Raw genomic sequence first — 72,089 nt, 5'->3', positions numbered from 1 at the left:
CACCGTGGATCCGGGGTTTTCCTCATAGTCTGGTACAAACACACCACAAGGGTACACCGCCAATGGAAGTCCCATAACTATCCAATGAGGCAACAACGACAAACAACAACTGGCTCATCGCCATCACAAACAAGTATGCAGATTCGTACACCATTACGAGGAATCTAGAAGTAGTATCCGCTTGTCTACCTAGGCTGCACAAACCACACCCTCGGTGAGTTACCCCTATACATCGCGTCAAGATACTCGCATAAGCCCACCGCACAATGAGTCAGATGAATCCCTTGTGATTTAGGCCTACTTGGCTACACAATCTCATCTGTGACGAGTTACCGTAGTGACTTCCTAAGTGGCGTCACTACCCCATCAATCATGTATGTATGTAAGTGGTTATACATATGCGAAAACTCCTACGAGACAGTACAAGCCCACCGGGCGAAAGTCTAATGGTATTGCCTACGTGGAACCACTAGAGGTGAGTCCGAAGTGATGTACCCTACATGGCATCAGGACCCCACCCTACCAATCACGCCGATATGTTACCCCAAGTGGGAAACGCCTTTTAAAGACCCTCACCAGCATATCGCAATGGTAGCTCAGGTGCACAATACATACTGAGCATGCCGATGTGTTAACCCCTAGTGGGATACGCCATTCAAGACCCTCACTAGCACATCGCAACGGTAATCCTTGGAACCATGTCCATAATAACAGTGCATTACCACCTAGTAGCTTAAGCCTACCCCGGTTCAAGCATACATAACAACCATGCTCATAGAGCCATACAATCAAACAACTCCGAATGTTCAACCGGAACATACGGGAACACTGCATAATTATACATAACATTACATGTGATTCATAACTCATCAAACATGCATACCAATGTCATAACCATAGTGTAATCATGCATTTAATCATCATAGAACATTTATTTAAACAAACAATTCCATGATATTTCTCATCTCAAAACAAGAGGCTTTCGATTCCCGTTTTGGAACGAAACTGCACTTAGTGGGGAAAAATACCAATTCTGCATCAGGCCAGTTCGCTACGTGAATTGCCAACAAAGCCCCGATTCGTTACAGCGAGAGGTAGTGAGCTCCAGCGAGTAAATCAACTCAACTCCCAGACTTATTCGCTATCAGTTCGCTACAACGAGCCAAAGTTCGCTACAACGAAGTTCTCAACTCAAGGAAAAGCCAGAATCTCTATTGTTCGTCTAAACTCCTAAAATACGACCAATGGTTCAATACTCAGTTTAGGATAATATTATACAGCCTAACAGTTAAGGTAACATCCTGGTCTAAGTTCAACACAAGAATTACATCTTATTGACATAAACTCAAGGCTAATTGTGCTTATTCTAATACCAAGCAACACCTAATCATGTGTCATAATTTATACCTACATCAAAATTATGGTATCTAAGCACTAACACGAAGAGAACTGAAAGACCTTTCCAACGCTTCTGACGGCGCTCCGTTCCGAGTTGTAGAACTCAAGTTATGGTCATTTTAGTGAAAAACACAATTGTGCAGTCTGCAGGCATTCGCTGCAGCAAACACAGAGTTCGCTGTAGCGAACCTGACAGTGCAGAACACGGATTTTAGGTTCTAACAGCCACTCTTTGCATCCCAATCCATCCCAAATCAAACCCTAACATGTATCAAAATACCAGGACATGCAAGGACATCTAAAGAACACATTTTGTACTAATTGATCAAGCATGCAACGATAAGCATTCAAACACTGACACATTCAGTCATAGTCTCACTAACCCATTCAACATATAATTAATCCTAATTCCTACCCAAGTTCTATCTACTAGAACTCACCTGACTTAAATAGAGATTAGAAGGCAAGCTTGCTGCATTAGAACTCCCATCATGGCCATAGCTCCTCTTCCATCATCACCAAATCCGTAGCACACCCTTATCCACTTCCAGCAATAATGCTCCATGTTCAAACATGTTTTTCTCCATGATAAAGAACATGCAAGAGGCGATCCATATATGCAAATCGTAGAGAAATTCGTAAGCTTTCCAACAAGACCAGAATCAGCTCAATCGGAGTTACGAGTGAAGAGTTATTACCTGATTAGTGAGGGCTGTATCATAGTTGCGAAAATGGAGGATAAAGATGATGAACACGAGTCTTCCTCTTCTCTCCCATGCTTCCAAGCTCTCTCCTCTTCTTTCCAATTCTGATCCTTTAAGCCAAACAAACCCTTTTAATGATATACTTTTTCTTTGGACCAATTTGCCCTCCAACTAAATGGTATTTACCAAGATGCCATTTGGTTCAATTCCAACCAAATCCTTAATATCATTACTAATTCTTTCTTTAATCCTTCTTAGTATATAAATATACATGCTTAGGAAATATGGGATATTACAATCCATGATATAATTTATCTAGATCTCTTTATTTCATATTTCAAATACTTGATTTGTTCTTCTGGAACTGAAAATTAAATTAAGTCAAAGTGCTCTTAGCATTTTCATATCCTCACTTGATTCATCTTTAGTTTCTTCTCTTAGTAGATGACTTTTAACATTGGAACCGACTTTCATACCACTCTTCAGGCGCAGCAACAACTCATTTGCAATGTTATATTATCCAATAGAAGAATCCACTATGAGTGGAGTATTATCAGTAGATAATTTATTTCATAAACTTTGCAAATGAATAATATTTTGAACTTTTGGTTCATATTGATTTGTACGAGGATCAAGACAATAATTTATTTTAAATTGTTCATTTGAACTTCTTGTTCATGATTTCAGCTGCTTATACCCTCCTCCTAATATTGGGAAAATTAATTTATCAAGTGATAATCAGCCTACTGGGCTGCAATCAAGTTTTTGATTATTTTCTCAAATTATATCCTCAAAATTGAGATTCATATTAATTATATTTTTCCAATATTCTTTCATGACTCATCTTAATGTATTATATTGGAGCAATTGGAATATACACAACACATCCAAATGTTCACTTAGATGAGAAGTATTAGAATAAATTAGGGAGAACTAAGATATAGTATCTTGTTGGCTTAATGCAAATAAATATCTTAATATCCTACTTTAAGTGTTTCAAATATATAATTTAGAATTGATGATCTCATATGTATCAACCATATAATTAACTTTAGACATCTAAAGAGTGGATCTTCGGGTCCATTTTCTTTTTATGAACAATATATTATATGATATTCAATATCAATTTTAATGATATATGTGATACTTATACAGAAATTTCTAAAAAATCCAGAAAACAAGATCTTAGTCTAATTAGTTGAGAAAATAATTTCACAAACTTCTGGTTGTGAGTAGAGACATATGCATGATATTTTAGTCTATGCAACAATTAATGTCATAAAAACGCAATTTCTCAAATTTTTATTTTCCTTTAGAAACACACAAAAATTGGCTGGATTGAAGAAACTTTTGGTTCTTCAATACAAATTATTCACATCATATTATATCCGAGATGACCCAAGCGGTTTTACCAACAACACATTTAAGTGTAATTTGTAAACTACTGTTTTACAATGACATGTCCTTAAATTGTACTAATATAAGTGTAGTAAAAACCTGAGGGAAAAGAAGGTAGCTTTTCTATTACACATTTTCTGTCCAAATTGTGTTGTGTAATACAAAGATATTCAATACCTCCAATATAATTCATGTGAATTATCTATAATGAAAATATTTAGCAAGACATAAAGAGAACACAAAAAAAGAAAATATAAAGAATTAAAGTCCATTCGAATCTCGACTCTATCAAAATATGAGCTTACTTTTGTGTGCCTCTAAGACGGGCTAACAAATGTCATCCATACACTATACTTGTAAAAAGAAAAGAATAGTATAGTTAAAATTTATATGAGAAATCTAAGCACTATTATAACAATTTTAAAATATGTAGCAACTTTAGACTATTGATATATTCTTTAATAGATTGCAATGTTTTAATTCCCTTGTTAAAATATCAATATTTAGAAATAATGTGAATAAAGAAATTGTATCCACAAATATTGATCATCCTAATACTATCTCATGATTTAACACTTTAATCATACACATGCATATGAACATATTATCATATAATTATCAAAATCATACAAAATCATATCACTAAAATTATATAATCATATATATATATATATATATATATATATATATATATGAAATATATAGATTTATAATTCTAATTATGAAATAATTTATACCCTAATAAATTTAATAAGTTTTTAACGTAGTCAAATACTACAAAATTACAATAATTCAAAAATATAGTTACCCTTCTGGGATGTGTTGGAGTCACTCATGTCATTCTTCTGGAATGACAAATATTTTATGAGTATATTACAATTTTTTTACATCGAAACACACAAATTTCTTTTTGAAATCCTTCTGTAATTCTTCACTATTATTGATTCAATCCATCTAGAATTCCATAATATAGGTGATGCAATAATTTTTCAAATTTTTAACATAACAGATGCAATCCTTCTGGGATATGTTATTAGTATAGATGCAATCCTTCTGGGATTCATTAATATCATGATGAAATTCTTCTAATATTATAGATACAACATTTTAAGGTGTGAGAAATCCTTATTTAAAAACTTTAACTCTTCGGGAATTATATATCATAAATGATCTTCGTAGTGATAAAAAGAAAGAATTATTTGCATAATCCTTCTAGGACGCTAAAAAAAACCTTCAAAGTCATGTCACAAATATTCACATCGATTAAGAAAAATAATTCTTTAAGCAATCCTCCTGAGATATCTTAACATTAGTTTAAGAGAGGTTTTTTTTTTTGTGTGTGTAGTTCTTCAGGAACTCAATCACAAATTTTTTTTATTGTTCTTCAGGAACTCAATCACATTTTGTAGTTCTTCAAGAACTCAATCACAAATCTTTTACTAATAAAAATAATAATTTTTATAATCCTTCAGGGATGCTTGATAAATTCTTCAGGAATTATATATCAAACTCAATAATATCCTTCTAGGATATTTGATAAGTTCTTCAAGAACTATATAACAAACTTAATACTATCTTTAATGGATATTTGTTAAGTTCTTCAGGAACTATATAACAAACACGTCGTTTTGTAATCCTTTAGATATTATTGATAATTTAATAAAATATAATATTAAAATTCAACACGGGTAATGAGAAAGTAAAATAATAAAATAATTAACTAATATTACCTCTAACAGTTCGGGCTTCAATTTTTTTTCAAGTTTGGTAGAGCTTCGTGCTGATAACGTGTTATGAAATTCACCAAATCAATATAGAGATGAATGATACATGAAGGAGAGAAAGAGAAGAGAGAAAGCAATATTAAATTATCTTCTCCCAAAAGTATCATTTACATCACAATGTGGGTCTTATTTATAGGATCCACGTGAAATGGAAAGTCATATATATTAATGGGGAATAGGAAGATGAAAAAAAAGAATAAGGATGGACATCAAAGTTTATCGGAGCCTGGTTTCGATCTAAGGACCTGTGGGTTATGGGCCCACCACGCTTCCGCTGCGCCACTCTAATTCATATTAAATTTATGATTTTCATTAAATTAATAGATTGAGCATTGGTAACATGAAAAAAAATCATTCCATAAAGAGTTTTCATTCGTATAACAATGAGTAAGGAACCTTTTAATTTATATGAACCTTTATGGTTATCAATAATCATGCAATTTCTAGAATAACTAACAACCAACATACAAAATGCACTTCACTTAAACACTTAACAATAATAAAGGGTGAGCAGTCAAATGTGAATAAAGATGAAATATTTTATATCAGAAGACCGTCAATAGTTAGAATTCTCGTAACATTTTAAAGAGACATAGATAGACATTTATCATGTATCAACATATACAACAATTTGTGCATTGAATTCATCAACACACATTGGAACTTAAACTCATATCCTTAATTAAAAGTGCGATAACAGTTAGGGGCATATTACTACACATAACTAATTATTGCACCTTGAGACATAAAGTATCGTTCAATTTATTGAACATGGCATCATAACTTACACAAATAATTTTATTTATGTGTTCATATATGACACACATATATGAATATGCAACCTTTTGATTAAAAGCACTTGGGTTTCATTCCATATCCGTAGACCTATATCATTCATTCGCTTGTTAAGTTTCCAAGTAATCTTTGTATTTTATGTAGTCCCTTAGAATTTCATGTTATCTTGGTGTAATGCTTTTGCCGACATCTATTGTGAGTACACGATTGAGTTCAACACAAATCATCTGGTATCCACGATATTTTTTTCTTTCATCACAGAAACTAAATCGTAAGAAACAACTATCATATAAATATCTTGAACACAATATTTTTTGTTATAGACTGGTCCAATGGCTGAGCATGGCCCAATCTATGGGACAAAGGAAAAGCGTTTTCCTCTTTCTGCTCCTCGGATGGTCACGAGTGGTCAGTTGGTCCCAAGGCTATCTAAATCACTAATGCCCTTACCTACATCTCTGCACGCACAAATTTCTGTTTTCACTGTGTCAGGAAAGCCTTCAAGGATGACGAGCACGAGCTTCTCGTCCCTGCTTTTCTGCAGAATTCCTCGAAGTCACCTATTTTGGGCCTAGATCCTGTATGGTTCATAGCCATGTGCTGGGGGCACTAATAATACCCTATCTCTTGAGAGGGTCAGGTAATCAACATCTTATCCCTAAAAACACTCTCCCGTATCTCTTCACTCTCACTGACTTTAGCATCAGAGTGCCTTGAAGGTACACCCCCTCCTCCTTGATTCCACCATTGTAGACGAAGTCTCTGGCCCACTTCAGGTTCTGATAAACCGGTAAGATCATTTTTGTTAGGTAATATATGTTTTAAAAAAATAAAATAAATAATCTTTTTCATCAAACCTATTTTGTATCCTTAAACTTGTTGGTATGGGCCACATGCCCTCACCAACACCACTTAAATTTAGATTAGACTTTAAATTTAAATATATTTAATATTTTGTAGACGATAACATGAAGTTAATGATTAATAATTGACTTAACTTGGTTATTTTACCTTGCAAATACGAAACTATTTGGTTTAAGTCCATGTATATTTAATTGTTTGGTTTTGTTCCTTACATATTTTTTTATCCATTGTATTTTGTATTAATTTATGTAATATATAGAGTATTTGATTTTTGTCTTTATGTCATTAAAATTGAAAAATCTAAAATCTAATGTTTTTAAAAATACCGTGATCAACTACAATAAAAATTATCTAAATAGGGATTAATACTAACGAACTAAAAGCAGAAGCAAAACAAAGAATATTTTGAAGAGTGTTAAGCCAAACAAATTTTTTTCAGGGATTAAAACAAAAAAGGAAAATATTTGCAAGGTTAAGTACATATTTAAACTTTAGTTTTTATTTAATAAATAGTTTCCTAGTATGATATTGAAGATACATGGGTTTAATGAGTTTTGAATATTATGTTATAGCCTAAATTTAATTTTGTGTCTGAATCATTAACTATTATCCTTAAATACACATTTCATAAATGTGTAAAGTAAAACTTTAGAGGGTGAGTGATAAAATTTATGAAAGATAAATTATACGTATACATATAATCACAAAGTATTCTAATTATTTTACTTAATGATATTGTAAAATTTTATGTGTATCAACTTTTACAACAAATGCTACATTAAATATTTAAGAAACATTGAACGGTAAAGACACCTAGAAAAATAATCATGAGATATTACTTAGAGAAATATTGATACATATACAAAATTTAAAGTAGTTTGACACCTAGAGGCTTTTCAACTTTCTAAAAGCCATAAAACAATTTCAACAAATAAATAACATATCACAAGTATTCTAATATGGTACTTAAGGTTATCATGATGGAAGGAAACACATGTCACACATGTAATAGTGACACTCACATACATTTTTTATTCGTTGTCTCCAAACACACCAAGAATGAAGGGACGAGTAATAAATAAATAAATATCCTTTTCACAGTCTTTTATTTTAAATGTATATTACCTTTATGTCACTCTCTAGTCTACAATACTAATAACTTGTTTTAATATATTTAAGTCGCATTAAAATTTAAGTTGGCACTTATGTTTTTTTTCTTAGCTTGGATTTCTAAACTTTGAAAGATAAATTTTTAGATGGGAATTTGAAGAATAAATTTAACCATAGACCTCTTGAATTGTAGGAAATATTTTTATTTGTAGAATTTTGGTTGAAGAAAAACAAAAATACATGTCAAAAGTTTATCAGAGCCTGGTTCCGATCCAGGGACCTGTGGGTTATGGGCCCACCACGCTTCCGCTGCGCACTCTGATTCACATTGAATTTGTGATTTTCATTAAATTAATAGATTGAGCATTGGTAACATGAACAAAAAAATTATTCAGTAAAGAGTTTTCATTCGTATAACAATGAGTAAGGAACCTTTTGATTTATATGCACCTTTATGGTTATCAATAATCATGCAATTTTTAGAATAACTAACAACCAACATACAAAATGCACTTCACTTAAACACTTAACAATAATAAAGGGTGAACAATCAAATGTGAATAAAGATGAAATATTTTATATCAGAAGACCGTCAGTAGTTAGAATTCTCGTAACATTTTAAAGAGACATAGATAGACATTTCTGGTGTATCAACATATACAATAATTTGCGCATTGAATTCATCAACACACATTGGAACTTAAACTCATATCCTTAATTAAAAGTGCGGTAATAGTTAGGGGCATATTACTACACATAACTAATTATTGCACCTTGAGACATAAAGTATCGTTCAATTTATTGAACATGGCATCATAACTTACACAAATAATTTTATTTATGTGTTCATATATGACACTTATGTTCATTATAATGAACGGAACTACAACTCACGCATAGATATATAACTCCGAGACATTTTAGTGAAAAAGTGAAATCAGACAAACAAAAGGGAAATGGCATAAGTTAATATTAATATTATAGTCTAGAGTATGAATATGTAACCTTTTGATTAAAAGCATTTGGGTTTCATTCCATATCCGTAGACCTATATCATTCATTCGCTTGTTAACTTTCCATGTAATCTTTGTATTTTAAGTAGTCCCTTAGAATTTCATGTTATCTTGGTGTAATGCTTTTGCCCACATCTATTGTGAGTACATTATTGAGTGCAACACTAATCATCTGGTATCCACGATATTTTTTTTCTTTCATCATAGAAATTGAATCGTAAGAAACAACTTTCATATAAACGTCTTGAACACAATATTTTTTGTTCTAGACTGGTCCAATGGCTGAGCATGGCCCAATTTGTGGGACAAAGGAAAAGCGTTTTCCTCTTTCTGCTCCTCGGCTGGCCACGAGTGGTGTAACACCCTAATTCTACCCAAGCTGTTAGGTACAAATATCAGAGTATAAAAATTAAATTCATATAAACAATTAGGGTATTACACTTAAGAAACCACATCACCAAAAATAACATTCTCGCAAAAGATGCGTAACACAAATAACCAAAGAGGAAAGATTCTATTAAACACTTGACAGTATTCATATATATATATATATATATATATATATATATATATATATCGGTAAACAGAATATCCACAGTATTCCTCCAAAATACAATGTATGATAAGGTATCTAAAATACATAATATGAGTCCATCCAAAAGATCAAATATACATCAAAAGGATCCTATAAGCATCATCTACAAAATAAGTGTTCAATCCCCACTAGGTGTTACGTATCACGAGCGAGCGACACCAAAACAGACAACTACTAAAATAGTACCTACACTTGCGGATCACCTGCACATTACCCACGAGTAGGTAACATTAAAGCAGAAGGGTGAGAATATAATTTATAATGAAAAAGCATGATAAATATAGTAATGCCAACAAGTATCATCAAGAATCATACAACAAGGTAATCCACTAAGTCAACCACAATGAATGTATGAACAATGCGATAAATGAGTGAGAACATAATGGTAAAGACAGATAGTGATGAATGAGACTCGACTATGCATATGCATGTGGTACCCAAATCGGGAGTAAACTCCTCCTTGTCATTATGACAAATACACCTTGTCGAGCATTATGCTGGGACTTCTTTCCACTAAGGAAAATACACCGTTGTCGAGCAGTAAGCTACGAAAAAACGTCATCGAGCATTTAGCCCCCACTGATGACCTCTTGCCACTCAGGCAAATACACCTTTACCGAGCATTAAGCTCCTACTGGTAAAAATTGCCAATTCAGGCCACCTGTTAATAGCATTCTGCCATTAACGTATTGAAATGTTATGCTGTGCTCACAAACGACTCGATTACATAACGACAACAACAATAATATAACTCGGTCCCATATCCACATCACACCGGTTATATTAATCCACACGGATACATCATAAATACCACTCAGGCTTTCAAAATCACACAGCACACATTTACCGTCAAAACACACCTGATTAGTAAATATTATTTCACAAAAATATATTTATGAAAACTCATACAACCACCAACACACTCTTCATTATCATAAAACATACTCAATAATTTCCATAACACTTCAAACGGCGCGTAGAAACGGTCTACGGTTCAAAAGATACAACAAAACGAAGTTTGGAAAAACTATATTTTACACTGTGCGCTTGAGCTCCGCTTAGCGGACCCAGACAGAAAATTAATAGTCCAAAATGCAGAAGCTCTGCTTAGCGGACCCTCACAGAGATTTTTCTACAAAAGAACCTCCGCTTAGCGGACCCAGGGCCGCTTAGCGGACCTGCGCAAACCTAGAAAAACCAGTTCTGCAACAGTCCGTCTCAGCTCCCTCTAAACCATTCAAAACCCATTTAAACCTTCATCCCAACACCAATACAACACAAACATGCTATATATACACCTAATCCATGATTAACACATGGTTGGATCATCACATAACACCTTTGACCTATATTTCTTTATAAGTAAGAAAACATGGAGAAATGAAAAACAAACATGATCAATGAAGATATCTATCATCATACTACACATACACACCACAAAATCATGTTTATAACTTCAAAAATCACAAAACTCACAATCCACCATTGTTGGTCAAGCATAGAAAATGAACAAGAACAAGAACAAAAACAAAACTATAAGAATCATACATCCAAGATAAATTAGATTCACCCCCTTACCTTGGTTAGATTCTAGCTTGGTTTGATCTTCTCACAAAATCTCTTCTTCTCTTTCTCTTTGTTTTTCTCCTCTTTCTCTTCTCACTTTTCTCTCTATTTCTTTCTTTTCTTCCTTTTACTGGTTTTCTCTCTTTTCTTCCTATTTCTACCTCACTTCTATCTCCCCTACTTCCTATTCACTCAAAAATATCTAACTAAAATATCTACTTTACGGTCTAAACTTAATTGCTCCGAAAAACCCCAGAACGCAAAGTAACACGTCATATATATATATATATATATATATATATATATCTACTACCGAAAACGTAAAAATCATTGATTAAATAATAATCTACTATACCGAACTATTACCGACTGACACGACTCAAAAACGGTAAAATTTAGGAAAATACATCAAACATCACAATTAAAAAAAAACACATTTACGGGCGTTACAAGTGGTCAGTTGGTCCCAAGGCTATCTAAATCACTAATGCCCTTACCTACATCTCTGCATGCACCAATTGCTGAACAACCTCCTGTTATCTTGTCTGATAGAGTTTCTGTTGAACTCTACACTCAAGCCAAGGCGGACAACATCAAACTTCAAGCGAAGGATAGAGAGGTTGACTTGGAGATTTATTTTTGAGATCAAGAAAAGGCAGATTTGGCTCGTAATCTCAAGCAAGCGCAAGGTGAAGGTTCAAGCATGACATGTGCCCAAAGATGTTCTTGTGATCTAATGGAGGGAAAGTTGTACCAAAAGCAACAAGAATGTTTGAAGTTGCAAAAGTCTGAAAGCAATGGCAAAAGAAAGATGCAAGACTTGGAAAAGCAGTTAGTGGAAGAAAAGTCTAAGTCTGCTCGACTGAAGGGAGAACTTACAAGACTCCGAGCCCAATAGAGATGACTATGCTGTTACCAGTTTGCCTTGATCCGATTGAGTATTTCTGAGTTGTTTTTGTTTTGATTCACCGACCACCTCCAGGATTGTTGGAAGGGGTTGTATTTTGCCATATTGAACCTCATGTGTATGCTTGTGAAGCATTTGTTTTGTTGCTAGGCTACGCGTCGTTTATTTGTATGAACTCATTGGTTGCTTATGTTGAATGAAATACAATACGGGGTTTCTCCGGATATCTTGTCGCATTATTCTTATTATCTGATGGTATTCTATGTCTTGATGGTGTGTCCTATCTGAAAATGGGATGAAATCTTGGATACCTGAAAGCTGACACACATTTCATGCATATCATAACATATATCATACATTTTCATACATTTGCAGGTTTGCAGACCATCTCTCTTACATCTTGCTGTTTTATTATCAGAAGGTTTTCGACGAAGGCAATTCATTCATATCCGACTCGAAGTAACCAACGAAGACAGATGGAGAAGATACAAGAGCAGATGGATGAGATGCGAGCTCAGTTGACAGAACAGATAAATGCACAGATGAAGCAGGTTATGGAGGCGTTGGCTAACGTCACATGGGATCAGGAAGATTTGCAAGTTCTCGTCGAGAATTCCAGGAGGACTGAAAATGAAGGAGTACAGTACGGTTTATATGATGATGTGTCGGGCCGGATTGACGATCATCATGATGGGAATGAGTGCAGGAGTCCTGTTTATGTGCCTTATAATCCTTTCAATCAGAATCAGGGGTTCCCTCCACCACCTCTGTCTCGTCTTTTGAGAGGAAATCAGAATCATGGTAATCAGGACCTCAAATTTGATAATATGGATCAACTTTCTAGGCATGGTGCGGAGGGTGTGCACGATGAGATTGAGAAGCTTCATATGATTGAGGAGCATCTGAGGGCTGTTGAAGGAAAAGGAGTTATGGGTATGGATATCAATGACTTGGGGTTGATTCCTGGTGTGAGGATTCCGCCGAAATTCAAAGTGCCATCCTTTGACAAGTACAACGGAGCGACTTGCCCTATAACTCATGTTAAGGCGTATTATAGGAAAATGTCAGTGTACTCTAAATATGAGGGCTTTTTAATGCACTTCTTCTAAGACAGTTTGGTTGGAGCTTCTTTGGAGTGGTATGTACAACTCGAGCGCACTCATCCATTCGTGGAGAGCTCTTGTCGAGGCTTTTATTAAGCACTATCAGTACGATGTTGACATGACACCCAATAGGACTCAACTACAGAGTTTGCCTCGGGGTTCCAAAGAATATTTTAAGGAGTATGCTCAAAAATGGCGTGAACTAACTGCGAGAGTTTAGCCACCGATGACAGAGCGTAAGATGATTGACATGTTCACCAGTACTTTGTCTGGACACTACTACTTGGCTTGTAGTGCTTCAGCAAATTTTTTTGAAATGGTGAGATATGGAGAGCGTGTTGAGATAGGTCTAAAGATGGGGAAAATTCAGTTGAGAGCCTCTTCTAACACTTCTAGTGGCAAGAAGCAAGTTGAGGGTTATGCCAGAAGGAAGGAAGGAAATGTGGATGCCATATATGGAAGAAAGGGTCAAGGGAGAAATAATCCACAAGTTAATGTTGTTTTTATTCCTGTGCCGCAACAACAACAACAACATCAGCAGGGACAACGTTCTAACAACAACCGATATCCTCCCAGGACTAGGCCTCACAGAAATTTTGATGTAATTCCTATGACATATTCCCAACTACTGCAACATATGCTCAAGATTGGGAAGATTACTTTGAGGGATGCTCCGAATGCTCCGGATACACAGTCTCCAAACTACAATGCAAATACGCGTTGTGCTTTCCATTCCGGTGTTGCAGGGCACGATACCGAAAGATGCATTGCTTTGAAAACCAAGGTGCAGGACCTATTGGATCAGAATGTGATACAGTTCACACCAACACCGAACAATGTCAACAATACCATGTCTACCCATGGAGGAGGCGCTGGGGTGAACGCTATTGAGGACGAAGGAATAAGTGTTGTATCTGATGTGGGTCGTTTGACTTTTCCTCTTATGTCTGTGAAACAACATCTAGTTAATAGCGGCATTTTCCCCGGCTGTGGTGTTGATTGTAGGAATTGCAAGAATCAACGTGAGGGCTGTACTGATTTGAAGGAGATGGTTCAGAGATTGATAGATGAAGGTCCTCTCCAGTTCTATAGAAAGAGGGGAAAGGAGAGGTTTGCAAATGACGAGGTGGTGGTAATTGACATTCCATATGATCCTGTGGCTCCTATCTGTATTCAGGTGCATGTTCAGATACCTATTATCATTCCCTATGCAGAGCAACCAGCAGCACTGATGATTATTGTTCCTGGGCCGATTCCATACGAGAGTGAGAAGGCCATTCCTTGGCACTATGGTTCAGATATGTATTATTATGGTACGAAGAAAGAGGGGCCATCTAAAGAGAAATTTGTGGAGACTGCAATTGCCAATGCTAATAATGTCACCGGTACTGATAGAATCACTCGCAGTGGTAGAGTGTTTTCTCCTCAATCAGTACAAAACAATGCAGATGCTTTGGCAAAGGCCAGAGACAAACAAGTGGTAACTGATAGTCAGAATTCTCCGATCCAGAATGGGGCAAATAATAATTCCGTGTCTTCTAAGGATGTGGAAGAACTGATAAGAATTATTAGGAGATCAGACTACAAGGTTGTTGAGTAGCTGGGTCAAACCCAGTCAAAGATTTCCATCTTGAAATTGTTGATGTGTTTGGAGGTTCATAGAGACGCTCTCTTGAGAATTCTGAATGGTGCCTACGTACCCCAAGTAATATCTGTGAATCAGTTAGAGGCGGTGGCCAATAATATTTCAGCTGGAAATGGTTTGGGGTTTATTGATCGTGATCTCCCTCCCGAGGGGAGAAACCACAACAAGGCGTTGGATATTTTGATGGAGAGTAAGGGGACGACTTTGTCTCGTGTTTTGGTTGATACAGGTTCTTCCTTGAATGTGCTTCCCAAATTGGCCCTCATGAGAATTGACTATGCTGGTGTTGAGTTGAGGCCCAGTGAGTTGGTTGTACGTGCTTTCGATGGTTCAAGGAGGTTCGTGTTCGGAGAAGTAGATCTTCCAATCCAAGTTGGTCCTCAGATCTTCACCACGACTTTTTATGTGATGGATATTCAACCTGCTTATTGTTGTCTGTTGGGACAAACCTGGATTCATGAAGCTGACGTTGTGACATCCACTCTCCACCAGAAGTTAAAATATCCAGTTGATGGTAAGGTGGTGACAGTTTATGGTGAGGAGGATTACATTGTGAGTCACTTGTCTTCCTTCCGATATGTGGAGATCGAAGGTGAAATACATGAGACGCCATTCCAAGTGTTCGAGGCCGTAAATGCTGTGAGAACTCCTCTTTATGAGACAACGAAACCATAAACGGTTATGTCTTCCTTGAAGGATGCGCATGTCATTGTTGAGACTGGAAAGGTGGAAGGCTGGGGGCAAGTGATTGATGTGTGTCCCAAATTTGACAAGGATGGTCTTGGTTTCAGCTCTAGAAAGCAGAATGCATCACTTAAGCCTGGTATCCTCAGCCCGATCAAGTTTGTGAGTGGTGGGGTGATTCAGAACGGTCAGGTTAATGCCATTGTAAACGGTGAGGAAGTGGATAATGACTGTGATTTTGATAGCTGGATTCGTCCAAGTGCTCCTGGAGAGAATATCAACAACTGGATGATCGAAGATGCCATTCAAGTCACACAGGCTCAGGAGTAAATTTCTTGTTTTTAATTTTCTTATCATGCAATAATTCCTACGCTATGCCCAAGGCGTAGTGAATCATTTGTAGGGCCATGCAGTTCGCATTTTCAAAGTTAATCATGAAATAATAGAACATTTTTGCATTCAAATGTTTTGCTCTTTGTCTTTCTCTTTTAACTTTTTTTTCCTTTAAATGGCAATGTTTTTGCACACACTTGCACATAACTTAATAAATAAAAACTAAAATAAAGCATCAATCATGCAGATGTTTCACTACTATGGATTCCATTGGTAACGGTTTTGCTATCACTCATTATAACTTTGATAATCTGATCTACCAAGCCGAGGAGGAAACTTATGAAGATTGTGATCTCCCTGATGAGTTGGATAGATTGTTGAAACAGGAAGAGAAAGCAATTCAGCCGCATCAAGAGACAATTGAGATGGTGAATGTTGGCACTAAAGAGCGAGTCAGGGAAGTCAAGATAGGGGCTGCGCTTGAGGATAGTGTGAAGCAGAGGCTTATTGCTATGCTGAAAGAGTATGCGGATATCTTTGCTTGGTCCTATGAGGATATGCCGGGTCTTGATACAGATATTGTGGTACACCGTCTACCTCTCAAGGAAGATAGTCCTCATGTCAAGCAGAAGCTTCCAAGGACTCGCCCAGATATGTCTGAGAAAATTAAGAAAGAGGTTGAGAAACAGTTTGATGCTGGCTTTTTGCAAGTTGTGAATTACCCGTCGTGGGTCGCTAATATTGTTCCCGTGCCTAAGAAGGAAGGAAAGGTCAGGATGTGTGTTGATTACAGGGATCTGAATAGGGCGAGTCCAAAAGATGATTTTCCTCTTCCCCATATTGATGTGCTGGTGGATAATACTGCTCCTTTCAAGGTGTTTTCCTTCACGGATGGCTTCTCTGGATATAATCAGATCAAGATGGCACCAGAAGACATGGAGAAAACGACGTTTATCACACCGTGGGGAACTTTATGCTATAAAGTCATGCCTTTTTGGTTGAAAAATGCAGGGGCAACGTATCAGCGCGCCATGGTGACTCTTTTTCACGACATGATTCACAAAGAGATTGAAGTGTATGTTGACGAAATGATTGCAAAGTCTCATACTGAAGAAGAGTATTTGGTTCATTTGCACAAGTTATTTGAAAGACTTTGGGAATTCAGAATGAGGTTGAATCCAAACAAATGCACTTTCAGAGTGTGATCTGGAAAGTTATTGGGCTTCGTTGTTAGCAGAAAAGGTTATGAGGTTGATCCTGCAAAAATAAAAGCCATACAAGAGATGCCAGAGCCAAGAACAAAAAAAGAGGCTCGTGGTTTCTTAGGGAGGTTGAACTACATTGCTAGATTCATCTCTCATCTTACAGCCACTTGTGAACCAATATTCAAATTGCTAAGAAAAGATCAGATGGTCAGGTGGAATAATGATTGTCAAAAAGCATTTGAAAAAGTGAAAGAGTATCTGCAGGAACCTCCGATACTAATGCCTCCAGTTTCGGGAAGGCCTTTGATTATGTACTTCACAGTTCTTGAAAACTCAATGGGATGTGTACTGCTTCAACATGACGAGTCTGGCCGAAAAGAGCATGCAATATACTACCTTAGCAAAAAGTTTACCGACTGTGAATTCCGTTACTCACTGCTCGAGAAAACTTGCTGTGCTTTGGTGTGGGCTGCTCGCCGGCTGAGATAGTATATGTTGGTTCACACCACCTTGTTGATTTCCAAGATGGATCCTATCAAGTATGTCTTTGAGAAGCCCGCTCTCTCTGGAAGAGTAGCCAGGTGGCAAATGATTTTGACTGAATATGATATCCAGTATACTACCCAGAAAGCCATCAAAGGTAGTATGTTGGCAGATTATCTTGCGCATCAGCCTGTCAAGGATTATGAACCGATGAAGTTTGAATTCCCCGATGAGGATGTCCTGTATATCAGAGATTGTAACATTCCCAGACCAGAGGAAGGGCCCGAACCAGGATCGCGGTGGACGCTCGTGTTCGATGGTGCCTCTAATGCACTCGGGAATGGTGTCGGAGCTGTAATTACTTCTCCATCCGGTTTTCATATTCCACTTACAGCCAGAATATGTTTTGATTATACTAATAACATGGCTGGATATGAAGCCTGCATCTATGGTATTGAAGTTGCGATCGATTTGTGAATCAAGTACTTAAAAGTTTATGGGGATTCCAGTCTTGTCATTAGCCAGATCAATGGAGATTAGGAAACTCGCCATCAGAATCTGATTCCATAAAAGGAGCATGTGATGAGACTTATTCCGTACTTTGACAAAATAACATTTGAGCATATTTTTAGAGAAGAGAACAATCTTGCTGATACTCTCGCTACCTTGGCTTCCATGTTCAAAGTGAAATGGGCCAATGAGGCGCCTAACATCAACATCAATAGGTTATACGAGCCAGTATTCTGCTTTGAGGCTGATGTCGAACTAGATGGAAATCCATGGTACCATGATATCAAAAAGTTCCTCGAAACTCAAGAGTATCCTCCCGAAGCGTCGATGACTGATAAGAAGTTTCTAAGAAGGTTCGCAGCTAAGTTCTACCTCAACGGTGGGGTATTGTACAAGAGGCATCATTGCGGTGTGTTGCTCCGATGTGTTGTGAAAGAAGAAGCCTCGAGAATCATCGAGGAAATGCACGAAGGCGAGTTTGGTACCCATTCTAGTGGGCATATGATGGCTAAGAAGATCTTGAGGGTTGGTTACTATTGGTCCACTATGGAAACCGATTGTCATAACCATGTCAGAATTTGTCAAAAGTTCCAGATCTATGCTGACAAAGTGCACGTGACGCCTGTGCCTTTGAATGTCTTGACTTCTTCGTGGCCTTTTGCAATGTGGGGCATCGACATGATTGGAGAGATTAGGCCTATTTCTTCTAATGAACATCACTTCATTTTGGTTGCAATCCATTACTTCACCAAAGGGTTTGAAGTCGCATCTTATGTGAATGTCACTAAGCAAGTGATTACTCGCTTTATCAAGCACAACATAATCTGTCGTTATGGGATTCTTGAGAAGATCATTACTGATAATGGATCGAATCTCAATAACAAGATGATGAAGGAGCTTTGTGAGTCCTTCAAGATTAAGCATCACAATTCTTCTCCGTACCATCCAAAGATGAATGGTGCTATTGAAGCGGCCAATAAGAACATTAAGAAGATTATGCAGAAGATGGTAGTGACCTACCGAGATTGGCATGAGATGCTGCCTTTCGCTTTGCATGGTTACCGTACTTCTGTGCGAAAATCTATTGGGGCAACTCCTTTCTCTCTTATTTACGGCATGGAAGCGGTATTGCTTGTTGAAGTTGAGATTCCTTCCCTGAGGGATATGAAAGACGTCGAGCTTGACGAGTCAGAATGGATACAGAATCGATTGGATCAGTTAAACCTCATTGATGAGAAGCATTTAGCAGCTATTGGTCATGGTCAGGTGTACCAAAAGAAGATGAGGAAGGATTTTGACAAGCGGGTGCGACCCCAAAGTTATAAACCAGGCGACCTGGTACTCAAAAGAATCATCCTTCCTCAATGCGATCCGCGAGGCAAGTGGACTCTGACATATGAAAGCCCCTTTGTTGTGCAGAAAGTGTTCTCTGGCGGTGCCATGATGCTTGCAACAATGGATGGCGAGAACTTTCCGCACCCTGTGAACGCAGATGTAGTCAAAAAATACTTCGCATAGACCTGATAAAAAAAAGAAAGAAAATGAGTCAGGAAAAAGAATGAAACAGAAACAAATATACCTGCTAAGTTGAAAACCTGAAAGGGCGGCTTAGGCAAAAAGGGGACAAAAGAGAATGCTACATCTCGCACGCCACCTTGTCAATCAATCTTCATACATGTTTAAAATGCTTAGGGCTCCTGACTGAGGGATAAGCAAGACTCTGTGTTCTTGAGTTCGCATTACTGGCAACTCAAATCCCTAAAGCATTCACAAACTCCAGTCGTTGTGTTTGGGCTCCCGACCGAGGGATAAGCAAGACTCCGTGTTCTTGAGTTTGCATCATTGGAAACTCAAATCCCTAAAGCGTTCACAAATCCCAGTCGGGTCCACAAGCTCCTTTATGTTACATCAACCGGTCATCAAGTCGGGCAGTGATCAGTCCTAATAAGTACGATCTTCCAAAGCAAGGAGATGAAAGCGTCAAGGTTATAAGAGTGATAGCGGAATATGGACCAATGGATATCCGTTTCAAATTAACATTTCTCTTGTACTCGATATTGTGCAGTTACCTCTTACTAGGAGTTGCTTCTTAAATGTATATGTTCCCTTCTTCGGGCATTTCTCCTATCAATTAATAAAGATCTTTTCATCTTAAAAAGTTGTTTTCTTTTACTGTTTTGTTTGCATAATACATCCTGAGTTTGTGTTAAACTTCGCATATGAAAACTGCATTGCTTTTACAATACATGATTAGAAATGATAAAATCATTGAATTTACTTCGAAGTTTTGTGTAACTAGGATGGCAGGAAAATATGTCATATACTGGGGCATTTTCATGTGTTTACCTTGCAGGTACATCATTTCGAGTGCACCACATCAGCACATTGGCGGATCTAGCCAAGCGAGAGATCCTCATTCCCCAGTTCAGTGCATTCAGATGAGGTTTTCGTTGTTCCAAGATTCTCATCTCCCTAGCAAAGCATATTTCAACGAGATCTCCATGTTTCAGAAGCCTTATTCCCCGGTGGAATATCTTCTTCCTTGCTGGATCAAGATTGAATGATATTTGATTCCCTAGCAAAGCTCTTGGATGAGGTTCCTTGCCAGAGTTCCTCACTTTCCCTAGTAGAGTGTTTCTCTCCCCAACGGATTGACCTGTTTTCCCCAAGAGAGTCGTCTTATTCCCTAGTGGAGTTGTCTTAACAAGAGGTTCTTATGCCGAGTTCCTTATCCCCAGCGGATTTCTTATCTTCTCAGTGGACCATTATGCAGAAGCATTCATCTTCCCCATTGAGTCTTTCCTCAGCAGAGATTCACATGTATCCTCAGCAGAATCTGTGCCCTTCAAGGATTTCCCTAGCAAAATGCATCCTACACAAGCAAGTTGGTCACTCCCCATCAGAGTTGTCTCCATGACTTTCCCTCATCTCTACATCCCCAGAGTGTCGAGAATTTTCTTCTCCAGTGAAGTTACCAGGGTATTCCCCTAGCAGTCAATTGGGATGTTTTTATCCCCAAGCAGGATTTACTCCCCCAGCGAGAGCTCGCGTCTAGAGCTGACCGTCTCCAGCGGATTTCTGATCCATCTCTGCCAGCTTGTAGTTTGTGACCTCTGGTCACTCATCTTGTCTTCCCCGCAGAGTTCCATACTCTCTCCAGGACTTCTTCAGCAATTCAGTGCTCCCCCGCTGTCTCCTTAAGCAGCGTTCGAGTCATTCATCATTCGCATTGCATTTTCTAAGCGCGTAGTGACTCCATTCTCTGAATACTACTCCCTAAGACATTCATACATGCATCACGCATAAATCATATCATATATGTTTCCTTCTGCCGGAAAGTTATCAAGATATTCAAATGCCTCCCAGAGAACAATATTCGCCTAGTTATTACAGACGCTTATCTTGATGTTTTGAATTAGTAGAGGATTGTTCTACTTATTTTCTGACACAACTCATATCAGTTCAAAGACATTCCTATTCCCAATGTCCCCAGATCGGTGGAAGATATTTGTTCCTATCCTGATATTCAATTCAGTTTTGAAGGAACCACCTCCGGATCTCTGTCAATCTTCCAAAGAAGCAAGCCATCTGTTGCGTCAGAATAGTTGGAAATATCTACTCCCTGACGATTTAGTTCGTTCAGAAGAAGAACTTGTCTGCCCAGTCCTAATGCCTAACTATCAATTGGAGACGTTTTATTTACCCGGCATACACAATTAGGAAGAGATATCTGTTCCTATCTAAATATTCAGATTCAGATTAGTTGAAGGAACCGCCTCTGGATATCTGTCGATCTTCCGAAGGAGCAAGCCACTGATAACATCAGATCAGATGGAGATGTCTACCTGATTGACTTTGTCTTTTAGATGAAGATTGTCCTACTTATTTTTTGGCATCATGTATAGATTAGTTTAAAGGCATTCTTTCCCCCGCGTACACATTTCAGAAGAGATATTGTTCCTATCCTGATTTCCAGTTCAGTTTTGAAGGAACCGCCTCCGGATCCCCGTAGTCTTACGAAGGAACTAGCCGCTAATTCCCAAATTAGTAGGAATATCTACCTGATGATTTAATTACATCAGAAGAGATGTCTGTCTTGATTCCCAGATCTGAGATACTTATTACCCGTTGATGTCTGAATCAACCGATGTATCTCCCTCGATTCCCAGATCGACCTAAGACATCTGTCCTGATGCAAGTTCGGAGACATCTGCTATGTCTGATGTTCAGATCAGTCGAGATGTTCCTTCTCTTGATAACCAGATCATTTGAAGTGTTTCCCCTGCTAGTGGGTGTCGTTCCTTCTTATCCCAAGTTGGAGCTTATTTAATTATCCAGGTCAATTGAAGTTTTTTCTCCCTGCCTGCGGGGTGGTACATTCTTTCTTATTGCAAGATGGAATCTTTAATTGATCAAGAGCACAAATTTTCGAGTTCATTCTGGTATTCAATCTCCTTCCACCCTAACGGTTCAAAACTTTCGTTTCTTGCTCGTCAGGTTCAAGAAGTTTGAATAGGGGCAGCTGTTGCACCCCAAAATTTTCCCTATTTATTTGAGCTATAAGTTATCAAAGACGTTTATTTCGTTGTTCAAAAAGGGAAGAAAAATAATAAAGAGTTCTCATGGTTTTAAGGAGATATGGCATGAAATTTGGCTTATACGGTGAAAATACAAGAAAAATCATAAGTCTTATCTGGAAGGTGCTATGAGTTGGGTTCTCGCACATCCTTGACTGTTTCGACGTTCTCTACAACTTTCGTGTTTGGCTCGGAAACTAATTTTATGAGGAAGGTTGTCGAATTTGCAAATTATTTGAGCTTTCATAGTGAAAAATGGTGCTGAATGTAGGTTTTTGGGCCTTAGAAAATTCATATCTCATGACTCGCTTGTCAGATTTATTCGAGATCTTAACTGGAGCTCCGTGCCATTATTATCGAGATTTCGTATGTTCGGGCCGTCGATCACTTATGCACTGAAAATTCCCAGCATTTTGAAGAACGTCGTGATCTTTCAGTGAAAAGTGTATTTTCGGGTATGTCGCGATAAGTTTGAAAATTCATAACTCCTTCGATTTTGATTGTATGAATTTCATTCCGGCGGCATTCTCTCGGAAATTTCGTTAGCTTCGATTCTTTGTCACACATGCTTGTTCAGATTTTGAGCCGAAGAGGGAGTTTTATTGAGTTCTTTGAGCGATACTCACAAAATTCTCCACAGTCGCGCCAGATGAAGCGGCGTTTCTCGTCATTCAAACGCGCGTAATTCATCTCTTATCAGATTGAGATGATTATCGCGGCTACGAGTCACAAATTTAGTCATCTTCGAGTCGACGTTAGTCCCGTTTTCGAATTTCGCACTGAGACACATTTCCCTGAAAATGAGCAAAAAGGAGATAATTAAGGGGCGTTTTGGACATTTCACCACATACACTATATAAACTATTTTCCCTCTTTTTCTCTAAAGACTTCTCATAACTTCAATTCACCAAAATTTTGAAAAAAAACACTTTCTCTCAATTCTCTCTCAATTCTCTTGCATCAAAACTACAAAAACTCACAAAACATCATCAATCATCATCAATTCAAGATCAAATTCAAGAACAATATGGATTGAAGATCAAGATATCAAATTCGGATCTCTCTCTCCCGTAGGCCTTGCGCGCTACACTCTTCCTCACATCTTTTAGATTTTGTTCGTGTTTGCGCCGTGTTCGCGTTCGTGTTCATCTGATCTCATTCTCTTTGTTTGATCTGGTAAATTCACTGCAAATTTTGATAGATCATTGATTTTGTTGCTTAATTCGACATTGATCATGAAGATTTTTTATTATGGATGATGGATCTATGATAATTGATGATGATAATCGCTTGTTGATTGAATGATTCGTGTTGATCTTGATTATTTGATCGAATTCGAGCTTTACTGGTGAATTATTGTTGATAATACATGCATGTTGCTTATGATCCAAGAAATTGCATGCTAAGTGTTTGATAATTTTAGTGTGTGAAATGTCTGTGCTTAATTTTGAGTTGGAGCATGTGATAATGAGTTGTTGATTGATGATGCATGACGATTGTGCTTAATTGAATAAATTTTAGTTTCGGTGATGAGTTAATCTTGATGTTGTGTTTACAATGCCTATGCTCTTGTTTTTGCATGATAAGTGTTTGTTAAAATGCTTAATTGATATTTTGAGTGGGAATTCATCGAGCCTTATTGTTATTGAGCCTTAATTGTTGTTACTTGTTGATAATGATCACGTCTGGAATCGGTTGAAATCTCTCTTTATCCCTTGCACCATGCTTGTTCATTTTTTGTTAGCATGTCGCTAGTCGACTCGTGACTATTGTTTACATTTTCCAAAGCATGAAATGTTTGTTAACGAGGTGTTTAAATTGTGCACTCATTAATATGTGAAGTCATGGTTAATCGTGGATGTTTGATCTTGCTTTTGATGCTCATAATTGCTAATTCATGCTCATGTTGCAAAACTAACGCGTCGATTGTTTGCGTATCATTCGATGTTAATTTTCATGCGTGAATTGAATCTTACATGTTGTACAATGTGAATGCTTTTGGCTCTTAAAATTGCATGTTATATCGTTGCGTGTGTGGTGGTCATTTGTGGAGGATCGCATTTTGGTTGCTTATGAGAGATTTTGGTTTTTTTTTCTGTTTTTGCTGCATAGGTCGACGCATACCCCTGGTAGGTCGACGGATAGTGTGTTTTGGCTGCATAGGTCAACGCACAGGGTGCATAGGTTGACGTATGTTCGTTCTTGCCTGCCTTGGGTTAGTACAGGTCGACGCATAGCTTGTATAGGTCGACACATGCTTTGCTCAGGTCGACGCACGTTCCTTTTGGCCTGTTTCGAGTTAGCTCAGGTCAACCCTTTGGGTCGATGCATAGAGGCTTTAGGTCGACGCATGTTCCCCTCAGGTCAACACAGAGTTTTGTTTTTTTTTTTGCTTGCTTTACTTCCTAACTTCAATCTTTCATATCTTTTTACTCGTAACTCCGATTTGCATGTTCTTTATATCGTTGGAAAGCTTGTGAAATGTGTTATCTCATGACATGATTGGTATTGATTGATTGTAGGTTATTCATGTTTGTTTTCCCCTTGACATTTATTGTTCATTTCATGTTTGCGTTAATTGTTCATTTTCTCTTAGCTTATAATGCAATAACGCAATTCCGATTGCGGTGTTTGTTATCTCTAACTTGTGTGCTAGTGTGCAAGGAATTTGGAAAGGAAAGTTACCGAGCGACGGTTACCTCATTTGTGTTCCGCTTTATTTGCGGGACACAATCTCATTCCCTCGTTTCGTGCTCTCATCTTAGAGCCACGTCACTTTTACTTTATACCTGTTTGCTTGGACTGCTTGTTCCTCTTGCAGGTGTATTGTAATTGCGCTCGACGCACGTGTCGATGCGTGATTTATCTTCAAGACTTCGACCCTCAGTTGCTTATGCGGTTAATCGGTGTGCTGACTATTTGCTATTGCCTTTGCTAGCTCGCTTGCGGGATCTCTGGTTTTCTTTCTTATCTTGCTGCAGTTTACGGATCATAATCCGTTTGGTATTGATCTCGTTTCATTTTACCTTTTCTAGAATTTTATCACCTTCTTCATTCTTTAACATGAGAATTAGGACTTAAGCATGCATTGCATCTTGCCAAGCCCTCGAAAGAGGCTCTGTTTTTGTTGGTGTGTTTATATTTGTGCTTTGCGGCAGGCAGTCACGGTGTAATAAGACCTTTAAAGGCACTCCGTTAAGTCCTCATGGAAGGCATGCGAAGAGGTTTGGCAATCAACCATTGCCCAGTCTCATCGAGTCCGTTCAGTAAGCGTACGCCACGCAGTGCTTGCTTCTGAACTAGCGTAAGATCCTATTATCGAGTATGTCATGTAAAGGGTCCATGCAATCGGACCCCCACGTTTCTTAGCTCACATTGGCCGATGTTGATGCTCGGTGTATGCCCGCACTGTTTTCCTTTTAGATATGTGACGGTTTGGTTGCTGAGAGGGATTCGCTCCTATTGTCTATGGCCCGATCGCTTTGCGCAAGGTCTAATGCTTGGTTGACTTGGGTGAGCCGCTCCCCTTGGCTATGGCGGGACTGCTTTTCTACTACTTGGCCTGCGCCAGTAAGTGTTTGCTTTACGAGTGAGACTCGCTTGTGTGATACTTTTGTTTGCATTCGCTTTTCCCCACAGGTTGTTAGGTTAGTTTAGTCTTTCACCCTTTGTATGGTAACATAGGTAGCAAGCTTCCCCCCTAAGCTTAGGTTTTCCTCATGCATTCTTTAAAACACAAACCACACTCTTTGATTTTCTTTTCTTAAGAGCTTGTTATTTCCGCTCCATTCCCAAGCGTAAGACTCCAAAGGTCGAGCAGCGGAGTGCGAATGTAACTCGTTCACCTAAAAAACACAAAACAAACAAAAATTAGTTAGCCGAGATATGGTATCTCTGATTCCTCAAAACGGATACGTAGGCAGCGGGGTAGGGCCCATGCGAGTATAACTCTTTCTTTTCCCTACATTTTGCATGCATATTAGTTCAGATTAGGCGTAGATTTGTTACACACCCATAGTTTTAGAAACAAGCGTGGATACCATCGAGTACGATGAGTAAGAGGGGTGCTAACACCTTCCCCTCACGTAACCGACTCCCTTACCCTTTTCTTTGGTCGTGAGACCGTTGTTTTGTTTCGTGGTTTGCTGGCATTCCCTTCCTTTTCAGGATAAATATGTTAGTGGCGACTCTGTTGATTTTCGCGGTAGCGACACAAATTGAAAACTATTTGGTTTAAGTCCATGTATATTTATTTGTTTGGTTTTGGTCCTTACATATCTTTTTATCCTTTGTATTTTATATTAATTTATGTAATATATCGAGTATTTGATTTTAGTCTTTAAGTCACTAAAATTGAAAAATCTAAAATCTAATGTAATTTGACACCTAGAGGCTTTTCAACTTTCTAAAAGCCATAAAACAATTTCAACAAATAAATAACATATCACAAGTATTCTAATATGGTACTTAAGGTTATCAAGATGGCAGGAAACACATGTCACACATGTAATAGGGACACTCACAAACATTTTTTATTTGCTGTCTCCAAACACACAAGAACGAAGGGACGAGTAATAAATAAATAAATAAATAAATATCTTGAGTTTTTTCTCAGTCTTTTATTTTGAATGTATATTACCTTTATATCACTCTCAAGTCTACAATACTAATATATTGGGAATTTGAAGAATAAATTTAACCATAGACCTCTTGCATTGTATGAACTATTTTGATTTGTAGAACTTTGGTTGAAGAAAAACAAAAATACATTTAAAAAGTTTATCAGAGCCTGGTTTCGATCCAGGGACCTGTGGGTTATGGGCCCACCACGCTTCTGCTGCGCCACTCTGATTCACATTAAATTTATGATTTTCATTAAATTAATAGATTGAGAATTGGTAATATGAAAAAAAATCATTCAGTAAAGAGTTTTCATTCGTATAACAATGAGTAAGGAACCTTTTTGATTTATATGCACCTATATGGTTATTGATAATCATGCAATTTCGAGAATAACTAACAACCAACATACAAAATGCATTTCACTTAATCATTTAAAAATAATAAAGGGTGAGCAGTCAAAAGTGAATAAAGATGAAATATTTTATATAAGAAGACCTTCAATAGTTAGAATTCTCGTAACATTTTAAAGAAACATAGATAAACATTTCTCGTGTATCAACATATACAACAATTTGCGCATTGAATTCATCAACACGCATTGGAATTTAAACTCATATCCTTAATTAAACGTGCGGTAACATTTAGGGGCATATTACTACACATAACTGATTATTGCACCTTAAGACATAAAGTATCGTTCAATTTATTGAACATGGCTTCATAACTTACACAAATAATTTTATTTTTGTGTTCATATATGACACGTATGTTCATTATAATGAACGAAACTACAACTCACGCATAGATATATAACTCCGAGACATTTTAATGAAAAAGTGAAATCAGAAAAACAAAAGGGAAATGGCATAAGAAACTAATATTAATATTATAGTTTAGAGTATGAATATGTAACCTTTTGATTAAAAGCATTTGGGTTTCATTCCATATCCGTAGACCTATACCATTCATTCGCTTGTTAACTTTCCAAGTAATCTTTGTATTTTAAGTAGTCCTTTAGAATTTCATGTTATCTTGGTGTAAGGCTTTTGCCGACATCTATTGTGAGTACATTATTGAGTGTAACACTAATCATCTGGTATCCACGATAATTTTTTCTTTCATCACAAAAACTTAATCGTAAGAAACAACTTTCATATAAACATCTTGAACACAATATTTTTTTGTTTTAGACTGGTCCAATGGCTAAGCATGGCCCAATCTGTGGGACAAAGGAAAAGCGTTTTCCTCTTTCTACTCCTCGGCTTGTCAAGAGTGGTCAGTTGGTTCCAAGACTATCTAAATCACTAATGCCCTTACCTACGTCTCTGCACGCACCAATTGCTAGTTTTCACTGTGTCAAGGAAGCCTTCAAGGATGACGAGCATGAGCTTCTCGTCCCTTCTTTCAGGCAGAATTCCTGGAAGTCACCTATTCTTGAGAGGGTCAGGTATTCAACATCTTATCCCTAAAAACACTCCCCCGTATCTCTGCACTTTCACTGACTTTAGCATCAGAGTGCCTTGAATGTTAACCCCCTCCTCCTTGATTCCAGCATTGTAGACGAAGTCTCTGGCTCACTTCTGGTTCTGATAAACCGGTAAGATCATTTTTGTTTAGTAATATATGTTTTAAAAAAATAAAATAGATAATTTTTTCATCTAACCTATTTTTTATTCTTAAACTTGTTGGTATGGGCCCACATGCCCTCACCAACACCACTCAAATTTGGATTAGACGTTAAATTTAAACATATTTAATATTTCGCTGACGTTAACATAAAGTTAATGAATTATAATTGACTTAATTTAGTTATTTTACCTTGCAAATACAAAACTACTTGGTTTAAGTCCATGTATATTTAATTTATTTGTTTGGTTTTTGTCCCTACATATCTTTTTATCCTTTTTATTTTATATTAATTTATGCAATATATCGAGTATTTGATTTTTGTCTTTAAGTCACTAAAATTGAAAAATCTAAAATCTAATGTTTTTTAAAATACCGTGATAAATTACAATAAAAATTAACTAAATAGGGATTAATACTAACGAACTAAAAGCAAAAGCAAAATAAAGAATATTTCGAAGAGTGTTAAGCCAAACAAAAAATTTTCAGGGATTAAAACAAAAAGGATATTATTTGCAAGGTTAAGTACATATTTAAACCTTAGTTTTTATATAATATATAGATTTGTAGTATGATATTGAAGATAAATGGGTTTAATGAGTTTTCAACATTATGTTATAACCTAAATTTATTTTTGTGTCTGAATCATTAACTATTATCCTTAAATACGAATTTCATAAATGTGTAAAGTAAAATTTTAGAGGGTGAGTGATAAAATTTATGAAAGATAAATTATACGTATACATATAATCACAAAGTATTCTAATTATTTTACTTAATGCTATTGTTAAATTTTTCGTGTATCAACTTTTTCAACAAATGCTACATTAAATATTTAAGAAACATTGAACGGGAAAGACACCTAGAAAACTAATCATGAGATATTACTTAGATAAATATTGAGACATATACAAAATTTAAAGTAGTTTGACACCTAGAGGCTTTTCAACTTTCTAAAAGCCATAAAACAATTTCAACAAATAAATAACATATCACAAGTATTCTAATATGGTACTTAAGGTTATCATCATGGCAGGAAACACATGTCACACATGTAATAGTGACACTCACATACATTTTTTATTTGCTGTCTCCAAACACACAAGAACGAAGGGATGAGTAATAAATAAATAAATATTTTATTTTGAATGTATATTACCTTTATATCACTCTCAAGTCTACAATACTAATATATTGAGAATTTGAAGAATAAATTTAACCATAGACCTCTTGCATTGTATGAACTATTTTGATTTGTAGAATAAAACAAAAATATATTTAAAAAGTTTATCAGAGCCTGGTTTCGATCCAGGGACCTGTGGGTTATGGGCCCACCACGCTTCCGCTGCGCCACTCTGATTCACATTAAATTTATGATTTTCATTAAATTAATAGGTTGAGCATTGGTAATATAAAAAAAATCATTCAGTAAAGAGTTTTCATTCGTATAACAATGAGTAAGGAACCATTTTGATTTATATGCACCTTTATGGTTATCGATAATCATGCAATTTCTAGAATAACTAACAACCAACATACAAAATGCACTTCACTTAAACATTTAAAAATAATAAAGGGTGAGCAGTCAAAAGTGAATAAAGATGAAATATTTAATATAAGAAAACCTTCAGTAGTTAGAATTCTCGTAATATTTTAAAGAAACATAGATAGACATTTCTCGTGTATCAACATATACAACAATTTGCGCATTGAATTCATCAACACGCATTGGAACTTAAACTAATATCCTTAATTAAAAGTGCGGTAACATTTAGGGGCATATTACTACACATAACTGATTATTGCACCTTAAGACATAAAGTATCGTTCAATTTATTGAACATGGCTTCATAACTTACACAAATAATTTTATTTCTGTGTTCATATATGACACGTATGTTCATTATAATGAACGAAACTACAACTCACGCATAGATATATAACTCCGAGACATTTTAATGAAAAAGTGAAATCAGAAAAACAAAAGGGAAATGGCATAAGAAATTATAATATTATAGTTTAGAGTATGAATATGTAACCTTTTGATTAAAAGCATTTGGGTTTCATTCCATATCCGTAGACCTATATCATTCATTCGCTTGTTAACTTTCCAAGTAATCTTTGTATTTTAAGTAGTCCTTTAAAATTTCATGTTATCTTGGTGTAATGCTTTTGCCGACATCTATTGTGAGTACATTATTGAGTGTAACACTAATCATCTGGTATCCACGATAATTTTTTCTTTCATCACAGAAACTTAATCGTAAGAAACAACTTTCATATAAACATCTTGAACACAATATTTTCTGTTTTAGACTGGTCCAATGGCTAAGCATGGCCCAATCTGTGGGACAAAGGAAAAGCGTTTTCCTCTTTCTGCTCCTCGACTTATCAAGAGTGGTCAGTTGGCTCCAAGTCTATCTAAATCACTAATGCCCTTACCTACACCTCTGCACGCACCAATTGCTAGTTTCCACTGTGTCAGGGAAGCCTTCAAGGATGACGAGCATGAGCTTCTCGTCCCTTCTTTCAGGCAGAATTCCTGGAAGTCACCTATTCTTGAGAGGGTCAGGTATTCAACATCTTATCCCTAAAAACACTCCCCCGTATCTCTGCACTTTCACTGACTTTAGCATCAGAGTGCCTTGAAGGTTCACCCCCTCCTCCTTGATTCCAGCATTGTAGACGAAGTCTCTGGCCCACTTCAGGTTCTGATAAACCGGTAAGATCATTTTTGTTTAGTAATATATGTTTTAAAAAAATAAAATAGATAATTTTTTCATCTAACCTATTTTTTATTCTTAGACTTGTTGGTATGGGCCCACATGCCCTCGCCAACACCACTCAAATTTGGATTAGACTTTAAATTTAAACATATTTAATATTTCGCTGACGTTAACATGAAGTTAATGAATAATAATTGACTTAATTTGGTTATTTTACCTTGCAAATACAAAACTACTTGGTTTAAGTCGATGTATATTTAATTTATTTGTTTGGTTTTTGTCCCTACATATCTTTTTATCCTTTTTATTTTATATTAATTTATGCAATATATCGAGTATTTGATTTTTGTCTTTAAGTCACTAAAATTGAAAAATCTAAAATCTAATGTTTTTTAAAATACCGTGATAAATTACAATAAAAATTAACTAAATAGGGATTAATACTAACGAACTAAAAGCAAAAGCAAAATAAAGAATATTTCGAAGAGTGTTAAGCCAAACAAAAAATTTCCAGGGATTAAAACAAAAAAGGATATTATTTGCAAGGTTAAGTACATATTTAAACCTTAGTTTTTATATAATATATAGATTTGTAGTATGATATTGAAGATAAATGGGTTTAATGAGTTTTCAACATTATGTTATAACCTAAATTTATTTTTGTGTCTGAATCATTAACTATTATCCTTAAATACGAATTTCATAAATGTGTAAAGTAAAATTTTAGAGGGTGAGTGATAAAATTTATGAAAGATAAATTATACGTATACATATAATCACAAAGTATTCTAATTATTTTACTTAATGCTATTGTTAAATTTTTCGTGTATCAACTTTTTCAACAAATGCTACATTAACTATTTAAGAAACATTGAACGGGAAAGACACCTAGAAAACTAATCATGAGATATTACTTAGATAAATATTGAGACATATACAAAATTTAAAGTAGTTTGACACCTAGAGGCTTTTCAACTTTCTAAAAGCCATAAAACAATTTCAACAAATAAATAACATATCACAAGTATTCTAATATGGTACTTAAGGTTATCATCATGGCAGGAAACACATGTCACACATGTAATAGTGACACTCACATACATTTTTTATTTGCTGTCTCCAAACACACAAGAACGAAGGGATGAGTAATAAATAAATAAATATTTTATTTTGAATGTATATTACCTTTATATCACTCTCAAGTCTACAATACTAATATATTGAGAATTTGAAGAATAAATTTAACCATAGACCTCTTGCATTGTATGAACTATTTTGATTTGTAGAATAAAACAAAAATATATTTAAAAAGTTTATCAGAGCCTGGTTTCGATCCAGGGACCTGTGGGTTATGGGCCCACCACGCTTCCGCTGCGCCACTCTGATTCACATTAAATTTATGATTTTCATTAAATTAATAGGTTGAGCATTGGTAATATAAAAAAAATCATTCAGTAAAGAGTTTTCATTCGTATAACAATGAGTAAGGAACCATTTTGATTTATATGCACCTTTATGGTTATCGATAATCATGCAATTTCTAGAATAACTAACAACCAACATACAAAATGCACTTCACTTAAACATTTAAAAATAATAAAGGGTGAGCAGTCAAAAGTGAATAAAGATGAAATATTTAATATAAGAAAACCTTCAGTAGTTAGAATTCTCGTAATATTTTAAAGAAACATAGATAGACATTTCTCGTGTATCAACATATACAACAATTTGCGCATTGAATTCATCAACACGCATTGGAACTTAAACTATTATCCTTAATTAAAAGTGCGGTAACATTTAGGGGCATATTACTACACATAACTGATTATTGCACCTTAAGACATAAAGTATCGTTCAATTTATTGAACATGGCTTCATAACTTACACAAATAATTTTATTTCTGTGTTCATATATGACACGTATGTTCATTATAATGAACGAAACTACAACTCACGCATAGATATATAACTCCGAGACATTTTAATGAAAAAGTGAAATCAGAAAAACAAAAGGGAAATGGCATAAGAAATTAATATTAATATTATAGTTTAGAGTATGAATATGTAACCTTTTGATTAAAAGCATTTGGGTTTCATTCCATATCCGTAGACCTATATCATTCATTCGCTTGTTAACTTTCCAAGTAATCTTTGTATTTTAAGTAGTCCTTTAAAATTTCATGTTATCTTGGTGTAATGCTTTTGCCGACATCTATTGTGAGTACATTATTGAGTGTAACACTAATCATCTGGTATCCACGATAATTTTTTCTTTCATCACAGAAACTTAATCGTAAGAAACAACTTTCATATAAACATCTTGAACACAATATTTTCTGTTTTAGACTGGTCCAATGGCTAAGCATGGCCCAATCTGTGGGACAAAGGAAAAGCGTTTTCCTCTTTCTGCTCCTCGACTTATAAAGAGTGGTCAGTTGGCTCCAAGTCTATCTAAATCACTAATGCCCTTACCTACACCTCTGCACGCACCAATTGCTAGTTTCCACTGTGTCAGGGAAGCCTTCAAGGATGACGAGCATGAGCTTCTCGTCCCTTCTTTCAGGCAGAATTCCTGGAAGTCACCTATTCTTGAGAGGGTCAGGTATTCAACATCTTATCCCTAAAAACACTCCCCCGTATCTCTGCACTTTCACTGACTTTAGCATCAGAGTGCCTTGAAGGTTCACCCCCTCCTCCTTGATTCCAGCATTGTAGACGAAGTCTCTGGCCCACTTCAGGTTCTGATAAACCGGTAAGATCATTTTTGTTTAGTAATATATGTTTTAAAAAAAAAAAATAGATAATTTTTTCATCTAACCTATTTTTTATTCTTAGACTTGTTGGTATGGGCCCACATGCCCTCACCAACACCACTCAAATTTGGATTAGACTTTAAATTTAAACATATTTAATATTTCGCTGACGTTAACATGAAGTTAATGAATAATAATTGACTTAATTTGGTTATTTTACCTTGCAAATACAAAACTACTTGGTTTAAGTCGATGTATATTTAATTTATTTGTTTGGTTTTTGTCCCTACATATCTTTTTATCCTTTTTATTTTATATTAATTTATGCAATATATCGAGTATTTGATTTTTGTCTTTAAGTCACTAAAATTGAAAAATCTAAAATCTAATGTTTTTTAAAATACCGTGATAAATTACAATAAAAATTAACTAAATAGGGATTAATACTAACGAACTAAAAGCAAAAGCAAAATAAAGAATATTTCGAAGAGTGTTAAGCCAAACAAAAAATTTCCAGGGATTAAAACAAAAAAGGATATTATTTGCAAGGTTAAGTACATATTTAAACCTTAGTTTTTATATAATATATAGATTTGTAGTATGATATTGAAGATAAATGGGTTTAATGAGTTTTCAACATTATGTTATAACCTAAATTTATTTTTGTGTCTGAATCATTAACTATTATCCTTAAATACGAATTTCATAAATGTGTAAAGTAAAATTTTAGAGGGTGAGTGATAAAATTTATGAAAGATAAATTATACGTATACATATAATCACAAAGTATTCTAATTATTTTACTTAATGCTATTGTTAAATTTTTCGTGTATCAACTTTTTCAACAAATGCTACATTAACTATTTAAGAAACATTGAACGAGAAAGACACCTAGAAAACTAATCATGAGATATTACTTAGAGAAATATTGAGACATATACAAAATTTAAAGTAGTTTGACACCTAGAGGCTTTTCAACTTTCTAAAAGCCATAAAACAATTTCAACAAATAAATAACATATCACAAGTATTCTAATATGGTACTTAAGGTTATCATCATGGCAGGAAACACATGTCACACATGTAATAGTGACACTCACATACATTTTTTATTTGCTGTCTCCAAACACACAAGAACGAAGGGATGAGTAATAAATAAATAAATATTTTATTTTGAATGTATATTACCTTTATATCACTCTCAAGTCTACAATACTAATATATTGAGAATTTGAAGAATAAATTTAACCATAGACCTCTTGCATTGTATGAACTATTTTGATTTGTAGAATAAAACAAAAATATATTTAAAAAGTTTATCAGAGCCTGGTTTCGATCCAGGGACCTGTGGGTTATGGGCCCACCACGCTTCCGCTGCGCCACTCTGATTCACATTAAATTTATGATTTTCATTAAATTAATAGGTTGAGCATTGGTAATATAAAAAAAAATCATTCAGTAAAGAGTTTTCATTCGTATAACAATGAGTAAGGAACCATTTTGATTTATATGCACCTTTATGGTTATCGATAATCATGCAATTTCTAGAATAACTAACAACCAACATACAAAATGCACTTCACTTAAACATTTAAAAATAATAAAGGGTGAGCAGTCAAAAGTGAATAAAGATGAAATATTTAATATAAGAAAACCTTCAGTAGTTAGAATTCTCGTAATATTTTAAAGAAACATAGATAGACATTTCTCGTGTATCAACATATACAACAATTTGCGCATTGAATTCATCAACACGCATTGGAACTTAAACTATTATCCTTAATTAAAAGTGCGGTAACATTTAGGGGCATATTACTACACATAACTGATTATTGCACCTTAAGACATAAAGTATCGTTCAATTTATTGAACATGGCTTCATAACTTACACAAATAATTTTATTTCTGTGTTCATATATGACACGTATGTTCATTATAATGAACGAAACTACAACTCACGCATAGATATATAACTCCGAGACATTTTAATGAAAAAGTGAAATCAGAAAAACAAAAGGGAAATGGCATAAGAAATTAATATTAATATTATAGTTTAGAGTATGAATATGTAACCTTTTGATTAAAAGCATTTGGGTTTCATTCCATATCCGTAGACCTATATCATTCATTCGCTTGTTAACTTTCCAAGTAATCTTTGTATTTTAAGTAGTCCTTTAAAATTTCATGTTATCTTGGTGTAATGCTTTTGCCGACATCTATTGTGAGTACATTATTGAGTGTAACACTAATCATCTGGTATCCACGATAATTTTTTCTTTCATCACAGAAACTTAATCGTAAGAAACAACTTTCATATAAACATCTTGAACACAATATTTTCTGTTTTAGACTGGTCCAATGGCTAAGCATGGCCCAATCTGTGGGACAAAGGAAAAGCGTTTTCCTCTTTCTGCTCCTCGACTTATCAAGAGTGGTCAGTTGGCTCCAAGTCTATCTAAATCACTAATGCCCTTACCTACACCTCTGCACGCACCAATTGCTAGTTTCCACTGTGTCAGGGAAGCCTTCAAGGATGACGAGCATGAGCTTCTCGTCCCTTCTTTCAGGCAGAATTCCTGGAAGTCACCTATTCTTGAGAGGGTCAGGTATTCAACATCTTATCCCTAAAAACACTCCCCCGTATCTCTGCACTTTCACTGACTTTAGCATCAGAGTGCCTTGAAGGTTCACCCCCTCCTCCTTGATTCCAGCATTGTAGACGAAGTCTCTGGCCCACTTCAGGTTCTGATAAACCGGTAAGATCATTTTTGTTTAGTAATATATGTTTTAAAAAAATAAAATAGATAATTTTTTCATCTAACCTATTTTTTATTCTTAGACTTGTTGGTATGGGCCCACATGCCCTCACCAACACCACTCAAATTTGGATTAGACTTTAAATTTAAACATATTTAATATTTCGCTGACGTTAACATGAAGTTAATGAATAATAATTGACTTAATTTGGTTATTTTACCTTGCAAATACAAAACTACTTGGTTTAAGTCGATGTATATTTAATTTATTTGTTTGGTTTTTGTCCCTACATATCTTTTTATCCTTTTTATTTTATATTAATTTATGCAATATATCGAGTATTTGATTTTTGTCTTTAAGTCACTAAAATTGAAAAATCTAAAATCTAATGTTTTTTAAAATACCGTGATAAATTACAATAAAAATTAACTAAATAGGGATTAATACTAACGAACTAAAAGCAAAAGCAAAATAAAGAATATTTCGAAGAGTGTTAAGCCAAACAAAAAATTTCCAGGGATTAAAACAAAAAAGGATATTATTTGCAAGGTTAAGTACATATTTAAACCTTAGTTTTTATATAATATATAGATTTGTAGTATGATATTGAAGATAAATGGGTTTAATGAGTTTTCAACATTATGTTATAACCTAAATTTATTTTTGTGTCTGAATCATTAACTATTATCCTTAAATACGAATTTCATAAATGTGTAAAGTAAAATTTTAGAGGGTGAGTGATAAAATTTATGAAAGATAAATTATACGTATACATATAATCACAAAGTATTCTAATTATTTTACTTAATGCTATTGTTAAATTTTTCGTGTATCAACTTTTTCAACAAATGCTACATTAAATATTTAAGAAACATTGAACGGGAAAGACACCTAGAAAACTAATCATGAGATATTACTTAGAGAAATATTGAGACATATACAAAATTTAAAGTAGTTTGACACCTAGAGGCTTTTCAACTTTCTAAAAGCCATAAAACAATTTCAACAAATAAATAACATATCACAAGTATTCTAATATGGTACTTAAGGTTATCATCATGGCAGGAAACACATGTCACACATGTAATAGTGACACTCACATACATTTTTTATTTGCTGTCTCCAAACACACAAGAACGAAGGGATGAGTAATAAATAAATAAATATTTTATTTTGAATGTATATTACCTTTATATCACTCTCAAGTCTACAATACTAATATATTGAGAATTTGAAGAATAAATTTAACCATAGACCTCTTGCATTGTATGAACTATTTTGATTTGTAGAATAAAACAAAAATACATTTAAAAAGTTTATCAGAGCCTGGTTTCGATCCAGGGACCTGTGGGTTATGGGCCCACCACGCTTCCGCTGCGCCACTCTGATTCACATTAAATTTATGATTTTCATTAAATTAATAGATTGAGCATTGGTAATATGAAAAAAAATCATTCAGTAAAGAGTTTTCATTCGTATAACAATGAGTAAGGAACCATTTTGATTTATATGCACCTTTATGGTTATCGATAATGTAATACCCCATATTTGTGTAAGCATGATTATTTATATACATTATAAGTGACTAAGATGGTGAGTGGATTAGTTAGAACCAAAAGGAATTGGTTAGAAACTAACTAAGTGGCAGTGGTGTAAATATGACTTAGTTAGAGGGTATTATGGACCTTAACCTTATATTGCATGGCACATGATTGCTTAGTTAGAGACACATTATTCCAAACTCAGAATTTGTGAAGAGAGAAGTGGAAAGAGAAGTAGAAGAAGCTTTGCATCTCCATTCAAGTTTCATTTTCGTATTCCAATGGCAGCCTCCACTAAATCAGGTATATCTCCCAACTCGTAACTCCGATCGTAACGATTCTGGTCCCATTGGAAAGCTAACGAATTTCTCTTCGATTTGCACCTATGGTTCGCGTTCATAGCTTGTTTATTGGTGGAGATAAACGCATTTGAAGATTGATGATTGATGCTGAAAGTGAGTACAAGAGTGGTTACGGGTTTGATCATATTAGAGGTGAAGTGTTGGTCAAAGAGAGAGTTCAATGGCAGCAAGAGTATTCTCATAACCCCCATTAAATCCATGGTGAGTCCTTAGTTAGAGGCTTGGGGGAATTTGTGGTAATTTGCATGTTGTGGTTTAGGGATTTTTGAGTGATAATCCATGATCATTGATGCTAATGTGCCTTTGATGATTTATACTCCATATTTATGTTGCAAATATGTTGTACTTGTTGTTCTTCCGTACATGCAGGTGAGATAGAAGGGTTAAAGTACCCATAGCGGAACTGGTGCGTTCTGCATTTTTCTGGTTCTGCTATGGTCCGCTAAGCGGGCTAAGGCCGCTTAGCGGATGCTGAGCATTTTTCCAGAAATTCGCGGTTCCGCTGAGCGGACCCAGTCTGCCCGCTGAGCGGAGGATGCTGTTTGTGAAGAAAAATAAAAATCGCGAGCCCGCTAAGCGGACGTGAGACCGCTAAGCGGGGAAACAGTTGAGGTTCGCCACTGGAAAGCCCGCTTGCAGGCCGCTAAGCGGCCAGTGCTGGGCGGAATTTTATTTTTCCTTCCCCTGAGGGCAGTTTCGGATTCTAATCGTAATCGGACCCCTCCTTAATTATTAATATGCATATGAATGTCTGAAGAGTGGTGTTTTATGACACACATTACCGATAATTCCATTCATTTTGTTTATGTGGAATATTATACATAATGTTGGATAAGTTTATTCCATAAATCCTTGTCTATTCAATTGTGATTGATTTTGAATACCTTGATGAGATAAGTATGGATCTATATTAATGTCCAATGTTTTGGTTAAACATTCGGATTGGTTTGTATTATGATATTACACTTGATGCGTGTACGTATGCTTGAATCGAAGTGGCCGGGGGCTAGGTTGGGATATACCTGTTACTATGATGTAAGGTATTATCCTGGATCATGTGGTCCGTGGAATAGTCCGATGTTATGATCAGAGGTCGCGCACCTGAGCTACCGTTGTAGTGTGCTCGTGAGTGCCGTGAGGGGCTTATACTCATTGACATTGACACACTTGCGTGCTCGGTATGGTGGGGTTATGTGGCCATGTAGGCTATTACATAATGATTGTAACTCACCTCTAGTAAAGTCATGTAGACTAATACTAGGCTTTCGCCCGGTGGGACCATGCGTCAAGGTGGCGGTTTGTACTCGGCGTAACCCACTTGCGTAAAGAAGGTTAATGGGACAATGACGCCATTTAGGCTAATGTCATCTCGCGGCCACTTAGGCTTGTGCGAACCCGTTTAACCATCTTGCAGTGAGCTTGTACAAGTCCCTTGACACTAGGCATGGGTGGACTCATCGAGGGTGCGTTCGTTCCATAATCTAGCCGAGGTTTATTACACTTCTTGATTCCCCGTATATGGATACGGGTTTTGCATACTTGTTTCTGACATACCTGTGATATGATGAGTCCTATGGTGGACGATTCCTTGTTTTCTCCGTACTTGTACCGGATGTGAGGATAACCCCGAATCAATGGTGGATTCGGTTTTGATGCATGTACCCTGTAGATCCGAGTGGACCCATAGGATAGGAGGACTCACTGAGATTTAGTAATCTCACCCCAATCAACTTATATTTTTTTTCAGGTGCAGTTTAGTAGCTTTTGGCAGATAGCAGGTTCGGATTTATGGCTTGAAGTGGTGTTGGCTCGAAGACCTCGTCAGATCTCATTTTCCGCTGTGCAGATCCATTGAAGACACATGTTTTGTAATTCTTATTAGAATTTCATGTTGTATTTTATATGGATCTTTCTATATCTATAGCTTTTGTATGTACTCAATATCAATTTTAACGTTTCATGCATAATATACTAGTCAGTTATGTATGGGTTGTTACAGATAATCATGCAATTTCTAGAATAACTAACAACCTACATACAAAATGCACTTCACTTAAACATTTAAAAATAATAAAGGGTGAGCAGTCAAAAGTGAATAAAGATGAAATATTTTATATAAGAAAACCTTCAGTAGTTAGAATTCTCGTAATATTTTAAAGAAACATAGATAGACATTTCTCGTGTATCAACATATACAACAATTTGCGCATTGAATTCATCAACACGCATTGGAACTTAAACTAATATCCTTAATTAAAAGTGCGGTAACATTTAGGGGCATATTACTACACATAACTGATTATTGCACCTTAAGACATAAAGTATCGTTCAATTTATTGAACATGGCTTCATAACTTACACAAATAATTTTATTTCTGTGTTCATATATGACACGTATGTTCATTATAATGAACGAAACTACAACTCACGCATAGATATATAACTCCGAGACATTTTAATGAAAAAGTGAAATCAGAAAAACAAAAGGGAAATGGCATAAGAAATTAATATTAATATTATAGTTTAGAGTATGAATATGTAACCTTTTGATTAAAAGCATTTGGGTTTCATTCCATATCCGTAGACCTATATCATTCATTCGCTTGTTAACTTTCCAAGTAATCTTTGTATTTTAAGTAGTCCTTTAAAATTTCATGTTATCTTGGTGTAATGCTTTTGCCGACATCTATTGTGAGTACATTATTGAGTGTAACACTAATTATCTGGTATCCACGATAATTTTTTCTTTCATCACAGAAACTTAATCGTAAGAAACAACTTTCATATAAACATCTTGAACACAATATTTTCTGTTTTAGACTGGTCCAATGGCTAAGCATGGCCCAATCTGTGGGACAAAGGAAAAGCGTTTTCCTCTTTCTGCTCCTCGACTTATCAAGAGTGGTCAGTTGGCTCCAAGTCTATCTAAATAACTAATGCCCTTACCTACACCTCTGCACGCACCAATTGCTAGTTTCCACTGTGTCAGGGAAGCCTTCAAGGATGACGAGCATGAGCTTCTCGTCCCTTCTTTCAGGCAGAATTCCTGGAAGTCACCTATTCTTGAGAGGGTCAGGTATTCAACATCTTATCCCTAAAAACACTCCCCCGTATCTCTGCACTTTCACTGACTTTAGCATCAGAGTGCCTTGAAGGTTCACCCCCTCCTCCTTGATTCCAGCATTGTAGACGAAGTCTCTGGCCCACTTCAGGTTCTGATAAACCGGTAAGATCATTTTTGTTTAGTAATATATGTTTTAAAAAAATAAAATAGATAATTTTTTCATCTAACCTATTTTTTATTCTTAGACTTGTTGGTATGGGCCCACATGCCCTCACCAACACAACTCAAATTTGGATTAGACTTTAAATTTAAACATATTTAATATTTCGCTGACGTTAACATGAAGTTAATGAATAATAATTGACTTAATTTGGTTATTTTACCTTGCAAATACAAAACTACTTGGTTTAAGTCGATGTATATTTAATTTATTTGTTTGGTTTTTGTCCCTACATATCTTTTTATCCTTTTTATTTTATATTAATTTATGCAATATATCGAGTATTTGATTTTTGTCTTTAAGTCACTAAAATTGAAAAATCTAAAATCTAATGTTTTTTAAAATACCGTGATAAATTACAATAAAAATTAACTAAATAGGGATTAATACTAACGAACCTAAAGCAAAAGCAAAATAAAGAATATTTCGAAGAGTGTTAAGCCAAACAAAAAATTTCCAGGGATTAAAACAAAAAAGGATATTATTTGCAAGGTTAAGTACATATTTAAACCTTAGTTTTTATATAATATATAGATTTGTAGTATGATATTGAAGATAAATGGGTTTAATGAGTTTTCAACATTATGTTATAACCTAAATTTATTTTTGTGTCTGAATCATTAACTATTATCCTTAAATACGAATTTCATAAATGTGTAAAGTAAAATTTTAGAGGGTGAGTGATAAAATTTATGAAAGATAAATTATACGTATACATATAATCACAAAGTATTATAATTATTTTACTTAATGCTATTGTTAAATTTTTCGTGTATCAACTTTTTCAACAAATGCTACATTAAATATTTAAGAAACATTGAACGGGAAAGACACCTAGAAAACTAATCATGAGATATTACTTAGAGAAATATTGAGACATATACAAAATTTAAAGTAGTTTGACACCTAGAGGCTTTTCAACTTTCTAGAAGCCATAAAACAATTTCAACAAATAAATAACATATCACAAGTATTCTAATATGGTACTTAAGGTTATCATCATGGCAGGAAACACATGTCACACATGTAATAGTGACACTCACATACATTTTTTATTTGCTGTCTCCAAACACACAAGAACGAAGGGATGAGTAATAAATAAATAAATATTTTATTTTGAATGTATATTACCTTTATATCACTCTCAAGTCTACAATACTAATATATTGAGAATTTGAAGAATAAATTTAACCATAGACCTCTTGCATTGTATGAACTATTTTGATTTGTAGAATAAAACAAAAATACATTTAAAAAGTTTATCAGAGCCTGGTTTCGATCCAGGGACCTGTGGGTTATGGGCCCACCACGCTTCCGCTGCGCCACTCTGATTCACATTAGATTTATGATTTTCATTAAATTAATAGATTGAGCATTGGTAATATGAAAAAAAATCATTCAGTAAAGAGTTTTCATTCGTATAACAATGAGTAAGGAACCATTTTGATTTATATGCACCTTTATGGTTATCGATAATGTAATACCCCATATTTGTGTAAGCATGATTATTTATATACATTATAAGTGACTAAGATGGTGAGTGGATTTGTTAGAACCAAAAGGAATTGGTTAGAAACTAACTAAGTGGCAGTGGTGTAAATATGACTTAGTTAGAGGGTATTATGGACCTTAACCTTATATTGCATGGCACATGATTGCTTAGTTAGAGACACATTATTCCAAACTCAGAATTTGTGAAGAGAGAAGTGGAAAGAGAAGTAGAAGAAGCTTTGCATCTCCATTCAAGTTTCATTTTCGTATTCCAATGGCAGCCTCCATTAAATCAGGTATATCTCCCAACTCGTAACTCCGATCGTAACGATTCTGGTCCCATTGGAAAGCTAACGAATTTCTCTTCGATTTGCATCTATGGTTCGCGTTCATAGCTTGTTTATTGGTGGAGATAAACACATTTGAAGATTGATGATTGATGCTGAAAGTGAGTACAAGAGTGGTTACGGGTTTGATCATATTAGAGGTGAAGTGTTGGTCAAAGAGAGAGTTCAATGGCAGCAAGAGTATTCTCATAACCCCCATTAAATCCATGGTGAGTCCTTAGTTAGAGGCTTGGGGGAATTTGTGGTAATTTGCATGTTGTGGTTTAGGGATTTTTGAGTGATAATCCATGATCATTGATGCTAATGTGCCTTTGATGATTTATACTCCATATTTATGTTGCAAATATGTTGTACTTGTTGTTCTTCCGTACATGCAGGTGAGATAGAAGGGTTAAAGTACCCATAGCGGAACTGGTGCGTTCTGCATTTTTCTGATTCTGCTATGGTCCGCTAAGCGGGCTAAGGCCGCTTAGCGGATGCTGAGCATTTTTCCAGAAATTCGCGGTTCCGCTGAGCGGACCCAGTCTGCCCGCTGAGCGGAGGATGCTGTTTGTGAAGAAAAATAAAAATCGCGAGCCCGCTAAGCGGACGTGAGACCGCTAAGCGGGGAAACAGTTGAGGTTCGCCACTGGAAAGCCCGCTTGCAGGCCGCTAAGCGGCCAGTGCTGGGCGGAATTTTATTTTTCCTTCCCCTGAGGGCAGTTTCGGATTCTAATCGTAATCGGACCCCTCCTTAATTATTAATATGCATATGAATGTCTGAAGAGTGGTGTTTTATGACACACATTACCGATAATTCCATTCATTTTGTTTATGTGGAATATTATACATAATGTTGGATAAGTTTATTCCATAAATCCTTGTCTATTCAATTGTGATTGATTTTGAATACCTTGATGAGATAAGTATGGATCTATATTAATGTCCAATGTTTTGGTTAAACATTCGGATTGGTTTGTATTATGATATTACACTTGATGCGTGTACGTATGCTTGAATCGAAGTGGCCGGGGGCTAGGTTGGGATATACCTGTTACTATGATGTAAGGTATTATCCTGGATCATGTGGTCCGTGGAATAGTCCGATGTTATGATCAGAGGTCGCGCACCTGAGCTACCGTTGTAGTGTGCTCGTGAGTGCCGTGAGGGGCTTATACTCATTGACATTGACACACTTGCGTGCTCGGTATGGTGGGGTTATGTGGCCATGTAGGCTATTACATAATGATTGTAACTCACCTCTAGTAAAGTCATGTAGACTAATACTAGGCTTTCGCCCGGTGGGACCATGCGTCAAGGTGGCGGTTTGTACTCGGCGTAACCCACTTGCGTAAAGAAGGTTAATGGGACAATGACGCCATTTAGGCTAATGTCATCTCGCGGCCACTTAGGCTTGTGCGAACCCGTTTAACCATCTTGCAGTGAGCTTGTACAAGTCCCTTGACACTAGGCATGGGTGGACTCATCGAGGGTGCGTTCGTTCCATAATCTAGCCGAGGTTTATTACACTTCTTGATTCCCCGTATATGGATACGGGTTTTGCATACTTGTTTCTGACATACCTGTGATATGATGAGTCCTATGGTGGACGATTCCTTGTTTTCTCCGTACTTGTACCGGATGTGAGGATAACCCCGAATCAATGGTGGATTCGGTTTTGATGCATGTACCCTGTAGATCCGAGTGGACCCATAGGATAGGAGGACTCACTGAGATTTAGTAATCTCACCCCAATCAACTTATATTTTTTTTCAGGTGCAGTTTAGTAGCTTTTGGCAGATAGCAGGTTCGGATTTATGGCTTGAAGTGGTGTTGGCTCGAAGACCTCGTCAGATCTCATTTTCCGCTGTGCAGATCCATTGAAGACACATGTTTTGTAATTCTTATTAGAATTTCATGTTGTATTTTATATGGATCTTTCTATATCTATAGCTTTTGTATGTACTCAATATCAATTTTAACATTTCATGCATAATATACTAGTCAGTTATGTATGGGTTGTTACAGATAATCATGCAATTTCTAGAATAACTAACAACCTACATACAAAATGCACTTCACTTAAACATTTAAAAATAATAAAGGGTGAGCAGTCAAAAGTGAATAAAGATGAAATATTTTATATAAGAAAACCTTCAGTAGTTAGAATTCTCGTAATATTTTAAAGAAACATAGATAGACATTTCTCGTGTATCAACATATACAACAATTTGCGCATTGAATTCATCAACACGCATTGGAACTTAAACTAATATCCTTAATTAAAAGTGCGGTAACATTTAGGGGCATATTACTACACATAACTGATTATTGCACCTTAAGACATAAAGTATCGTTCAATTTATTGAACATGGCTTCATAACTTACACAAATAATTTTATTTCAATGTTCATATATGACACGTATGTTCATTATAATGAACGAAACTACAACTCACGCATAGATATATAACTCCGAGACATTTTAATGAAAAAGTGAAATCAGAAAAACAAAAGGGAAATGGCATAAGAAATTAATATTAATATTATAGTTTAGAGTATGAATATGTAACCTTTTGATTAAAAGCATTTGGGTTTCATTCCATATCCGTAGACCTATATCATTCATTCGCTTGTTAACTTTCCAAGTAATCTTTGTATTTTAAGTAGTCCTTTAAAATTTCATGTTATCTTGGTGTAATGCTTTTGCCGACATCTATTGTGAGTACATTATTGAGTGTAACACTAATTATCTGGTATCCACGATAATTTTTTCTTTCATCACAGAAACTTAATCGTAAGAAACAACTTTCATATAAACATCTTGAACACAATATTTTCTGTTTTAGACTGGTCCAATGGCTAAGCATGGCCCAATCTGTGGGACAAAGGAAAAGCGTTTTCCTCTTTCTGCTCCTCGACTTATAAAGAGTGGTCAGTTGGCTCCAAGTCTATCTAAATCACTAATGCCCTTACCTACACCTCTGCACGCACCAATTGCTAGTTTCCACTGTGTCAGGGAAGCCTTCAAGGATGACGAGCATGAGCTTCTCGTCCCTTCTTTCAGGCAGAATTCCTGGAAGTCACCTATTCTTGAGAGGGTCAGGTATTCAACATCTTATCCCTAAAAACACTCCCCCGTATCTCTGCACTTTCACTGACTTTAGCATCAGAGTGCCTTGAAGGTTCACCCCCTCCTCCTTGATTCCAGCATTGTAGACGAAGTCTCTGGCCCACTTCAGGTTCTGATAAACTGGTAAGATCATTTTTGTTTAGTAATATATGTTTTAAAAAACAAAATAGATAATTTTTTCATCTAACCTATTTTTTATTCTTAGACTTGTTGGTATGGGCCCACATGCCCTCACCAACACCACTCAAATTTGGATTAGACTTTAAATTTAAACATATTTAATATTTCGCTGACGTTAACATGAAGTTAATGAATAATAATTGACTTAATTTGGTTATTTTACCTTGCAAATACAAAACTACTTGGTTTAAGTCGATGTATATTTAATTTATTTGTTTGGTTTTTGTCCCTACATATCTTTTTATCCTTTTTATTTTATATTAATTTATGCAATATATCGAGTATTTGATTTTTGTCTTTAAGTCACTAAAATTGAAAAATCTAAAATCTAATATTTTTTAAAATACCGTGATAAATTACAATAAAAATTAACTAAATAGGGATTAATACTAACGAACTAAAAGCAAAAGCAAAATAAAGAATATTTCGAAGAGTGTTAAGCCAAACAAAAAATTTCCAGGGATTAAAACAAAAAAGGATATTATTTGCAAGGTTAAGTACATATTTAAACCTTAGTTTTTATATAATATATAGATTTGTAGTATGATATTGAAGATAAATGGGTTTAATGAGTTTTCAACATTATGTTATAAACTAAATTTATTTTTGTGTCTGAATCATTAACTATTATCCTTAAATACGAATTTCATAAATGTGTAAAGTAAAATTTTAGAGGGTGAGTGATAAAATTTATGAAAGATAAATTATACGTATACATATAATCACAAAGTATTCTAATTATTTTACTTAATGCTATTGTTAAATTTTTCGTGTATCAACTTTTTCAACAAATGCTACATTAAATATTTAAGAAACATTGAACGGGAAAGACACCTAGAAAACTAATCATGAGATATTACTTAGATAAATATTGAGACATATACAAAATTTAAAGTAGTTTGACACCTAGAGGCTTTTCAACTTTCTAAAAGCCATAAAACAATTTCAACAAATAAATAACATATCACAAGTATTCTAATATGGTACTTAAGGTTATCATCATGGCAGGAAACACATGTCACACATGTAATAGTGACACTCACATACATTTTTTATTTGCTGTCTCCAAACACACAAGAACGAAGGGATGAGTAATAAATAAATAAATATTTTATTTTGAATGTATATTACCTTTATATCACTCTCAAGTCTACAATACTAATATATTGAGAATTTGAAGAATAAATTTAACCATAGACCTCTTGCATTGTATGAACTATTTTGATTTGTAGAATAAAACAAAAGTATATTTAAAAAGTTTATGAGAGCCTGGTTTCGATCCAGGGACCTGTGGGTTATGGGCCCACCACGCTTCCGCTGCGCCACTCTGGTTCACATTAAATTTATGATTTTCATTAAATTAATAGGTTGAGCATTGGTAATATAAAACAAATCATTCAGTAAAGAGTTTTCATTCGTATAACAATGAGTAAGGAACCATTTTGATTTATATGCACCTTTATGGTTATCGATAATCATGCAATTTCTAGAATAACTAACAACCAACATACAAAATGCACTTCACTTAAACATTTAAAAATAATAAAGGGTGAGCAGTCAAAAGTGAATAAAGATGAAATATTTTATATAAGAAAACCTTCAGTAGTTAGAATTCTCGTAATATTTTAAAGAAACATAGATAGACATTTCTCGTGTATCAACATATACAACAATTTACGCATTGAATTCATCAACACGCATTGGAACTTAAACTAATATCCTTAATTAAAAGTGCGGTAACATTTAGGGGCATATTACTACACATAACTGATTATTGCACCTTAAGACATAAAGTATCGTTCAATTTATTGAACATGGCTTCATAACTTACACAAATAATTTTATTTCTGTGTTCATATATGACACGTATGTTCATTATAATGAACGAAACTACAACTCACGCATAGATATATAACTCCGAGACATTTTAATGAAAAAGTGAAATCAGAAAAACAAAAGGGAAATGGCATAAGAAATTAATATTAATATTATAGTTTAGAGTATGAATATGTAACCTTTTGATTAAAAGCATTTGGGTTTCATTCCATATCCGTAGACCTATATCATTCATTCACTTGTTAACATTCCAAGTAATCTTTGTATTTTAAGTAGTCCTTTAAAATTTCATGTTATCTTGGTGTAATGCTTTTGCCGACATCTATTGTGAGTACATTATTGAGTGTAACACTAATTATCTGGTATCCACGATAATTTTTTCTTTCATCACAGAAACTTAATCGTAAGAAACAACTTTCATATAAACATCTTGAACACAATATTTTCTGTTTTAGACTGGTCCAATGGCTAAGCATGGCCCAATCTGTGGGACAAAGGAAAAGCGTTTTCCTCTTTCTGCTCCTCGACTTATAAAGAGTGGTCAGTTGGCTCCAAGTCTATCTAAATCACTAATGCCCTTACCTACACCTCTGCACGCACCAATTGCTAGTTTCCACTGTGTCAGGGAAGCCTTCAAGGATGACGAGCATGAGCTTCTCGTCCCTTCTTTCAGGCAGAATTCCTGGAAGTCACCTATTCTTGAGAGGGTCAGGTATTCAACATCTTATCCCTAAAAACACTCCCCCGTATCTCTGCACTTTCACTGACTTTAGCATCAGAGTGCCTTGAAGGTTCACCCCCTCCTCCTTGATTCCAGCATTGTAGACGAAGTCTCTGGCCCACTTCAGGTTCTGATAAACTGGTAAGATCATTTTTGTTTAGTAATATATGTTTTAAAAAACAAAATAGATAATTTTTTCATCTAACCTATTTTTTATTCTTAGACTTGTTGGTATGGGCCCACATGCCCTCACCAACACCACTCAAATTTGGATTAGACTTTAAATTTAAACATATTTAATATTTCGCTGACGTTAACATGAAGTTAATGAATAATAATTGACTTAATTTGGTTATTTTACCTTGCAAATACAAAACTACTTGGTTTAAGTCGATGTATATTTAATTTATTTGTTTGGTTTTTGTCCCTACATATCTTTTTATCCTTTTTATTTTATATTAATTTATGCAATATATCGAGTATTTGATTTTTGTCTTTAAGTCACTAAAATTGAAAAATCTAAAATCTAATATTTTTTAAAATACCGTGATAAATTACAATAAAAATTAACTAAATAGGGATTAATACTAACGAACTAAAAGCAAAAGCAAAATAAAGAATATTTCGAAGAGTGTTAAGCCAAACAAAAAATTTCCAGGGATTAAAACAAAAAAGGATATTATTTGCAAGGTTAAGTACATATTTAAACCTTAGTTTTTATATAATATATAGATTTGTAGTATGATATTGAAGATAAATGGGTTTAATGAGTTTTCAACATTATGTTATAACCTAAATTTATTTTTGTGTCTGAATCATTAACTATTATCCTTAAATACGAATTTCATAAATGTGTAAAGTAAAATTTTAGAGGGTGAGTGATAAAATTTATGAAAGATAAATTATACGTATACATATAATCACAAAGTATTCTAATTATTTTACTTAATGCTATTGTTAAATTTTTCGTGTATCAACTTTTTCAACAAATGCTACATTAAATATTTAAGAAACATTGAACGGGAAAGACACCTAGAAAACTAATCATGATGTATTACTTAGATAAATATTGAGACATATACAAAATTTAAAGTAGTTTGACACCTAGAGGCTTTTCAACTTTCTAAAAGCCATAAAACAATTTCAACAAATAAATAACATATCACAAGTATTCTAATATGGTACTTAAGGTTATCATCATGGCAGGAAACACATGTCACACATGTAATAGTGACACTCACATACATTTTTTATTTGCTGTCTCCAAACACACAAGAACGAAGGGATGAGTAATAAATAAATAAATATTTTATTTTGAATGTATATTACCTTTATATCACTCTCAAGTCTACAATACTAATATATTGAGAATTTGAAGAATAAATTTAACCATAGACCTCTTGCATTGTATGAACTATTTTGATTTGTAGAATAAAACAAAAGTATATTTAAAAAGTTTATGAGAGCCTGGTTTCGATCCAGGGACCTGTGGGTTATGGGCCCACCACGCTTCCGCTGCGCCACTCTGATTCACATTAAATTTATGATTTTCATTAAATTAATAGGTTGAGCATTGGTAATATAAAACAAATCATTCAGTAAAGAGTTTTCATTCGTATAACAATGAGTAAGGAACCATTTTGATTTATATGCACCTTTATGGTTATCGATAATCATGCAATTTCTAGAATAACTAACAACCAACATACAAAATGCACTTCACTTAAACATTTAAAAATAATAAAGGGTGAGCAGTCAAAAGTGAATAAAGATGAAATATTTTATATAAGAAAACCTTCAGTAGTTAGAATTCTCGTAATATTTTAAAGAAACATAGATAGACATTTCTCGTGTATCAACATATACAACAATTTACGCATTGAATTCATCAACACGCATTGGAACTTAAACTAACATCCTTAATTAAAAGTGCGGTAACATTTAGGGGCATATTACTACACATAACTGATTATTGCACCTTAAGACATAAAGTATCGTTCAATTTATTGAACATGGCTTCATAACTTACACAAATAATTTTATTTCTGTGTTCATATATGACACGTATGTTCATTATAATGAACGAAACTACAACTCACGCATAGATATATAACTCCGAGACATTTTAATGAAAAAGTGAAATCAGAAAAACAAAAGGGAAATGGCATAAGAAATTAATATTAATATTATAGTTTAGAGTATGAATATGTAACCTTTTGATTAAAAGCATTTGGGTTTCATTCCATATCCGTAGACCTATATCATTCATTCGCTTGTTAACTTTCCAAGTAATCTTTGTATTTTAAGTAGTCCTTTAAAATTTCATGTTATCTTGGTGTAATGCTTTTGCCGACATCTATTGTGAGTACATTATTGAGTGTAACACTAATTATCTGGTATCCACGATAATTTTTTCTTTCATCACAGAAACTTAATCGTAAGAAACAACTTTCATATAAACATCTTGAACACAATATTTTCTGTTTTAGACTGGTCCAATGGCTAAGCATGGCCCAATCTGTGGGACAAAGGAAAAGCGTTTTCCTCTTTCTGCTCCTCGACTTATAAAGAGTGGTCAGTTGGCTCCAAGTCTATCTAAATCACTAATGCCCTTACCTACACCTCTGCACGCACCAATTGCTAGTTTCCACTGTGTCAGGGAAGCCTTCAAGGATGACGAGCATGAGCTTCTCGTCCCTTCTTTCAGGCAGAATTCCTGGAAGTCACCTATTCTTGAGAGGGTCAGGTATTCAACATCTTATCCCTAAAAACACTCCCCCGTATCTCTGCACTTTCACTGACTTTAGCATCAGAGTGCCTTGAAGGTTCACCCCCTCCTCCTTGATTCCAGCATTGTAGACGAAGTTTCTGGCCCACTTCAGGTTCTGATAAACTGGTAAGATCATTTTTGTTTAGTAATATATGTTTTAAAAAAACAAAATAGATAATTTTTTCATCTAACCTATTTTTTATTCTTAGACTTGTTGGTATGGGCCCACATGCCCTCACCAACACCACTCAAATTTGGATTAGACTTTAAATTTAAACATATTTAATATTTCGCTGACGTTAACATGAAGTTAATGAATAATAATTGACTTAATTTGGTTATTTTACCTTGCAAATACAAAACTACTTGGTTTAAGTCGATGTATATTTAATTTATTTGTTTGGTTTTTGTCCCTACATATCTTTTTATCCTTTTTATTTTATATTAATTTATGCAATATATCGAGTATTTGATTTTTGTCTTTAAGTCACTAAAATTGAAAAATCTAAAATCTAATATTTTTTAAAATACCGTGATAAATTACAATAAAAATTAACTAAATAGGGATTAATACTAACGAACTAAAAGCAAAAGCAAAATAAAGAATATTTCGAAGAGTGTTAAGCCAAACAAAAAATTTCCAGGGATTAAAACAAAAAAGGATATTATTTGCAAGGTTAAGTACATATTTAAACCTTAGTTTTTATATAATATATAGATTTGTAGTATGATATTGAAGATAAATGGGTTTAATGAGTTTTCAACATTATGTTATAACCTAAATTTATTTTTGTGTCTGAATCATTAACTATTATCCTTAAATACGAATTTCATAAATGTGTAAAGTAAAATTTTAGAGGGTGAGTGATAAAATTTATGAAAGATAAATTATACGTATACATATAATCACAAAGTATTCTAATTATTTTACTTAATGCTATTGTTAAATTTTTCGTGTATCAACTTTTTCAACAAATGCTACAGTAAATATTTAAGAAACAATGAACGGGAAAGACACCTAGAAAACTAATCATGAGATATTACTTAGAGAAATATTGAGACATATACAAAATTTAAAGTAGTTTGACACCTAGAGGCTTTTCAACTTTCTAAAAGCCATAAAACAATTTCAACAAATAAATAACATATCACAAGTATTCTAATATGGTACTTAAGGTTATCATCATGGCAGGAAACACATGTCACACATGTAATAGTGACACTCACATACATTTTTTATTTGCTGTCTCCAAACACACAAGAACGAAGGGATGAGTAATAAATAAATAAATATTTTATTTTGAATGTATATTACCTTTATATCACTCTCAAGTCTACAATACTAATATATTGAGAATTTGAAGAATAAATTTAACCATAGACCTCTTGCATTGTATGAACTATTTTGATTTGTAGAATAAAACAAAAATACATTTAAAAAGTTTATCAGAGCCTGGTTTCGATCCAGGGACCTGTGGGTTATGGGCCCACCACGCTTCCGCTGCGCCACTCTGATTCACATTAAATTTATGATTTTCATTAAATTAATAGATTGAGCATTGGTAATATGAAAAAAAATCATTCAGTAAAGAGTTTTCATTCGTATAACAATGAGTAAGGAACCATTTTGATTTATATGCACCTTTATGGTTATCGATAATCATGCAATTTCTAGAATAACTAACAACCAACATACAAAATGCACTTCACTTTAACATTTAAAAATAATAAAGGGTGAGCAGTCAAAAGTGAATAAAGATGAAATATTTTATATAAGAAAACCTTCAGTAGTTAGAATTCTCGTAATATTTTAAAGAAACATAGATAGACATTTCTCGTGTATCAACATATACAACAATTTACGCATTGAATTCATCAACACGCATTGGAACTTAAACTAATATCCTTAATTAAAAGTGCGGTAACATTTAGGGGCATATTACTACACATAACTGATTATTGCACCTTAAGACATAAAGTATCGTTCAATTTATTGAACATGGCTTCATAACTTACACAAATAATTTTATTTCTGTGTTCATATATGACACGTATGTTCATTATAATGAACGAAACTACAACTCACGCATAGATATATAACTCCGAGACATTTTAATGAAAAAGTGAAATCAGAAAAACAAAAGGGAAATGGCATAAGAAATTAATATTAATATTATAGTTTAGAGTATGAATATGTAACCTTTTGATTAAAAGCATTTGGGTTTCATTCCATATCCGTAGACCTATATCATTCATTCGCTTGTTAACTTTCCAAGTAATCTTTGTATTTTAAGTAGTCCTTTAAAATTTCATGTTATCTTGGTGTAATGCTTTTGCCGACATCTATTGTGAGTACATTATTGAGTGTAACACTAATTATCTGGTATCCACGATAATTTTTTCTTTCATCACAGAAACTTAATCGTAAGAAACAACTTTCATATAAACATCTTGAACACAATATTTTCTGTTTTAGACTGGTCCAATGGCTAAGCATGGCCCAATCTGTGGGACAAAGGAAAAGCGTTTTCCTCTTTCTGCTCCTCGACTTATAAAGAGTGGTCAGTTGGCTCCAAGTCTATCTAAATCACTAATGCCCTTACCTACACCTCTGCACGCACCAATTGCTAGTTTCCACTGTGTCAGGGAAGCCTTCAAGGATGACGAGCATGAGCTTCTCGTCCCTTCTTTCAGGCAGAATTCCTGGAAGTCACCTATTCTTGAGAGGGTCAGGTATTCAACATCTTATCCCTAAAAACACTCCCCCGTATCTCTGCACTTTCACTGACTTTAGCATCAGAGTGCCTTGAAGGTTCACCCCCTCCTCCTTGATTCCAGCATTGTAGACGAAGTCTCTGGCCCACTTCAGGTTCTGATAAACCGGTAAGATCATTTTTGTTTAGTAATATATGTTTTAAAAAAACAAAATAGATAATTTTTTCATCTAACCTATTTTTTATTCTTAGACTTGTTGGTATGGGCCCACATGCCCTCACCAACACCACTCAAATTTGGATTAGACTTTAAATTTAAACATATTTAATATTTCGCTGACGTTAACATGAAGTTAATGAATAATAATTGACTTAATTTGGTTATTTTACCTTGCAAATACAAAACTACTTGGTTTAAGTCGATGTATATTTAATTTATTTGTTTGGTTTTTGTCCCTACATATCTTTTTATCCTTTTTATTTTATATTAATTTATGCAATATATCGAGTATTTGATTTTTGTCTTTAAGTCACTAAAATTGAAAAATCTAAAATCTAATGTTTTTTAAAATACCGTGATAAATTACAATAAAAATTAACTAAATAGGGATTAATACTAACGAACTAAAAGCAAAAGCAAAATAAAGAATATTTCGAAGAGTGTTAAGCCAAACAAAAAATTTCCAGGGATTAAAACAAAAAAGGATATTATTTGCAAGGTTAAGTACATATTTAAACCTTAGTTTTTATATAATATATAGATTTGTAGTATGATATTGAAGATAAATGGGTTTAATGAGTTTTCAACATTATGTTATAACCTAAATTTATTTTTGTGTCTGAATCATTAACTATTATCCTTAAATACGAATTTCATAAATGTGTAAAGTAAAATTTTAGAGGGTGAGTGATAAAATTTATGAAAGATAAATTATACGTATACATATAATCACAAAGTATTCTAATTATTTTACTTAATGCTATTGTTAAATTTTTCGTGTATCAACTTTTTCAACAAATGCTACATTAAATATTTAAGAAACATTGAACGGGAAAGACACCTAGAAAACTAATCATGAGATATTACTTAGAGAAATATTGAGACATATACAAAATTTAAAGTAGTTTGACACCTAGAGGCTTTTCAACTTTCTAAAAGCCATAAAACAATTTCAACAAATAAATAACATATCACAAGTATTCTAATATGGTACTTAAGGTTATCATCATGGCAGGAAACACATGTCACACATGTAATAGTGACACTCACATACATTTTTTATTTGCTGTCTCCAAACACACAAGAACGAAGGGATGAGTAATAAATAAATAAATATTTTATTTTGAATGTATATTACCTTTATATCACTCTCAAGTCTACAATACTAATATATTGAGAATTTGAAGAATAAATTTAACCATAGACCTCTTGCATTGTATGAACTATTTTGATTTGTAGAATAAAACAAAAATACATTTAAAAAGTTTATCAGAGCCTGGTTTCGATCCAGGGACCTGTGGGTTATGGGCCCACCACGCTTCCGCTGCGCCACTCTGATTCACATTAAATTTATGATTTTCATTAAATTAATAGATTGAGCATTGGTAATATGAAAAAAAATCATTCAGTAAAGAGTTTTCATTCGTATAACAATGAGTAAGGAACCATTTTGATTTATATGCACCTTTATGGTTATCGATAATCATGCAATTTCTAGAATAACTAACAACCAACATACAAAATGCACTTCACTTTAACATTTAAAAATAATAAAGGGTGAGCAGTCAAAAGTGAATAAAGATGAAATATTTTATATAAGAAAACCTTCAGTAGTTAGAATTCTCGTAATATTTTAAAGAAACATAGATAGACATTTCTCGTGTATCAACATATACAACAATTTACGCATTGAATTCATCAACACGCATTGGAACTTAAACTAATATCCTTAATTAAAAGTGCGGTAACATTTAGGGGCATATTACTACACATAACTGATTATTGCACCTTAAGACATAAAGTATCGTTCAATTTATTGAACATGGCTTCATAACTTACACAAATAATTTTATTTCTGTGTTCATATATGACACGTATGTTCATTATAATGAACGAAACTACAACTCACGCATAGATATATAACTCCGAGACATTTTAATGAAAAAGTGAAATCAGAAAAACAAAAGGGAAATGGCATAAGAAATTAATATTAATATTATAGTTTAGAGTATGAATATGTAACCTTTTGATTAAAAGCATTTGGGTTTCATTCCATATCCGTAGACCTATATCATTCATTCGCTTGTTAACTTTCCAAGTAATCTTTGTATTTTAAGTAGTCCTTTAAAATTTCATGTTATCTTGGTGTAATGCTTTTGCCGACATCTATTGTGAGTACATTATTGAGTGTAACACTAATTATCTGGTATCCACGATAATTTTTTCTTTCATCACAGAAACTTAATCGTAAGAAACAACTTTCATATAAACATCTTGAACACAATATTTTCTGTTTTAGACTGGTCCAATGGCTAAGCATGGCCCAATCTGTGGGACAAAGGAAAAGCGTTTTCCTCTTTCTGCTCCTCGACTTATAAAGAGTGGTCAGTTGGCTCCAAGTCTATCTAAATCACTAATGCCCTTACCTACACCTCTGCACGCACCAATTGCTAGTTTCCACTGTGTCAGGGAAGCCTTCAAGGATGACGAGCATGAGCTTCTCGTCCCTTCTTTCAGGCAGAATTCCTGGAAGTCACCTATTCTTGAGAGGGTCAGGTATTCAACATCTTATCCCTAAAAACACTCCCCCGTATCTCTGCACTTTCACTGACTTTAGCATCAGAGTGCCTTGAAGGTTCACCCCCTCCTCCTTGATTCCAGCATTGTAGACGAAGTCTCTGGCCCACTTCAGGTTCTGATAAACCGGTAAGATCATTTTTGTTTAGTAATATATGTTTTATAAAAACAAAATAGATAATTTTTTCATCTAACCTATTTTTTATTCTTAGACTTGTTGGTATGGGCCCACATGCCCTCACCAACACCACTCAAATTTGGATTAGACTTTAAATTTAAACATATTTAATATTTCGCTGACGTTAACATGAAGTTAATGAATAATAATTGACTTAATTTGGTTATTTTACCTTGCAAATACAAAACTACTTGGTTTAAGTCGATGTATATTTAATTTATTTGTTTGGTTTTTGTCCCTACATATCTTTTTATCCTTTTTATTTTATATTAATTTATGCAATATATCGAGTATTTGATTTTTGTCTTTAAGTCACTAAAATTGAAAAATCTAAAATCTAATGTTTTTTAAAATACCGTGATAAATTACAATAAAAATTAACTAAATAGGGATTAATACTAACGAACTAAAAGCAAAAGCAAAATAAAGAATATTTCGAAGAGTGTTAAGCCAAACAAAAAATTTCCAGGGATTAAAACAAAAAAGGATATTATTTGCAAGGTTAAGTACATATTTAAACCTTAGTTTTTATATAATATATAGATTTGTAGTATGATATTGAAGATAAATGGGTTTAATGAGTTTTCAACATTATGTTATAACCTAAATTTATTTTTGTGTCTGAATCATTAACTATTATCCTTAAATACGAATTTCATAAATGTGTAAAGTAAAATTTTAGAGGGTGAGTGATAAAATTTATGAAAGATAAATTATACGTATACATATAATCACAAAGTATTCTAATTATTTTACTTAATGCTATTGTTAAATTTTTCGTGTATCAACTTTTTCAACAAATGCTACATTAAATATTTAAGAAACATTGAACGGGAAAGACACCTAGAAAACTAATCATGAGATATTACTTAGAGAAATATTGAGACATATACAAAATTTAAAGTAGTTTGACACCTAGAGGCTTTTCAACTTTCTAAAAGCCATAAAACAATTTCAACAAATAAATAACATATCACAAGTATTCTAATATGGTACTTAAGGTTATCATCATGGCAGGAAACACATGTCACACATGTAATAGTGACACTCACATACATTTTTTATTTGCTGTCTCCAAACACACAAGAACGAAGGGATGAGTAATAAATAAATAAATATTTTATTTTGAATGTATATTACCTTTATATCACTCTCAAGTCTACAATACTAATATATTGAGAATTTGAAGAATAAATTTAACCATAGACCTCTTGCATTGTATGAACTATTTTGATTTGTAGAATAAAACAAAAATACATTTAAAAAGTTTATCAGAGCCTGGTTTCGATCCAGGGACCTGTGGGTTATGGGCCCACCACGCTTCCGCTGCGCCACTCTGATTCACATTAAATTTATGATTTTCATTAAATTAATAGATTGAGCATTGGTAATATGAAAAAAAATCATTCAGTAAAGAGTTTTCATTCGTATAACAATGAGTAAGGAACCATTTTGATTTATATGCACCTTTATGGTTATCGATAATCATGCAATTTCTAGAATAACTAACAACCAACATACAAAATGCACTTCACTTTAACATTTAAAAATAATAAAGGGTGAGCAGTCAAAAGTGAATAAAGATGAAATATTTTATATAAGAAAACCTTCAGTAGTTAGAATTCTCGTAATATTTTAAAGAAACATAGATAGACATTTCTCGTGTATCAACATATACAACAATTTGCGCATTGAATTCATCAACACGCATTGGAACTTAAACTAATATCCTTAATTAAAAGTGCGGTAACATTTAGGGGCATATTACTACACATAACTGATTATTGCACCTTAAGACATAAAGTATCGTTCAATTTATTGAACATGGCTTCATAACTTACACAAATAATTTTATTTCTGTGTTCATATATGACACGTATGTTCATTATAATGAACGAAACTACAACTCACGCATAGATATATAACTCCGAGACATTTTAATGAAAAAGTGAAATCAGAAAAACAAAAGGGAAATGGCATAAGAAATTAATATTAATATTATAGTTTAGAGTATGAATATGTAACCTTTTGATTAAAAGCATTTGGGTTTCATTCCATATCCATAGACCTATATCATTCATTCGCTTGTTAACTTTCCAAGTAATCTTTGTATTTTAAGTAGTCCTTTAAAATTTCATGTTATCTTGGTGTAATGCTTTTGCCGACATCTATTGTGAGTACATTATTGAGTGTAACACTAATTATCTGGTATCCACGATAATTTTTTCTTTCATCACAGAAACTTAATCGTAAGAAACAACTTTCATATAAACATCTTGAACACAATATTTTCTGTTTTAGACTGGTCCAATGGCTAAGCATGGCCCAATCTGTGGGACAAAGGAAAAGCGTTTTCCTCTTTCTGCTCCTCGACTTATCAAGAGTGGTCAGTTGGCTCCAAGTCTATCTAAATCACTAATGCCCTTACCTACACCTCTGCACGCACCAATTGCTAGTTTCCACTGTGTCAGGGAAGCCTTCAAGGATGACGAGCATGAGCTTCTCGTCCCTTCTTTCAGGCAGAATTCCTGGAAGTCACCTATTCTTGAGAGGGTCAGGTATTCAACATCTTATCCCTAAAAACACTCCCCCGTATCTCTGCACTTTCACTGACTTTAGCATCAGAGTGCCTTGAAGGTTCACCCCCTCCTCCTTGATTCCAGCATTGTAGACGAAGTCTCTGGCCCACTTCAGGTTCTGATAAACCGGTAAGATCATTTTTGTTTAGTAATATATGTTTTAAAAAAATAAAATAGATAATTTTTTCATCTAACCTATTTTTTATTCTTAGACTTGTTGGTATGGGCCCACATGCCCTCACCAACACCACTCAAATTTGGATTAGACTTTAAATTTAAACATATTTAATATTTCGCTGACGTTAACATGAAGTTAATGAATAATAATTGACTTAATTTGGTTATTTTACCTTGCAAATACAAAACTACTTGGTTTAAGTCGATGTATATTTAATTTATTTGTTTGGTTTTTGTCCCTACATATCTTTTTATCCTTTTTATTTTATATTAATTTATGCAATATATCGAGTATTTGATTTTTGTCTTTAAGTCACTAAAATTGAAAAATCTAAAATCTAATGTTTTTTAAAATACCGTGATAAATTACAATAAAAATTAACTAAATAGGGATTAATACTAACGAACTAAAAGCAAAAGCAAAATAAAGAATATTTCGAAGAGTGTTAAGCCAAACAAAAAATTTCCAGGGATTAAAACAAAAAAGGATATTATTTGCAAGGTTAAGTACATATTTAAACCTTAGTTTTTATATAATATATAGATTTGTAGTATGATATTGAAGATAAATGGGTTTAATGAGTTTTCAACATTATGTTATAACCTAAATTTATTTTTGTGTCTGAATCATTAACTATTATCCTTAAATACGAATTTCATAAATGTGTAAAGTAAAATTTTAGAGGGTGAGTGATAAAATTTATGAAAGATAAATTATACGTATACATATAATCACAAAGTATTCTAATTATTTTACTTAATGCTATTGTTAAATTTTTCGTGTATCAACTTTTTCAACAAATGCTACATTAAATATTTAAGAAACATTGAACGGGAAAGACACCTAGAAAACTAATCATGAGATATTACTTAGAGAAATATTGAGACATATACAAAATTTAAAGTAGTTTGACACCTAGAGGCTTTTCAACTTTCTAAAAGCCATAAAACAATTTCAACAAATAAATAACATATCACAAGTATTCTAATATGGTACTTAAGGTTATCATCATGGCAGGAAACACATGTCACACATGTAATAGTGATACTCACATACATTTTTTATTTGCTGTCTCCAAACACACAAGACAAAGGGATGAGTAATAAATAAATAAATATTTTATTTTGAATGTATATTACCTTTATATCACTCTCAAGTCTACAATACTAATATATTGAGAATTTGAAGAATAAATTTAACCATAGACCTCTTGCATTGTATGAACTATTTTGATTTGTAGAATAAAACAAAAATACATTTAAAAAGTTTATCAGAGCCTGGTTTCGATCCAGGGACCTGTGGGTTATGGGCCCACCACGCTTCCGCTGCTCCACTCTGATTCACATTAAATTTATGATTTTCATTAAATTAATAGATTGAGCATTGGTAATATGAAAAAAAATCATTCAGTAAAGAGTTTTCATTCGTATAACAATGAGTAAGGAACCATTTTGATTTATATGCACCTTTAGGGTTATCGATAATGTAATACCCCATATTTGTGTAAGCATGATTATTTATATACATTATAAGTGACTAAGATGGTGAGTGGATTAGTTAGAACCAAAAGGAATTGGTTAGAAACTAACTAAGTGGCAGTGGTGTAAATATGACTTAGTTAGAGGGTATTATGGACCTTAACCTTATATTGCATGGCACATGATTGCTTAGTTAGAGACACATTATTCCAAACTCAGAATTTGTGAAGAGAGAAGTGGAAAGAGAAGTAGAAGAAGCTTTGCATCTCCATTCAAGTTTCATTTTCGTATTCCAATGGCAGCCTCCACTAAATCAGGTATATCTCCCAACTCGTAACTCCGATCGTAACGATTCTGGTCCCATTGGAAAGCTAACGAATTTCTCTTCGATTTGCACCTATGGTTCGCGTTCATAGCTTGTTTATTGGTGGAGATAAACGCATTTGAAGATTGATGATTGATGCTGAAAGTGAGTACAAGAGTGGTTACGGGTTTGATCATATTAGAGGTGAAGTGTTGGTCAAAGAGAGAGTTCAATGGCAGCAAGAGTATTCTCATAACCCCCATTAAATCCATGGTGAGTCCTTAGTTAGAGGCTTGGGGGAATTTGTGGTAATTTGCATGTTGGGGTTTAGGGATTTTTGAGTGATAATCCATGATCATTGATGCTAATGTGCCTTTGATGATTTATACTCCATATTTATGTTGCAAATATGTTGTACTTGTTGTTCTTCCGTACATGCAGGTGAGATAGAAGGGTTAAAGTACCCATAGCGGAACTAGTGCGTTCTGCATTTTTCTGGTTCTGCTATGGTCCGCTAAGCGGGCTAAGGCCGCTTAGCGGATGCTGAGCATTTTTCCAGAAATTCGCGGTTCCGCTGAGCGGACCCAGTCTGCCCGCTGAGCGGAGGATGCTGTTTGTGAAGAAAAATAAAAATCGCGAGCCCGCTAAGCGGGCGTGAGACCGCTAAGCGGGGAAACAGTTGAGGTTCGCCACTGGAAAGCCCGCTTGCAGGCCGCTAAGCGGCCAATGCTGGGCGGAATTTTATTTTTCCTTCCCCTGAGGGCAGTTTCGGATTCTAATCGTAATCGGACCCCTCCTTAATTATTAATATGCATATGAATGTCTGAAGAGTGGTGTTTTATGACACACATTACCGATAATTCCATTCATTTTGTTTATGTGGAATATTATACATAATGTTGGATAAGTTTATTCCATAAATCCTTGTCTATTCAATTGTGATTGATTTTGAATACCTTGATGAGATAAGTATGGATCTATATTAATATCCAATGTTTTGGTTAAACATTCGGATTGGTTTGTATTATGATATTACACTTGATGCGTGTACGTATGCTTGAATCGAAGTGGTCGGGGGCTAGGTTGGGATATACCTGTTACTATGATGTAAGGTATTATCCTGGATCATGTGGTCCGTGGAATAGTCCGATGTTATGATCAGAGGTCGCGCACCTGAGCTACCGTTGTAGTGTGCTCGTGAGTGCCGTGAGGGGCTTATACTCATTGACGTTGACACACTTGCGTGCTCGGTATGGTGGCGTTATATGGCCATGTAGGCTATTACATAATGATTGTAACTCACCTCTAGTAAAGTCATGTAGACTAATACTAGGCTTTCGCCCGGTGGGACCATGCGTCAAGGTGGCGGTTTGTACTCGGCGTAACCCACTTGCGTAAAGAAGGTTAATGGGACAATGACGCCATTTAGGCTAATGTCATCTCGCGGCCACTTAGGCTTGTGCGAACCCGTTTAACCATCTTGCAGTGAGCTTGTACAAGTCCCTTGACACTAGGCATGGGTGGACTCATCGAGGGTGCGTTCGTTCCATAATCTAGCCGAGGTTTATTACACTTCTTGATTCCCCGTATATGGATACGGGTTTTGCATACTTGTTTCTGACATACCTGTGATATGATGAGTCCTATGGTGGACGATTCCTTGTTTTCTCCGTACTTGTACCGGATGTGAGGATAACCCCGAATCAATGGTGGATTCGGTTTTGATGCATGTACCCTGTAGATCCGAGTGGACCCATAGGATAGGAGGACTCACTGAGATTTAGTAATCTCACCCCAATCAACTTATATTTTTTTTCAGGTGCAGTTTAGTAGCTTTTGGCAAATAGCAGGTTCGGATTTATGGCTTGAAGTGGTGTTGGCTCGAAGACCTCGTCAGATCTCATTTTCCGCTGTGCAGATCCATTGAAGACACATGTTTTGTAATTCTTATTAGAATTTCATGTTGTATTTTATATGGATCTTTCTATATCTATAGCTTTTGTATGTACTCAATATCAATTTTAACGTTTCATGCATAATATACTAGTCAGTTATGTATGGGTTGTTACAGTTGGTATCAGAGCAGGTCGATTCTCGGCCGAGCCATGAGACATCACTAGCAATTCCTTTTACTCCTCTCAAGTGTGCGTTGCTAGCCTGATTTTACTGAAATCTCATTCAGTTGTTGAACTTGATCAACTCATCGACTGAGTGTGAGACAGTAGAATTACGGCAGGGCTGCCACGAGGACTCGTAAACCTGTAAGTGTCGTGAACCCAAGTAGCAAGGATTAGTTGGGTGGTGAATTGTATATGGAAGCTAGATTTATTGGACGACGTAAGTTGAAGGGATCTTGGAGTTGTCAGATTTAGGAGGAGCGTTTGACGCAAAGATGTGGATCGAGACAACTGGAACCCCCAGGATTTTGATTGGACGGAGTGGAACCTTCTCTAAGTCTTGGTAATAGCAAGGGAAATCCAGACAGGATTGAGAAAGAGCCTTGTAAGTGAGATTCTCCGAAGGTGTTGAGCTGGGATTTAGTAGGATTCAGTACTGATGATGCTACCGGTGTTAAGTGCGACTGATGAGCTGATAGGACAAAATGACCCCTGGAAATGCGGATAGAAGAGTTAGACCTTTCTGATTGCGCTGGTACGGATAGTAATTGGAGGGCGGAGTATTAGACCCTGATTCAACTTGACGTACCCTAAGCGAGAGTGGTTTCCTAGTAAAGGTTGATGGAAGGTGCGGATGTGGTAACTTACGATTGGGCGAAGCTTGAATACCAGTCGGTAGAAGAGGATGTGTATTTCTATTCTTATCATTTTGTATTTAAGTTCTAGAACTACGCTAGATGGAATATGAAATGATGTAGAAGCGTGAAATGCAGTGACCTAAGTTCTTGTTAGTTGTTGTTTGTCTGACCCCGAGTGAAGCCATAGAACTACGCTTGGCGTTGGGCGTTCAGGCGAGTAAGAACTGAGATCTATCTGGAACGTCAGTAGGATGATCGCAGTTGAGTTGGTTGTTAGGAACCATAGTATTCCTATCTGGACTGAATTATCCTTGGAATCTCATGCACTGCATGGCAATCCGAAGTTGAACTTCAAATCTTCGTGCTTGGCGTTTTGGCTTTCCTAGTAAGTAAACCTTGGTGTGTAGCACTCTCAGGTTTTAGCATCCTGAGGAGTGTGATTCGAAGGACTTGAGGAACGGTGAGCCTATTGGAAGCCTGTTCAGACACTGGTCGGTTGTGACAGTAGGATACTCGTGGGGGTCATTATACGCCACTGAGGTAGTTTACCAGGATACATGGCCTCGGAGTTAGACCACCATGTTGGTACTACCAGACGGGTATGATGCCACAGTATCGCTACCGTGCACAAAGATGCGTGAGCCATCTTTTTCCGACATGTGTGGGACGAAGGTGATCTGAAGCTCAAGGTAGAATTCTGATTTGGCACTCCTGAGACACAGATCCAGACTCTCATAAAGTATGTGAGATAAGGATCCATACGTCGCGCTCGATAGTAGAGGAATAACTAGACAGGCGATAGTGGGATGGATCAAGATCCGATACTATACGTATGGAGACTCTGAATGATCGTGATCGCGTGAGTTAGTATCAGATTGTATGTAATACCCTGACTCTCTAAACCCGATAATTATTATTTAATTGGTTAAGTGATGATTAGAAGGCATATTGATATTGGATTATATTAATCTAAGAAGGATTATTAAGAGAAAGTTTCATTTGGAATGGTTAGAATCTAATGGCATAGTTAGAATATGACTACATGGCATTGTTGTAAATATGAACAAGTTAGAGGACATAATGGACCTTGAGTAATGTTGCATGATATAAGGCCTTGTTTGGGTGCATGCTATTCATTTTTGTTTCACAATTCAGAATTTGGAGCAAGAGAGAAAGGAGGAAGTTATGTTCATCAATTCCATTTTCGCACCTTGGGTACAGCCTCCACTAAATCAGGTATATCTCTCAACTCGTAACTCCGATCGTAACGATTCTGGTCCCATTGGAAAGCTAACGAATTTCTCTTCGATTTGCACCTATGGTTCACATTTATAGCTTCTGTTTTGAAGGAGAAAAACGAGTTTGAAGTTGGGACATGCATGCTGAATGTGATGAAGAATGGGCTACGGGTTTGATGAGTTTGGAGTTGGAGTTTTGATCAAGATAGGAACTCAATTGCAGCATGTTCATCATCTAAAGCTCTATTAATCCAATGTGAGTCCTTAGATAGCAACTTGGGTAGAAATTGGGAAATTGTATGTTATGGGGCTAGGGTGAGATACACTTGATGCATGATATATGTTCTTTGCTGATTAAACTATATTGCATGTTGATAGTGTGCTTGTGTTCCATGTTGTTTCTACTAATAATCGATAATGCACTCTTTTGGAATGATATTGGGATGTTAGAAGTGTTTGGATTAAAGTTAGAATGGATTTAGAACCCTTAAAATGCTGAAAAACATATTCTGATGCAGAGTAATCGGTTACGGGTCTTTGGGTAACCGATTACGCTGTTAAAAATGCAATTCTGGGTTGTTTTAGAGCCAGTAATCGGTTACTGGACTCTGGGTAATCGGATACCCTGGGCGCAGGGGGGAAAAATCAGCAAACTTCGGAAATTCGTAACTTTCGGCTCGGGTATCGGAATTACGCAAACTTTATATCGTTGGAAAGCTAGCGACGTGTACTTTCTAATTAAATTGGTCCCCAAATCAGAATGTGTGATTTAATAATATTGGAACCCTACTTAGTGAACCTCGTCGGGCGAGATTTTACATTACTAATTCCCCCGAGAGCAGTTATGTTCCGAATAGAGAACCGAACGCCTCCTTAGTTGTGTGAGACTTGTTTAAATTATAATTAAACATGTTAATGATGTTAATGATCATGGATATGTTATTTTTAATATGTGGATCATTCATGATTAGAATGGATTAATCTCATTGCACTTAATTGCTATATTATGTTTAAATACGAATGCTATGTTGTGATGAGATGTGAATATCTTGTTAATGCCCGTTGTTTTGGCTAAACAATTGGGATTGTGCGCTTGTGTGATTTGGCGCTTGATATGTGTGTATGCTTGAATCGAAACGGGCCGGGGGCTAGGTTACGTTACATCCCAAGCTTTGAGACCAATGGGACAGCCCCGATCATGTGATCTTGGGCTCACACCTGAGCTACCGTTGCAGTGTGCTTGTGAGGGTCTTGAGGCATTTCCCACTTGGCGTTAACACACTTGCGTGCTCGGTATGATAGCTTTGTGCGGCCAAGTAGGCCTACGCATAACAGGTAAACCATCTCTAGTGGTGCCATGTAGGCTACATCACTAGGCTTTCGCCCGATGGACCCATGTGTCAAGATGGCGTATTGTACTCGGCGTTAACACATGTGCGTGAAGATGGTTAATGGGACAATGACGCCAATTAGGCTAAGGTCATCTCGCAGCCATTTAGGCTTGTGCGAACCCGTCTAATCATCTTGCGGTGTGCTTGTACAAGTCTCTTGACAAGAGGCATGGGCGTGATTCATCGAGGGTGTGTTTTTATAACCTAGTCGAGGCATTAACGCGTTTCTGGATTCCCCGTATATGGATGCGGGTTTTGCATACTTGGTTTCTTATATAATTGCATATCTGCATTAATCGTCCAATGGTGGATGATTCCTTGTTTTCTTCGTACTTGTACCGGATGTGAGGATAACCCCGAATCAATGGTGGATTCGGTTTTGATGCATGTACCCTGTAGATCCGAGTGGACCCATAGGATAGGAGGACTCACTGAGATTTAGTAATCTCACCCCAATCAACTTATATTTTTTTCAGGTGTGGTTTAGTAGCTTTTGGTCAGAAGCAGGTTCGGACTGAAGACTTGGAAGTGGTGTTGGCTCGGAGACCTCGTCAGATCTCTTTTCCGCTGTGCAGATCCATTGAAGACACATGTTTTGTAATTATTAATAGGATTTCATGTTGTATTGTATTATGGATCTTTCTATATCTAAAGCTTTTGTATGTACTCAGTATCAATTTAACGTTTCATGCATAATATATTAGTCAGTTATGTATGGGGTGTTACATTGTACCTTGGGGACGTTCTCGTTTCGTGAAGTGTTAAGTTGGCAATTTTGCATGAGTGTCTAGAGTGGGACTCATGTGTGGTCATGATATCCTGGTCATCATAGCGAGTGGCTATCATGTACCATTAGTGACCGGTGATGGAATATGCGAATTGTATCTTGGATCGGCTCGATGTGTGATGTGTCTGGTAAGGTATTGCTAGATACTCTGAGTGGAGAAGTGTTAATCTTGGTAGAGCATGGACATTTTGGTTTGAGAACTGCTAAGGAGTTTATAAGAGAGATGTTCGAAGTGCAAAGTGCAATTTCTTACATTGTGGCTACACTCTGACTGTTAGAAGCACCGCAATGAAGGATGCAGCCGCCGAGGAAGTCAGTTTAATGTCTGATTCAGAGGTGGAACAGACATTAGATGACTGTGTGAATGGAGTGTGGCTATGGGAGTATTTTTATATCAGTAAGTCGCACGAGTTATCAAAGGTAATATTACGCTAAGAGAATGAAGGTGTATGGTTGGGTAGAAGTTGTGTAGAACTGCTAGAGTTATCATGAGCTGCAGTACGTCGTGAAGGGTTCGATATACCAGTTGAGCAACAAGATTTGTTGGAATGACAAACATAGTAGTTGTACATTGTGGAAATCAGTGACAAGGACGAAACTCTAAGTCAGTGAGTATTTGGGTTTCAATGTACGTAGATCGAAACGTGAGCCTAAGTTGTGGTAGATGAACTAATATGGAATGGCAGAGTAAGTAGAAACTTGATTCTGGAGAGTACTCAACTTTGAGGAGTAGTAGTCGACGATGGATGTATATGGAGTTCTGGCACGTGTTGTAATTGGACGACTGTAGATAAGAAATTATTGTGTATTAATGGGAACTAAGTGAATTATGGATATAACGTGACTCAGAGGATTTCAAGGTGTGTGTAAATTGTTGGAATCAGAGTAGCGCAACGGATCGAGGAAGAATCAGATAAGTCTGAGGTAAGAACGAACGAACTATTTGTAGGATTTTATGTTGAGATGAAAGTATCTTCCTAAGGGAAATTGTCGAAGCAGCGTTTCGTTCATTCCAGACTCTCAAGGATCACCATAAACTCGAGAGGTGTTGTCAATGGACCGGCTTGGGAATACGTTTTGTGGATGGCATGCGGTCCGATGTTCGTAGGTCATCAGTTTAGCTTGTAAGTCACAAGGGTTGGACTGAGTATCGTGACCATTGAAATGCTAAAGGCAAGTGAAGGATTGCAATTGACGTAAGTTCTTTGTGGTTGTGTCTTGTGTACTATGATCGTGCAGGAAGACTTGGACAACGGTTACAGGTCAGCTGTTGAGTTTCACCTCTCATCAGTAGAATCTTATGTGAAGTTGTCGAGTGTCAAGGCTATAATTGCAAGATGTTACCCCTTTGCGGTTTACGGTGACAGTTGTTATGTCTAAACTTGAGTAAGGGTTTAAGTAAGGAGATTCAGTTGTATAAGTAAGGGGTAAACTTGAGACAATCATCCTAAGACTTTGGGAACCAGAAGTTAAAACCCAGACATCTGGCTAACGCCTAACGTCGTTGTATGTACCTTTGTGGAGAATAATTTGAAGTGTTATCGCGTAAGTGACGTTGTGGCAATAATCCTCAAACGGGAAGTAATTCAAAGAGCTGAGTGGATTATTAGAGTTTTTGAAGTTATGGAAATCCAGTGCAGAGCAGTGGAGGTCGAGGACCTTGGAAAGGTCTTATACCAAATATATGTCAAGACGAAGTACCTGAATAGACGTGTTGCTTGAGAGTTAAGGTTCTAATCATGTATAGTGGGACGCAAGTATTTTGGCATATTGTGTTTCTTCGTATGGAATGACCCTCAGACAGAGTAGTGAGATTATCTAGAGAGGAATGTAAGTAACATTCTTTCCCTTGATTAGATAGATATGAGTGGTTGGTTTTCATGGTGAACAGAAGGAATTCGAGGACGAATTCTAATTAAGGGGGGGAGAATGTAATACCCCATATTTGTGTAAGCATGATTATTTATATACATTATAAGTGACTAAGATGGTGAGTGGATTAGTTAAAACCAAAAGGAATTGGTTAGAAACTAACTAAGTGGCAGTGGTGTAAATATGACTTAGTTAGAGGGTATTATGGACCTTAACCTTATATTGCATGGCACATGATTGCTTAGTTAGAGACACATTATTCCAAACTCAGAATTTGTGAAGAGAGAAGTGGAAAGAGAAGTAGAAGAAGCTTTGCATCTCCATTCAAGTTTCATTTTCGTATTCCAATGGCAGCCTCCACTAAATCAGGTATATCTCCCAACTCGTAACTCCGATCGTAACGATTCTGGTCCCATTGGAAAGCTAACGAATTTCTCTTCGGTTTGCACCTATGGTTCGCGTTCATAGCTTGTTTATTGGTGGAGATAAACGCATTTGAAGATTGATGATTGATGCTGAAAGTGAGTACAAGAGTGGTTACGGGTTTGATCATATTAGAGGTGAAGTGTTGGTCAAAGAGAGAGTTCAATGGCAGCAAGAGTATTCTCATAACCCCCATTAAATCCATGGTGAGTCCTTAGTTAGAGGCTTGGGGGAATTTGTGGTAATTTGCATGTTGGGGTTTAGGGATTTTTGAGTGATAATCCATGATCATTGATGCTAATGTGCCTTTGATGATTTATACTCCATATTTATGTTGCAAATATGTTGTACTTGTTGTTCTTCCGTACATGCAGGTGAGATAGAAGGGTTAAAGTACCCATAGCGGAACTGGTGCGTTCTGCATTTTTCTGGTTCTGCTATGGACCGCTAAGCGGGCTAAGGCCGCTTAGCGGATGCAGAGCATTTTTCCAGAAATTCGCGGTTCTGCTGAGCGGACCCAGTCTGCCCGCTGAGCGGAGGATGCTGTTTGTGAAGAAAAATAAAAATCGCGAGCCCGCTAAGCGGACGTGAGA

General features: G+C 35.2%; 1 protein-coding gene, 2 long non-coding RNA genes and 8 other non-coding genes across 11 annotated transcripts in view; 3 read left to right on the top strand and 8 right to left on the bottom strand.

The window, feature by feature from the left end:
- The first annotated feature begins 13,463 nt into the window (after positions 1–13,463).
- LOC131604988 (uncharacterized) lies at positions 13,464–14,837 on the top strand. The gene has a single exon (XM_058877395.1). The coding sequence runs from the start codon at positions 13,464–13,466 to the stop codon at positions 14,835–14,837; it is 1,374 nt and encodes a 457-aa protein (XP_058733378.1).
- A 15,374-nt stretch (positions 14,838–30,211) lies between these two features.
- On the bottom strand, positions 30,212–30,283 carry TRNAM-CAU (transfer RNA methionine (anticodon CAU)). Its single transcript has one exon. It is a non-coding gene; the product is annotated as a tRNA-Met (tRNA).
- Positions 30,284–32,963: 2,680 nt separating this feature from the next.
- Positions 32,964–33,035, bottom strand: TRNAM-CAU (transfer RNA methionine (anticodon CAU)). The gene has a single exon. It is a non-coding gene; the product is annotated as a tRNA-Met (tRNA).
- A 2,684-nt stretch (positions 33,036–35,719) lies between these two features.
- TRNAM-CAU (transfer RNA methionine (anticodon CAU)) lies at positions 35,720–35,791 on the bottom strand. The gene has a single exon. It is a non-coding gene; the product is annotated as a tRNA-Met (tRNA).
- Positions 35,792–38,476: 2,685 nt separating this feature from the next.
- On the bottom strand, positions 38,477–38,548 carry TRNAM-CAU (transfer RNA methionine (anticodon CAU)). The gene has a single exon. It is a non-coding gene; the product is annotated as a tRNA-Met (tRNA).
- A 226-nt stretch (positions 38,549–38,774) lies between these two features.
- On the top strand, positions 38,775–41,029 carry LOC131606846 (uncharacterized). The gene is made up of 3 exons (XR_009285075.1): positions 38,775–39,003; positions 39,103–39,263; positions 40,810–41,029. It is a non-coding gene; the product is annotated as an uncharacterized LOC131606846 (long non-coding RNA).
- A 2,577-nt stretch (positions 41,030–43,606) lies between these two features.
- On the bottom strand, positions 43,607–43,678 carry TRNAM-CAU (transfer RNA methionine (anticodon CAU)). Its single transcript has one exon. It is a non-coding gene; the product is annotated as a tRNA-Met (tRNA).
- Positions 43,679–54,246: 10,568 nt separating this feature from the next.
- On the bottom strand, positions 54,247–54,318 carry TRNAM-CAU (transfer RNA methionine (anticodon CAU)). The gene has a single exon. It is a non-coding gene; the product is annotated as a tRNA-Met (tRNA).
- A 2,685-nt stretch (positions 54,319–57,003) lies between these two features.
- TRNAM-CAU (transfer RNA methionine (anticodon CAU)) lies at positions 57,004–57,075 on the bottom strand. Its single transcript has one exon. It is a non-coding gene; the product is annotated as a tRNA-Met (tRNA).
- A 2,685-nt stretch (positions 57,076–59,760) lies between these two features.
- TRNAM-CAU (transfer RNA methionine (anticodon CAU)) lies at positions 59,761–59,832 on the bottom strand. The gene has a single exon. It is a non-coding gene; the product is annotated as a tRNA-Met (tRNA).
- A 7,106-nt stretch (positions 59,833–66,938) lies between these two features.
- The window catches only part of LOC131606845 (uncharacterized), a 6,408-nt gene continuing 1,257 nt past the window's right edge, over positions 66,939–72,089 (top strand). Inside the window, exons 1-2 of the long non-coding RNA XR_009285074.1 lie at positions 66,939–67,021; positions 67,121–67,279. This is a non-coding gene — a long non-coding RNA (uncharacterized LOC131606845). The remainder of the gene's footprint in view (positions 67,022–67,120; positions 67,280–72,089) is intronic.

This window comes from Vicia villosa, linkage group LG5, assembly GCF_029867415.1.
Source record: "Vicia villosa cultivar HV-30 ecotype Madison, WI linkage group LG5, Vvil1.0, whole genome shotgun sequence".
NCBI lineage: Eukaryota > Viridiplantae > Streptophyta > Magnoliopsida > Fabales > Fabaceae > Vicia > Vicia villosa.
Note: the sequence above shows the minus strand (reverse complement) of the source record. Positions and strands in the feature narration are given on the sequence as shown.

Excerpts from the sequence above, each read along its gene's own strand:
- LOC131604988 (XM_058877395.1), top strand. The coding sequence starts at position 13,464 with ATGACAGAGCGTAAGATGATTGACATGTTCACCAGTACTTTGTCTGGA.